Source organism: Molossus molossus, unplaced genomic scaffold (genome assembly GCF_014108415.1).
Source record: "Molossus molossus isolate mMolMol1 unplaced genomic scaffold, mMolMol1.p scaffold_m16_p_13, whole genome shotgun sequence".
Lineage (NCBI taxonomy): Eukaryota > Metazoa > Chordata > Mammalia > Chiroptera > Molossidae > Molossus > Molossus molossus.
The window spans coordinates 87,639,120-87,700,880 of NW_023425348.1; the positions used below are offsets into that span (position 1 = coordinate 87,639,120).

General features: G+C 54.7%; 3 protein-coding genes across 3 annotated transcripts in view; 2 read left to right on the plus strand and 1 right to left on the minus strand.

Moving 5' to 3' along the window:
* Positions 1 to 4,347, plus strand: part of LOC118628733 (pepsin F-like) — an 8,111-nt gene extending 3,764 nt beyond the window's left edge. Inside the window, exons 5-9 of the mRNA XM_036259665.1 lie at positions 1 to 111; positions 1,299 to 1,415; positions 2,785 to 2,929; positions 3,014 to 3,112; positions 4,204 to 4,347. The exon at positions 1 to 111 is cut by the window's left edge and continues 89 nt beyond it. Of these exons, the coding sequence (XP_036115558.1) occupies positions 1 to 111; positions 1,299 to 1,415; positions 2,785 to 2,929; positions 3,014 to 3,112; positions 4,204 to 4,347 (616 nt within the window). The remainder of the gene's footprint in view (positions 112 to 1,298; positions 1,416 to 2,784; positions 2,930 to 3,013; positions 3,113 to 4,203) is intronic.
* A 16,737-nt stretch (positions 4,348 to 21,084) lies between these two features.
* LOC118628064 (pepsin A) lies at positions 21,085 to 29,600 on the plus strand. The gene is made up of 9 exons (XM_036258767.1): positions 21,085 to 21,184; positions 22,044 to 22,200; positions 24,062 to 24,179; positions 24,694 to 24,812; positions 25,490 to 25,689; positions 26,837 to 26,953; positions 28,064 to 28,208; positions 28,301 to 28,399; positions 29,302 to 29,600. The coding sequence occupies exons 1-9, from the start codon at positions 21,129 to 21,131 to the stop codon at positions 29,449 to 29,451; spliced, it is 1,161 nt and encodes a 386-aa protein (XP_036114660.1). The 5' UTR covers positions 21,085 to 21,128; the 3' UTR covers positions 29,452 to 29,600.
* Positions 29,601 to 35,226: 5,626 nt separating this feature from the next.
* On the minus strand, positions 35,227 to 60,729 carry VWCE (von Willebrand factor C and EGF domains). The gene is made up of 21 exons (XM_036259666.1): positions 60,360 to 60,729; positions 57,564 to 57,658; positions 57,362 to 57,451; positions 56,919 to 57,047; positions 54,618 to 54,734; positions 51,711 to 51,827; positions 50,739 to 50,867; positions 49,362 to 49,801; positions 49,194 to 49,287; positions 47,790 to 47,872; positions 46,305 to 46,392; positions 44,765 to 44,850; positions 43,773 to 43,890; positions 43,298 to 43,383; positions 41,902 to 41,998; positions 40,779 to 40,861; positions 39,426 to 39,516; positions 39,267 to 39,349; positions 38,828 to 38,912; positions 37,657 to 37,665; positions 35,227 to 35,810 (listed from the first exon to the last, which is right to left on the minus strand). Exons 1-21 carry the CDS (start codon positions 60,467 to 60,469, stop codon positions 35,227 to 35,229), a joined length of 2,814 nt encoding a protein of 937 aa, XP_036115559.1. The 5' UTR covers positions 60,470 to 60,729.
* Between the last annotated feature and the right edge of the window lie 1,032 nt (positions 60,730 to 61,761).

Below are 61,761 nucleotides of genomic sequence, written 5' to 3' on the forward strand. Positions count from 1 at the left end.
CCTGGGCCTAAGCTACCCCACCATGGCACTCAAAGGTACCACCCCTGTCTTCGACAGCATGTGGAAACAAGGCCTCCTTTCGGAGAACCTTTTCGCCTTCTACTTAAGCACGTAAGTCTGGGCTGGACAAGCCCTTTCTCCAAATCAGCTGTAAGATGCTTTCAGTTGCATAAAAAATGAGAGAAGATCTGACCCATATGTTTCCTGAAAGATATTCCAGTCCAGGTGTCAGCAAATAGTGGCCCCAGGCCACATCTGGCCCATCACCTGTTTTTGTAAATAAAGTTTTATTGGAATGCGGCCCTGCTCGTTCAGACACATCCTGTCTGTGGCTGCTTCTGCTCTACGATCGCAGCACTGTGCTCTTGTGATAGAGATCGCGCAGCCTGCACAGCCCAAAATAATGACAATCTCACGTTTTTAAAAGTTTGCTAACCCCTATAAGTTCAAGTCCCTCCTTTGATAGATGGGGAAACTGAGGCTCAGAGAGGAGCTTTGCACAAAATTGCCCAGTGAGATACTGGTAGTGGCAGGAACCAGTGAAAAATGAAAATGTGGGGCCTCTTGTTCAAACAGAATTAGGGCCGGTTTAGCTCAGCGGTTAGAACGTCAGCCCCAGGGACCAGTGGGTCGCGTGTTCGATTCCAGTCAAGGGCACATACCTGGGTTGCAGGTTCTATCTCCGGCCCCCGTGGGGGTCATGCGGGAGGCAACCAATCAATGTGTCTCTCACATTGATGTTTCTCTCTCTCTCTCTCTCCCTCCCTTCCTTCCACTCTCTCTAAAAATCAATGGAGAAATATCCTCGGGTGAGGATTAACAAAACAAAACAAACAAACAAAAAAGAATTTGGAATGTCAGGACAGGGACAGCAGGGGGGTGGAGCCCCGGTAAGCCTGGGCCCTGTGGACGGCACAGGTCACGGGCCTGTGAAGCCAGCCCTGCCTGAGCCTGAGCACACAGCCTGTGGCTTCCCAGTGGCTTCAGCTTTTCAGAAAATGGCAGGCCAGGCCCGTCCACACAGCATCCCCGGCGGCTCCTCCCAGAGCTCGGGTTGCTGGAGGGGACCTGGCTGGCTTCAGAAAGGCGGGTGGTCAGAGCGCAGGCAGACTGTCCAGTCCTCAACCCTCTGTGCCTCAACTGCCCCATCTGTAAAACGGAGGCCACAGCAGTGCCGACTCCACAGGGCTGTGCGATGTGTGGATAAGTGCGACCCTCGTGCCTTCGTGCTGCGGAGCTTGAGAAAAGCCACCGTAGTTCCCCCTCACCATGAGCCCTCTCTCTGCCCACCCCCTCAGCAACACAGAGATGGGCAGCGTGGTGATGTTCGGCGGGGTGGACCACTCCTACTACACGGGAGAACTGAAGTGGGTGCCGGTGAGCAGACAGGGCTACTGGCAGATAACCGTGGACAGGTAAGCCCCTCCCTCTGAGAGCCACACCAGTGACGTCCCCACACCTGCACGTACACACAGGCACAGACGCACAGGCACACAGACACACAGACACGCACACCAGCATGGGTTCCTAATCGCCCCCTGACCAGGGTCCTGACCGGAGGAGCAGGGTCGGGCCTGAGTCACCAGGAGCCCGGTCAGGCCTGGGGACTGAGCTGTCTGGGAAGAGGCTCAGGCGGGGGGGGGGGGGGGGGGGGCGTCCACCGTGTCGTGGGGCAAGCTGCAGTGAAAAGGGGACCAAGGAGAATTCCACCAGCCTAAGCAGGGTTATAACAAGGTGATTAACCACCCCAGGTCACCAGAACTGAGGGGCTCTCGGTACATGGACCGCCCCTTTGAAAACAGGGGGAGCCCTGGGCAAACCTGGGAAGGCTGGTCACCCTACGGAGAATCTGCCCAGCAGTGGAGAGACGCCAGCTTCACTCTGGAGACCTGAAAGCAAACCATTCCCAGGGATGCCCCGCCCCGCCCCACCCTGGGCACGGGGCAGGGATGTGACCCAGAGGATTAGGAATGGCATTCAGGAGTGGCCTCCTGAGAACAGGGCCACTATTGATGGGGTTCTGTGTAATACTGTCAGACAAAGTTTGAAATGTCCCCTGGAGGCCCACGCCCTGCGCCCCGGGCTGCTCAGGCTCTGGTGGCCCGGAGTCTCCTGTCTGGGAAAGGGGGACGATACACAGCTCCGCTCCCGCCGCTCTGAGCATCTGCTTCCCGGGAGAACCTCCAGCTGCACTGTGCAGCCTTCACAGCTGGTCGGACCAGATGCACGCCGCCGGCTGACCCTCTTCCCTTCACTGTCCATGCACACATTCGGCAAACGCGTATTGAACGTTCGCTGTGTCCTGGGCACTTGAGGGAGACACCGAGGATACAATTTGCTCTTACGGAAACAACTTGCTCTCCCCATCTAGTAGGGCAGGCGTACCAAGAGATCAAGTCGCACAAATCATGACTTACCACTTTGATACACACTGGAAATGAGTAAGGGTCTGCCGAGAGCGACCAACAAAGGAGCCTGATCTAATCCGGGGGAAGACTTCCCTGAGAAAGTAATAACTAAGCTGAACCCTGGAGGACAGGAGTAATTAGCTAGACAAAAGGGTGGTTCTAGGCAGGGTAACCAGCAAGTGCAAAGGTCCTGAGGCACAAAAGAGCACAATGTCTTCAAGAGCTGAAAGGAAGTCAAAGAGGGTCAATGTGACCCAAATAAAGGGAAACAGGGCAGGGCATGAGCTGAAAGGCTGTCCTGGAGATGGCCAGGGAGGGGGCAGCTGTGGAGAGAGGCCACAGAGTGATCCTGGTGCGCTTTGTCCCTGTCTCTCAGCATCTCCATGAATGGGAAAGTTATTGCTTGTGATGGCAGCTGCCAGGCCATTGTTGATACCGGGACCTCACTGCTGATTGGCCCGAATTACCATATCTTCAACATTCTGAAGATCATCAACGCCCGGCCCACCAGCACTGGCGAGGTGAAGGGTCATGCCACAGAGCTGCCCTGGGCTCCACAGAAGGACGGGCTGGGCCAACCTTCTCTCTCCCTCTTTCCCTAACAGTACATCATCAACTGCAATACCATCCGCGTCCTGCCGGACATCGTCTTCACCATCAATGGCGTCGGGTACCCAGTGCCAGCCAGTGCCTACATCCGGAGGGTGAGGCGCCAGCCCTGGGGGCTAGTTCTCAAATCTGGGACTGGTGGGACCCACTGGGCTGTGGCTGGAAGAGGCCCCCTGTAGGCCAAGCCGCACCATTGCAGATGCTGCTGAGGCTGGGAGGGCACCTCCCACAGAACAAACCTCTTGATAGCAAAAGGCAGTCAGGGGCACCCATCATCCTCAAATAAATATGGAGCGACCACCCATGCTGGCACGGTGCTGGGCTCAAGGAGAGGGACACACACAGCCTCTGCCCTCAGAGAGCTCCAGTTCAACCAGGTGGACGTGGGAGGAGGCAATCCTAGGAACGGGCAAAGGAGTAGGGACAGGTGGGGTTGGCTGGGGACAGTCCGTGTGCTGTCTCACTGTAGCTATTAACTGTATTCCCTTCCCATCTTGAAAGTGTCCTGATTTGGATGATAAATCATATGGTCACCCTAGCCCTAGGTGGCAAATCCCCCTTGCTGAGCCCCAACTCTCCTCCCTTTGTGGCCTGGTTAGACGCTGACATGAATACAGGGTGCACAGTGACCATGCAGCAGGCGCCTGGCACATAGTCGAGGCTTAATAAATGGCAGCTGCCCATGGGAGCTCAGAGGAGGCCTTGAGGAAGAGCGGAACCTAGATTATTCAAAGCCCCCAGACTCGTGGAGGCACAGGGCAGCCTGCCCGCGGCTGGTCTACACTAGACTCCGTGCAATGGCACCCAGAGAGCCGTGCGAAGGGGCGCCCGGGTACACCGGTGTGACGAGGTCCAGGGAGCTCCAGGGAAGTCTCACCGCCCAGCCTAGAGTGGCCGAGGAGGGCGGGCATGGTCTGGAAGGCTGCCCAAAGGTGGCTGAGCTCGGTCTGCGAGAATGAGCGGGGTGAAGGGGAGAAGGGAAGGCGTTCTCTGCAGAGGAAGCCGCTGGAGCCTGCGTCCGAAGAAAAGACGCAGCAGAATGTGAAGGGAACGGGTGGGCACCCCGCCTCTGCCACTGCGGGCAGGGCCACTCAGCTCGTGGGGACGCAGGGGACTAATGCTGCTCAGATAGTGAAGGGGTGGCAGGTGAGGGCTCAAGCTGACCGGTCTGTTTCCTGCTCCCCAGGGTCAGTCCAACGTCTGCTACAGCAACCTCGATGACAGCTTTGGCCACAGCCTCTGGGTCCTGGGGGACGTCTTCCTGAGGCTGTATTTCACCGTGTTTGATCGGGCGAACAACAGGATTGGCTTGGCACCTGCGGTGGCATAGATACTGGTACTGCTCCAGGAAGCCACCAGCCCCCCCCCCCAAAGACTCTCACATACACTCGGGGGCTCCCCAGGGGAACCAGCTGGCCCTGGTGCCCTGCAAAGCCCTATTCTCAGTGGAAATTAAAGGATAAAGGACCTCGTTATCACTGGTGCTGACGCGAACGGTGCCGCTCTTTGGGTCGGGAAGCGCATCAGAACCAGGCAGGACTCTAGAATCTCATCTGGACCACAAGGGAGAGGAGTCCCACTCCAACTGGCTTCATCGAAAAAGGACCCTTACTGGCAGGATGGCGAGGATCCGGGATGCAGGAACCGGGGCAGGTCCAGAGAGCTTGGGGACTGAACCCCAGAAATCAAAACCCATCAGCTCAGTCTTCCTCTCCCTTCCTTTGTCCCCTCTCTCATCTTTGATTCTCTTCTCCTGACAGCTTTCTGTCGTCAGCCTTCTCCACGGGGTGAAGGGCTTTGCCACTACTTGCCCCCAAACTGTGCAGCCTTCACACATCTACCTGGGAAGGAGAGGAGCTCGGGAAAGAGCAGAGCACCAGGGCAGGGTCTGATTGGTCCACCTCAGGTCATGTGTCTAGCCCGGGGCCAATCATTGTGGCCAGGGCATGGGGTACTGTGATTGACTCTACTTGGTCACGTGGCCCTGTGCTGTGGATAATGATTGACAGTTTCCTCCAGAACCACAGGCTGGAGTCTCCGGAAGTGGCAGAGAGATGTTCTACACGATAGAAGAGTTTGTGACCAGCACCCCCACTCCGCCACCCCCTCATTCAGAGGGGATGGGAAAAATAGATTCTATTCTTCCCACCTCAAAGGACCTTTGGCAGAGGCCTTCTGTTCTGGGGGGCTCTGGGTGAGGTCCTTCAAACTGGGATGGTTCCACTCTGCTCCCCAGCACAGATACAAGGCAGGCAAAGACCCCATCACCAGCACTCTGCCCCCCATGTCTACAATGTCCTCTCCAGTCCTACTTCCCAGACGATGAGCTCACAGGGATGCCTGGGCCATTCCCGCCCATCAGACGCCCAGCATGGCCCTGCCCTTGGCCTCCAAGGCTGTCTCAGGGAGGCAGACTCTCGGAGAAAGGGGGGCCCAAGGTGCGCGAAGCCTCAGCCTTCCAGAGCACCCATCCTGGGCTTCCTCCAGGGGGCAGCTCCAAAACTCTTTGGTTTGAGCTGCCAGAGATGGGCCAGTTTGGGGTGGGGGCATCACTTCTTCCCATCTGGAGACCCCAGGCATAGGCCCAGGATGGGAGCAGCAGGGGTCAGAGGCAGAGAGCGGGGGGCCCAGACAGAAGCGGAGCAGGAAAAGGTGGAAAACAGCCCCTCTCAGTGCACAGTGCTGCCCTTCGCTCAGGAGAGACCAGCATCCGAGAAGGTGCTGCCCTCCTTCCTTCATCACCTGCCCTTTGGTGCATTTTCCTGAGCACCTGCTATGTGCCAGGCACTCTGGTGGACCCTGGGAAGGGGGCTGGAGAGGAGCCTGCCGCTGAGTTATGGAGGAACATAGAGATCAGTTACAACCCAGCAGTGGGTGCCAGGTGCAGGAAAAGACAGCGGTACTGGTAGGGGCCAGAGGAGTGACCTGCGTTCTCTTCAGGGAGCCAGGGAAAGAGTCCCAGAAATGTGGGGCATGACGTTGACCTCAGTCTTGCCACAGCACCCCCAAACCCTGCAGTCATCCTCTGTGTGCCCACCGCTGTCTGTCCACAGCTGTGTGCCCGGTCCCTCAGGGATGGCCTAGGACGGTGATCAGCACAAGGGGAGGCAAAGAGGCCGGAAGCAGAACGGACAAGGGCAGGGAAAGGGGGGGTCAGAAGCGCTGCTGGTTTGGAATGAACAGTCCATATCGTGAACTGGGCTTAATGGAGCCTCAAGTGAACTGCTTTCTTGTAAAACTCATTTTCTAGGTAGGTCTTTATGGGACCATCAGCAATGTCTCTCTAGGGCAGAAACCAGCCCTTACTATGACGATAAGAGCAGTAACAACAGCTCCAGTGGATGACCTGTGCCATCTCTGTGTCCCCCATGACCCCCTGCAAGGCAGATGAAGTTGCCCCCACTGTATAGGTGAGGGAAGTCTCCTCCACCTCTGCCTCTAGCACGGTGCCAGGCACATAGTAGGCCCTCAATAAATACATGTGGACGAAATGAATGAGGAATTAGTAAGTGTTCCCCCAGAGGGCACTGCTGCGCCTAGGGCGGGGACACCCATGGTGGCAGCGTGGCTGACTGCCATTAGCCACTGTAAAAGGGCAGGCGTTGCTTCCCTGCACAAGCCTGAGGCCGAGGCTAAAGCCATGCCTATTAATGAGCAAGCTGTTCGTGGGTTTCTGCATTTTCAGACTGTGCCGTCAACACGAGGATCAATTCTGATCCCCAAAGGAAAACTCTCCCTCCTACCCTTTACGAACTGCAGGCCAGAGAGATGTCCAGCCATTAGTGAGAAGAAATGTGAAAGAAAAGGAAAAAAATCACTCTCGAATACTCCTTGTAACCGTGCAAATTAGCAGAATCTGTTTGGAGATGATCTATCCTTAAGTATGTCTGGCCTTTGTCCCAGCAATTTTGCCTCTGGGATTTATGCTAAGGCCATCATCAGAAATGTCTGCAAATGAGAACGAGCAAGGATGCCATCCTCAGAGCATCTTACAAAAGGGGACGCCTGGGACAGCCGATGTCGTTACATAGAGCCCACAGCGTGGCTACATCATGCAGCCCCTTTGGAATCGTGTTCTAGAATGCTTAATGCTGAGACATCACTCAAATATGACGTCGAGAGAAAAGGACAGAATACAAAACAGCATGATCACAGGTTTGTGAAGCACCTGGGACACAGGGCTGCTTACCAGCCAGGCACGCACGTCCAGGGGCTCTTCTGTCTGTGTTCAAATCCCAGCTCGGACACACATGTACCAGTCACATGACCTTGGGTCAGTTCGTCTCTGGACATCTGTTTTCTATTCTGTAATTCTGAGATAAGAACAGTTCCTCCCTCATTAATCACCAGGGAGATGCGAATCAAAACGACAATGAGCTATATCACCTCACACCCGTTAGGAGAGCCACTATCCAAAAACAAAAGCTGACAAGTATGGGTGAGGTGTAGAACGCTGTGCACTATTCGTGAATGGAAAATGGTGCGGCCACTGTAGAAAAACAGCACGGAGATTCCTCAGAAAGTTATAAATAGAATTTTTATAAGACCTGGCAATCCCTTTTCTGGATATTTATCCCAAAGAATTAAAATCAACATCTCAAAGAGATAGCTGCTCTGCCATGTTCATTTCCGCCTGACTCACAGCAGCCAAGACGCGGAAACAACCTAAATGTCCGTCAACAGATGAGTGGACAAAGCAAACATGGTATACACATACAACGGAATATTATTCCATGACAAAAAAGAAGGAGATCCTGCCATTTGCAACCACACGGATGAAACTTGAGGACGTATGCTAAGTGAAACGAGCCAGTCACAGAAAGGTGAAGACTGTATGATTCCACGTGTTTGAGGTATCTTGAGTCATCAAACTCACAGAAGCAGAGCGTGGAATGGTGTCTGCCAGGGGTGAGGGGAAGGAGGAATGGGGAGCTGCTATTCAACGGGTATATTTCAGTTATGCAAGATGAATAAGTTCTAGAGATCTATTCTCCAACGCGGTGCCTCTAGTTAATAGTACTCTATTGTGTGCTTACAATTTTGTTAAGAGGGTAGATCTCATGTTAAAGGTTCTTACTACAATAAAAAAATCATTAATTAATAATAAAAGAAAAGTCTCTTCTAGTTGGGGTAAAGGGCAGAGTTGGGAAAGGGGGTTGACTTTTGGGGGTGTCAAGAATGTTCTAAAATCACATCATGGGATGGCTGTGCAATCCTATGAATATACCAAAACATACTAAACTGGACACCGAAATGGTAGAACTTACGGTACATGAACTGTATCTGAAACGGGATGTACAAACACAGGGGTGGGCAAAGGTAGGTTAATTTGCAGTCATCATTACCTAAAAGATAAATCATAAATAAGAATATAAAATAATAATCATAAGACAGATAATACATAAATACCAATACAGGAATAAACTGTTTCCACATACAACTATAAACCTATTTTTGTCCACCGCTGTATGTATAAAATAACAACAGGAAAAAGTAGTCCCCACCTTCTCTGTCAACAGTGAAGATTCAATGACTTAATCTAGAGAAAACCGTTGGCACAGTGCCTGCCACATAATAGCATGAGTTATTATTATTTCACATAGACAATAAAAAAGACCAAAAGTGTATGTAACTGTAGTTCTATCCAGGAGGCGGCACTGTGAGAAATTTTTCCTCTCATCTGATACTCTTTTTTTTTTCCAGTGATGGGTTTTAAGATGAGGGAAACGCTAAGCATTATTCTCTAAAAGACAGAGCTTCCGACGGAGGGACCGTGTCTTTCCGGGGTTACCTGCTGGTGCAAATGTTGGCAGGGAAAAAGCCATCCGAGAACAATCAGCTAAAGGCTGACACCTAGTGGCCAATGTGAGTATTACGCTCACACACCGCACGGCCTCATCCTGGTGGACCCGCCCATCAGTTCCCTGTGCTTGAACAGCTATTTGGCAACATGAGACAACAGTGACATCAACTCACCCACCTTTACAGCTGCTAATCCCACTTTGAAAAAAAAAATTATATATATATACATATATATATATATATATATATATATATATATATATATATATATATAGAAAGAGATATATTCAGCTAGAAATTATTATATTAGCTATTTTCCCAGGGAATCTATTCATACTAGTAAAAGTTGGAAACTACTCTAGTTTCTAACACCAGGGAAATTATTACCAGGAAGGGCTCTATTCCTGGCTCTCAAAGTGATGAATGTGGACTATGTCTATTGAGGAAAGTGTGACAATAGGGAATATATAAACCAAATTCACTTTAACCAAGCTACTAAAATTAACATTATAAAGGCTGAGGCATGAGAAGAGTCCATTCTTGTCCTCACTAGTCTGGGAACTACAATTTTGTTGATCCTTCCAGTCCTGCGTCAATGCCTGGATGTACATCTGGACATATGCCAGACCCCCAGATGATCCTGATTACCCCTTGAAGGACTCAGGCATCCGGACCACCTGACAGCATCACCCATGTGCTCAGACCTCCCGGCACCCATCTTCCAGACCATCTGGCATCCTGACTGCCTGATGTCTGACCGATAAGTGTCCTGAACCAATCCTGGTGCTAAGAATACAGGACTGATCATTCTCAAGAATGTACTTTTTAAGCCCTGGCTGGTTTGCCTCAGAGGTTAGAGCATCAGCCCATGGACCAAAGAGTTGTGGGTTTGATTCCTGTCAAGGGCATGTGCCTTGGTTGTGGTTCAGTCCCCAGCCCTGGTTGGGGTTGAGCAGGAGGTAAACAATTAATGTATCTCTCACATAGATGCCCCCCCTCCTTGTCTGAAGAAAAATGGAAAAATATCCTTCAGTGAGGAAAAAAAAAAAAAAAGAATGTACTTTTTACTACAAGAACTTTTAACTTTTCTTTTTTCTTTGAAACACTTTTAGGTTTTTGCATAGCTGTGTTCCAAGTCTGCAAACTCTAAGACCCTTGAGAAAAAGATCTTGATCATTTATTTCCAGCCACTGGAGCCTTTGTGAGTTTGTTCAGCACCATACAAAGAAAAGTGCAGCTCATGTACACCTGACACTAATGCATAATAGTGTTGAATGCAAACTGCAATAGAAAAATAAAATGTAAAAATTATAACAATAATAAGTGCCTGCCATACAGTACTGTTTTGTAGAAAGACACAAAACATCACAAAAATAAAATAAACTGGTCAGGAAACGTGCAGCCCAACCTGTGGGCCACACACACACACACACACACACACATGCCCTCCCTCCTTCAGACCTATTCTCTAATGACCCCGCCCCCCAGGGCGGCCTTCCTGGTCCCTCCATCTCAAACGTCAGTCCTCGCCAACACTCCCTGTCCCCCTCCTTGTTCACTTCCCTCCAGCACTGTCATTTCACACATTATGCAATTTATTTCTTTATCCTGTGATTATCTGTCTCCTGCCCTGAGTGTAAACCCAGAAGGGCAGCAATTTGGTCTGTCTTGTTCTCTGAATGATCGATCCCTAGGGTCTAAATTAGGGCCTGAGACAAAGCAGATACTCAGTATTTAGTGGATGAATGTTATGTGCAATCAATGTAAGAAAACAGTGTCGCCCTGCCTGGTTTTGCTCAGTGGTTAGAGCGTCGGCCTGCACACCAATGAGTCGCGGGTTCGATTCTGGCCGAGGGCACATACGTAACTCAGTTGCAGTTCATCCCCGGCCCTGGTCGAGGTTGTGCGGGAGGCAACCTGTCGACATGTCCCTCTCATGTCAATGTTTCTCTCTCTCTCTCCCTCACTCTCTATCTGAAGATAAACAGAAAAATATCCCCCGGTGAGGATTTTAAAAAAGAGAAAAAAGAAACCTGGTCTCAGAGGTTCGCACCGAGTACAGTTCTGCAGAAGAAGGAAGTGTGGACATTGTCGGCTGCATCGCTTGTGTCCGTTTGCTCAGACCACTGTAACGAACACCACAGACGTGTGGCTTAAACAACACACATTTATTTTCTCATAGTTCTGGAGGCTGGGAACCCGAGATCACGGTGTCCGCAGGGCGCTTTTCTGAGGCCTCTCTCCGGGGCTTGTAGGGGGTCGTCTTCCACCCTGTGTCTTCATACAGTCTTCCCTCTGTGTGTGTCTGTGTCCTCATCTCCGCTTGTCCTAAGGACACCGTCGGATTGGCTTAGGGCCCACGCTGGTGACCTCACTGACTCTCAATCATCGCTGAAGGACCCTATCTCTGAAGAATTACATTCAGAGGGACCTCAACATATGAATTTGGGGAGCACAATTCCGCCTTTAACACTGACAAGGGCAGGGGTGCGGCTGGTGTTGCCTGCACAGCAGCAGTGTGATTTCGGAGCCTCCAGCCAGGCTCAGACGCCTTCTCTACCTCTCCGAGCTTCAGAAACGTTCCTGAGGGTCAGCGTGGATGCTCAGTGCTCAGCCATTTGCTCACATCTACTCTGCGCCAGGCTCTAACCCCTGTAAAAATGATTTCTCCTGGGAACGGGGAACACACTCCTGGGCTGATTTCAACTTTCAATTTAAATATTATTAAAACAGCACGGCCGGCGTGGCTCAGTGGTTGAGCGGTCAACCCACGCACCAAGAGGTCGCCAGTTGGATTCCCAGTCAGGGCACATGCCCAGGCTGTGGACCCGATCTCCAGTGGGGGGCATGCAGAAGGTGGCCAGTCGATATTCTCTCTCATCGATGCTTCTATCTCTCTCTCTCCCTCTCCCTTCCTCTCTCTCTAAAATCAATAAAGAAAAAGAAAAAAAATGAAAATCCCTTTTTTTCATATTTAAACATAATGATAATAAATAGCTAAATAAATATTAAAACAGCTCAAATGCCTCCTCTGCCATGTTGGCCTCCCAGATGTCCCCTGGAAGTGAGCTTTTTTTCCTAAATGACCCGGTGCACTTGGTCTCTCCATATCCTGCTCTAGTCCGGGTACTCAGGAGCCCAGCCAAAGTGGGTGATGCAAGGCAGGGAGCAGAACATACGAAGGTGGCAAAGGTTTCCACTTGGGTTTGCAGCCTCCCTTCTCCACCCCAAGCAAAGCATGAAGCCCCCAAAGCTGCTGCTGCTGCAGGTCCTCTGGGCGGGGAAGGCTGGCGCCCCACCTGCTTCAAGAATGGCTTTGCCCATCTGGAGCAGGTGGCCCCAGGACAAGGGTTTTAAATACCTCCCGCCACACCCCAGCTCCCTCCACTGTACCCAAACATAGTAGTCAGAGGTCAGAAGCCAGGACCCAGGTCAGCCCCAGCAGGAACAGGGCCTCAGTCAGATCAGATTGGATCAGAAAAGGCAGAAAGGGGCCGGTCCCAGGCTTGCTTGCCTACCAGGGGTAATGTGGGGTTAGACTCTGATATGGAGGACAAAGGAGCTGGGGCTGGGACGGGACCCATTATCATCGGGACCTTGACCTTCTTTGGTCCACAAGAGGGGTTCACCCCAGACCACCAGCTCCAGTAGGTTCTTGCTGGGCCCTAGGAGCCACCACAAGGAGGAGCTGGGGACTGCAGGGGGCCTTCTGAAAATCCCTTTGTCCCTGCCGTGGGACCACAGGCCAATTCCTTGGTTAAGCTCCAGTTCCCGGGAATTTTCCATACCCTGGTTAATATCTCAGTCCTCTGCCAGCCCACCCCAGGTTTCAAACATTTCCTCGTCTGCTTCCAGTTAACCCTTGCTCTGCCCAGTTCTGAATTTCTGCCTCCCCCAAGCCCTTCTCTTGCCCTTTACCCAAAGCAGGTGTCAGAAGGCTTTCCGAGAGCCATCAGCCTGATCCTGGGAGGCTGGGGCCGAGGCTCTGGGCCATGCACCTCCCTTCAGGGATTCCCCACGAGCACATTCCTGATCCCGCTAACCACTGCCTCCTCTCCGCTTCCTGACTGCCCACGAGAGCTTGGACCGCGGTGCCCAGTGCCCTCTGCTCAAGGGTCCACAGAACTGGGGTTCTCAGGGTCCGAGGTGGTTCTCATGCCCCATGTTCCTGGCCCCTGAAGGCAGGTGGACTCCTGCCGCCCCTGGAGATAACTTGTTCGTTCAGTCAATCATTCATTCAATTAATCATTCGCCCATTCACTTGATTAATGTGTGTGGAAGGTCCATTTCGCCCCAGTGCCAGATGGCGTCCCAGGTTCTGCTTACCTACCTCCCACGGAGCAGAGCTCACAACCCCCAGGTCGCCTATCCATAATCAACAACTCCACTGGCGGGAGCAGAACTCCGTCCCCTGTCTGGGCCCCAGGGATGGGGTTGGGGAGCTCTGGATCAGTGTGTCTGCCTGTGTGTCTTCCTGGGAAGGGGGCCCTGAGCTTTCCGCGCCTTCTAACAGGCAGTAAATGCTGGCAAGTGTGGGCTCGGGATCCAGACCGTCTGACTCCAGCTGTGCCCCTGCGTGTACTGTAACCTCGAACGGTGCGCGAACCTCTGCATCCCTGAGGAACACACAGGGTGCTGAGTGAGACTTGGTACGTGTTAGCCATTATCACGCTCAGGGGCCTCTATGCCCACTGTCACGGGCCCTGACCTGCCTCCTTGTCCTGGTGACATGTCTGGGTGGAAGGGCTTTGTCCCCCCGCCCCCAGGAGATGGACTGTGCCGGGACAAGGGTTCTCTTGCCCTTGCTCCCCTTGCCAGTCCTCAGAGGTCTGGAGGCCAGGCCCACTTAGAAATTCTGTCCCGCCCGACCGGTGTGGCTCAGTGCTTGGGCATCGGCCCAGGCACCAAGAGGTCGCCAGTTCGATTCCTGGTTGGGGCACATGCCCAGGTTGTGGGCCAAATCCCCAGTGGGGGGCATGCAGGAGGCAGCCAGTCGATGTTCTCTCTCATCGATGTTTCCTTCCTCTTTCTCTAAAATCAATAAAGAAAAAATATTTTTAAAAAAAGAAAGAAAGCAATTCACTGTCCTTAGTGAAGGAGGAGGAGCCAGAGCCAGAAGGAAGGGACCAGCAGCTCTTCGATTTTTTCACATTGTCATAATACACACCAGTAACCCCGCCCAGGCCAAGAAGTGCAGCCTGCCAGCCCTAGCCTCTCACGGGTCTCCTTTCAGGAGAACCTCGCCCAGTCTCTGCCCTGACTTCAGGGCAGGCACCGCGGGCCCTGAGCAGAGGGAGGAGCCAAGGATGCCAGCTCCGCCTCTCACTTCCCTGCCCTCTAGGCCAGCTGCTGGACCACTCTGAGCCTCAGTTTACCAGCTACACACCTGTAAAATGGTGCCACATTGTCTTGTCTCTGTCTCACGAGGAGAGACCTCGTGGGTACTTGGGAGGCTGGCGGGTCTCCATCCGCCCCCCTGTCTGAGCGGCTCAACTCTCCTGTTCATTAACGGCATCGTGTGCAAGTAAGGTTTATGCCGAGATACTTTGCTCCTAAAAAAATTAAATGACTATTGCAAACTTCTACAAAATGTAATAAAAGAGAACCTTTTTTCTTTTTTAATGAGCAAAAGAATTGAGCAGGTACTTCCTAAGAAGACGTACAACCGGCCAACAGGCACGTGGAGAGGTGCTCAACGTTCTGATTCATCAGGAAATGAAAATTAAAACTACAAGAGAACCCCCCGTGTCCCCACTAGACCGGCGGAGACTAAAACGACTGACGTACCAAGTGGAGCAACTGGAACTCCCACCCGCGGCTGCGGGAGAACAGGCGGACACCACCACTCTGGAAATCTGCTCAGCAGCCTCCACTAACGCGGACCTGTGCCTGCCCTCTGACCCCACAATTCCACTCCTGAGTCCGCACCCAACAGAAATGCATGTGTACCTTCACCCGGGAGCTCGGACCACAGTGGTCACAGCAGCACTGTTCCCGAGAACCCCACACTGGAAGCTCCCCAAATGCCCGTCCACCAGAGACAAGATCAATGACATGTTGATTCACAGTGGAATGATAGACAGCAATGAAAACAACCAACTTGCAGCTACACACAACACCAGGGTGAAGCCCACAAATGTAACTTTGAGCAAAGAAGCCAGACCCAGAAGCGTGCTTGTTATGCGGTGATGTTTATCTTAAGTACAAAAATGGACCAGATCCGTCTTTGCTGTTTGAAGTCAGAGTGGCAATTGTGCTTGGTCTGGGGGTGGGTTTGTGGCTGGAAGGCAGCCTGGGGGAGCTTTGGGGGTTCTTGTAATATTGTTTCTTGATCGGGTAGTGGTTGCATGGGTGTGTTTGGCTTGTAAAAATCCATCAAGCTATTCCCTAGGACATGCATCTTTCTGTGTGCATGGTATAAATTATTTTAAAGTCTAAAAACTGATGATGTAGACTTATAAGGAGTCACTTGGAAAACACACGGGCACTTCAGAAAGTAATCTGCAGAAACAGTGTGTACCATACTGCCTGGCCCCATTTTTATAAGTAAATAAATACATTTATTATTGCCCTGGCTGGTTGCTTAGTGGTTAGAGCGTTGGCCTGCGGTCCAGAGAGACCCAGGTTTGGTTCCTGCTAAGGGCACGTACCTCGGTTGCAGTTTGTCCCCGGCCCTGGTTGGTTGTGCAGGTGGCAACCACTCGATGTGTCCCTTTCACATTGATGTCTCTCTCTCTCTCTCTCTCTCTCTCTCTCTTTTCCTCTCTCTCCCTCCCACTCTATCCGAACAAAAAAATAGAAAAATGTCCTCGGGTGAGGATAAAAATAAATAAATACATATACATTTATTTACAGTGTTAATGGTGGACAGTTCTGGGCAGTGGAGTTGAGTAATTTTTTAAATTTTTACTCACCTGTAAATAACCTACAATGAACATGCATTCATTATTAGTATATTTGGCCCAAAAATGTTGTTATAGATTAATTTTTTAAACCTATGCCATCTCTGGAGAAACTCCGCAGGTCTGGGGCTGGAGTGGAAACATGTTCTGTGTTGTTGGGAGGCCTGGGGTGAGAGCTGGATGGAAAATTCCCAGGGGACCCGCCGTCCCAAGGCCTATCAGACCCGCTCGATAATACTTATCGTACGCAGCGCGCCATCCGGGCTTGCCGTGAACGGGTTCTTTAGATTGCATTCCATCGCTTGATTGGATATGTTCACAGAACGTTTCTGGACACCTGTGTCCTTGGCAAGAGCTGCCCTGCATTAGCGATGCAGCTCCCGGTGCCCCTCAAAGCCGAGTGCCAGGCAGCGCTAATGACAAAGTAAACGTTGTCTAATCTTTCTGCCAGGCCGGTCTGGCACGGTCAGATTACATGGCTTCCCTGCTGGCCGCCACCCAGCCCTCGTGGAGAGCACTTCTGCTCCCCCGAGGCCTCTGGGGACTGGGTGGAATGGTTCTCCGAGGGCCCTGGCAGGGAGGCTGCGACCACCACAGAACGTCCACCTTGCTCTGTAACCGATGGGCAGAAATAGGTGGATGTGTGAGGGCACAGAGCCTGGCCTAGAGCAAGAATCTCCCAAGACCAGAGCCCCCTGTGACCCCAGTTCTAGTCCTGCTCGTATCGCTCCTTAGTTTTGTGAACCTGGGCTGACCACTTGCACCTTCCGAGCTGTGTCTGCAGGGATAATGCAGGAATAACAATGTTTTGGAGAGCTCGTGTAGGTATCTCGAAGCACTCGGAAAAGCATGAAGAGCCACGGCAACGCAAGCCTGGCTGTGTGGACGGAGGCTGGCAGACAAGCAGACCCACGATGCCGACGCCTCCTCTGATCGCAGGCATTGCCTGGGCAGAAAACTGCCCCCGGACACTGAGGTGGCCCCCGAGTGGAGGCAGCCAGGTGGATCTTGGTGGTGTTTTCTAGGAGGTTTCTAACCCTGTATTTGTTTTCTATTGCTGGTGACGAATGAACTAACACAAATTTAGCAATTTAACACAACTCACATTTATTATCCCGGTTTCTGTGGGTCGGGAATGCAGGCTGGCCTCCCTTCAGGGCCCCTCTCAGGCTGCAGTCAAGGTGTCAGCCGGGGGTGTGGTCTCATGGGGGGCGGGCCCACGTGGATGTGGGAGGGATTCCATTCCCTGCGGATTGTCAGACGGGCCTCAGTTCCCCATGACTGTTGGCTGGAGGTTTCGCTCTGCTCCTTGCCACGTGGGCCTCTCCAGGGCCCTGCATGTGCTCAAGGGCAGGGGATTGCAGGGAGCAGACGGCTCAGAGGCAGGGATTACTGGGGACACGGTGGAGTCTGCCATCAGCCTGGAATTGGCGCCCCCAAGCATGTCCCCAGGGTGTTAAAATCTCTATTATGGGAAGACAACTCTCCTCACTGATCCAAGAGCTTCCCATTCATGGGATCCCAAGACCCATTCAAGGGGAAAGGGGTGAGGCCTCTCCTTTCTGGAGCCAGCCCCACACCCCCTGAAGGCATGGCCTATTTCCATCTTGCTCATGGGGCTACCTCCAGCCACCGGAACACGCCTACCCAGCACCAAGCAGGTGCATAATAAAAATGTGTTGAATGGATCCGTGAATGGGGCCTGCAGGTTACCCCTGAGTCTTCCCTCTGCTTCCCAAACATTTTTTCCTCTGTCCAAAACTCCCGTGGGGGTCCCACAGACAAGCTGTGCCCGTCCTTGGACTCCAAGCCCACAAGCCAGCTCCAGGGTGCCCAGGGGAGCCTGGACGCCATCTACTCGTCCTAGAGGGCCCCTGGCCACCAGCCCCCCGCCCCGGATGACAGGAAAGAGCCTGTCAGAGTTTCATAGTCCTCACGCGGCTCCTCGGAGGCGGACCCCGCCTGCCAGCTCATCACTCCCAGCTTTCCGCGTGGCCAGGAAAGCAGACCGTGGGCTGCCCACTCACAGTCCCAAAGGACCGAAATGGAAGCAGGGGTGATGAGTGCGTTGTTCCTGCCTTCCTCCCCTCCTTGAATGGTTTTACAGCAGTTTATTTGAGATGAACCCAATGTGTCTCTCTCAGGTGCCTCCCCAGTCAGAGCCCAGTGCCCAGTTTTCCCTTCGCTCCCATCTGGGGCCGGCACGGGCTGAGGGGGCGGCGGCTGTGAAGTCGGATGCTTCGGGTCTGTTGTCACAAGGTGCGATTTACCTTTTCAGGTGTACAATCTGGAGACAGGACATTTCCAGCACCCCCAAAGCTCCCCCCATGCCCCTTGGTAGCCAATCTCCTCCCCCAGCCCCTGACCTGTGTTCTGTCCCCATTATTTTGCCTTTTCCAGAATGTCCTACGAGCGTCGCCTTTGGAGTCTGGCCTCTCTCACTCAGCATAGCTTAGGTTCACCCGCTCGTTGCCGAGCCTTCTCCCATCATGGGCTGCACGTCACCAGGGACTCCCCGAAGGACATTAGTGTTGTTTCCAGTTTGGGGCAGTCAGGAAAAAAGTCTATTGTAAACATTGTGCATAGGTCCTTGAGAGGAAGTATATTTTTTCATTTCTTTTGAGTAAATAGCCAGGAGGCAGGTTGCTGGGTCAAATGGTAAGTGTATGCTGAGCTCACAAGAAGCTGCTCTCTGATCTCTGAAGTTGGCTGCACCCACTTGCTTCCCACCCGCGGGGAGGAGGGTCCCGCTGCTCGGCCTCGGCCTCGGCGCTGGGCGGGGAGGGTGACTGTCTATTCAGCCGCATCACACTCAATATTTAATCCTCATGACCATCCTATGAAATGGACCCACATCACCGATGAGGAAACTGAGAGAGATTGGATCGCAAACCTCGGTCTTACAGTGATCAGAGGCAGGGCTGGGATTCAAACCCAGACCTGGAGCCAGGGCTCTTCCTGAGGTTCCTCCACAGCCCTCGTAAGGGAGCAGCCGGATGTGCTAGAGACCTGGATCCCACCCTGCTTGTCACCTCTCCCTGCGGCACCAGGGCTCTGTGCCTCAGTTTCCTCATCTGTAAGATGCGAGTGATGACAGTACTTTCTATACGGAGCTAAGAGAGGAAGCGGCCGTGTGCCTGAGCTCCTGTGTCCCTCACTGCCCAGGGAGAGGCACGCGTGGACCCTGTCGCTCTGCGTAAGTGACCGGGATGGCTGGCACGGCGTGGGGTTCATTGAAGCACAGGGTCGAACAGGTCCTTGCACCACAGAAGTCACTGAGGAAGGTGACGGAGAATACAACACACACCGTCCTTCACGGCTCAGTCCCCTCGTCTCCGTCCGGAGAGCTCCCGACCCCCCTGCGACCAGACACGTGGCCCTCCGTCTCCAACTCGGAAGGTGCACAGCGAGACTCGGTTCTCCTTTCTTTCTTTCAGAGAGAAAAATGAAGTATCACATATGCATAGCATATATGAAGAGTATAAAGAATAACGAGTACCGCCCTGGCCAGTTTGGCTCAGTGGTTGAGCGTCGACCTGTGGACTAGAGAGTCCCGGGTTCAGTTCCCGCTAGGGGCACGTACCACTAAAAAAAAAAAAAAAAAAAAAAAAAAAAAAATTTCTTTAAAAGCCCTGGCAGGTTTGGCTCAGCGGTTAGAGCGTCGGCTTGCGGTCCAGAGAGACCCGGGTTCGGTTCCCGCTAAGGGCACGTACCTCGGTTGCAGTTTGTCCCCGGCCCTGGTCGGTCATGCGGGTGGCAGCCACTCGATGTGTCCCTTTTGCGTCGATGTTTCTCTCTCTCTCTCTCTCTGTTCCTCTCTCTCCCTCCCGCTCTACCTGAACAAAAAATGGAAAAATGTCCTCTGGTGAAGAGGATAAAAAAAAAAAAAGAATAACGAGTACCCATTTACGCACCACCCAGCGTGAGACACCAATCACCTTGGAAGACGAGCCTGACCCCAGCACGTGCCCCTCCCCTCCCTCCCAGATCTCCCAGGACTCGGGCAGGTGTCTTTAGGGCCATCCCCGTATGTGCTGAGACCAGCCCACAGGTGCAAATAGAGCTCAAAGGAGAAAGTCTTGAGGGGAGGGAAGAGAGGGACAGGCACCAGACCATGTGAACGTGGAAGCGACAGGCCCAGGATTCACATGTGTGGTGTGAAGACGTCTTAACCAGTGATTCTGAAATACAAACGGGCTTGGTACGACACCCCGGGTCCTGAACTTGACCTGCACTGCCCACGCCTCCTTGCTCACCCAGAGGCACTGCAGGAAATGTGGGGCTTCCACAGACTCTCTGTCTCCTGGCGCTGAGAACACCAGAGGCGGCCCAAGGAATCTGGGTTCAGAACAAGACCGGCAAATAGGGCTCACTACCCACTGGTGACCTCCCTCCCCCATACTCCCCATCCCCACAATTCCTGGATCAAAGTCTTCACTCCACTTTGTCCACTGAATAACCCCATAAAATAGAGAGTCCACTGGGTTGGTAAGCATCCTCTTTTAAGAAGAGACTTTCTTTTAAGAAGAAATTACTTTCTAAGTCATTCACCCATTAGTATAAATTTTCCCAGATGGCTCTGCCCCAGGGCAGCTGATTCAGCCAAGCTTGTAGCGTGGAGAACGTGGGAGAGTCAGACCCACTGGGATCTCAAAGGTGGAGGTTTCGAGCAACCCGAGAGGCTGGGAGAGGAGCAGTAGGAAGAGAAACGGGGCAGAAAGTGAGGGGCACAGACTCCGAGGGCACACCCAGCCTGTTTGAAGGAAGGCAACACTGTTTCAGCTGGTCCATCCTCTCCTCTTCCGCTGCACTGCAGACACCACTTTCCAGGACTCGGCCCAACTGAGAAGCAAGACACTCAACAACTCCACGAAATGACATTTCTGGAGGGAAACGTCTTGAGTCCCAAACCACTAGGCCACGAACGTGCTCCGGGGTCGCAGCTACAGGAACATGGCCCGTCACTAAGTGGGGGCCTGCTTCCCAAGAAACCCAGCCATCTGTCCCACTGGGACAAATCAGAGTACACTGAGCTCCTCGGACACCTGGTAAATAGTAAGCGCACGTTAGACCACTATGTCAGAATATCCAGCTTGTCGAGTTTCCTGCGTTTCATTATTTGAGAAAGAAGCCCCCAGCCCATGGCTTGCCCTGCACTGGCCCATCCCACCCGTGGGGTGTTGTTCCCATGGAAAGCCAGTCTGCTGGAAACTTCTCAGAACAGGGCTGGGGGCAGGGACAATCTTATCAGGAAACGTTGTTTGGGATTAGGATAATGGGTAACTGTTGGAGGGCTGATAAGATTGTGTCCCGGGCACTTGGGCTGTATATAAGGGGCTGCTCGGGCCTGGGCTCCACACTTCCCACCCATCTTCCCTTCTCCGGAGACTGGGGGCCAGGAAGAAGCATGAAGTGCCTGCTGCTGCTCGCCTTGGTGGCACTCTCTGAGTGCTTCATCTACAAGTGAGTCTGGGGACACGCCGCAGCCTCCTTCCCTTTGCGGCCTGGCCCGTTGCCTTTCTTTCCTTCCGTGTTTTTCTTCTTCCCTTACACAGCTCCTCTCTGGACCGTTTCTGTCTCTCTCTCTGCCCTTTTGGGAAGCCAGGACTGTAGATGTGGTTAACTGTTCAGAGCGAAGCAACATTGCATTCATTTAAACAAAGAAGTCCTGGACAGAGAGCCCTGCTTAACTCCCTTGAGGGGAATTCCTTTCTTTCTTTATTATTATTTTTTTTAATCCTCACCTGAGGACATTTTTGCGTTTATCTTCAGAGAGAGCAGGAGGAAGAGAGGGAGGAAGAGAGAGAGAAACATCGATGTAAGAGAGATTGAGTGGCTGCCACCCACACGACCCCAACTGGGGCCAGGGACAAACTGCAACCGAGGTATGTACCCTTAGTAGGACTCTCTGGTCCGCAGGCCGACGCTCTAACTGCTGAGCCAAACCATCCAGGGCAGGAGTTCCTTTCTTTAAATGAGAATCACTAGACTCAAAGGAATGAAGCGCTAATGGTGGAATTTTGTTAGACCTTGAAACACTCCTAAGCCCAAAGCATTTCGTGTGAGACCAACCTGGGCAGTGTAGCCAGGCCTGGGTTTGGTTCCCAGCTCCATCAGTGGAGCAAGGGATTCTGGACAACCACTGAACCTCTTTGTATTATTTTGCCCAAAATAAAAGCATCTCCCCTCTTAACTTCCTTCCTTTGTCCTCTCTTGGGCCAGCTTTCTTTTCTTTCCAGGGTTTCCATAGCACCCCATGAGCAGACTCCTGTCTAATTATTCTTCCTCCTCCAAACCATCCCTTTGCAAATGCTCGCCCCAGGGTTCCCCTCGTCAGAAAGAAGTCCTTGCGGGAGAATCTGGTCGAGAATGGCCTGCTGGAAGACTTCCTGAAGAAGCACAACTTCAACAAAGCCAGCAAGTACTTGAAGGAGGCCAGTGACATGATGGCCGCCCAGCCCCTGGAGAACTACCTGGATGTGAGCACATGGCGGGCGGTGGGGCAGCTCCGAGGACTTGGCCCGGAGGAGAGAGAGTTTCAGGGGCTTGGAAGGTGGACCAGGATTCTGGGCCCCAGGCAGTCACCCAGGGGTCTGCTCCCTGGATCTCTGAGGCAGGAAAATCCACAGTCAGAGCTGTTACGCTCTTTCATTCATCCATCCAGTGTTGATTTATACAGAGCACCGTGTTACGTTGTCAGGCACTGGGCTGAGCCCGGGAAACAGCGGTCGGCAAAACCAGGCAGTCCCCGCCCTCATGTAGCTCACAGTCTAGTAGGGAGAGACAGACAATGATCCTTGAGCCTCGAAAACCATGAGAAGTACAACCAGGTGAGGGCTGCAATGAAGGTGACACACTGTGCCAGTGTGGCAGGTGGCAGGTGGCAGGCAGGGACACCTCCCTGGAGCAATGAGGGAAGAGCAAGTTTTCCAAGAGGAGGGGAGAGAGTCCCAGAAAGCAGGAGGGCCGTGTCAGACAGGTGACAGTGGGGAGCAGACTGCATTTGAGAGGATGGGGGGAGGAAGGGGGTGCAAAGTGAGGCCAAGGGTCAGTGGGAGGACCAGACAGTCTCTGATAACCAACTGGCTGCCTCCTAATCGCCACTGAATCCTCTTAATGGGTGGCTGACAGGATCAGATTGGAATTACAGGAAGATCACTCTGACTCTTCTATCTGACGTCGCCTTGGCCTTTGTGAAATACTGGGAGTCCCGATGTGACTGGCACAGGGCCAGGTGCAAAGCCGTGTGGCCTGTCATTAAGAGCTTAGCTTCTGAAACCACAGACCGGGTGCCAGTTTAGGCTCTAATGCTTCCAATGACCTTGGGCAAGTCATTTCCATTCTCTGAGGAAGCCTCAGTTTCCTGTCTGTGAGACAGAACCATCTCAGAGGGTTGCTTCGAGTACTTAGTGCAACAATGTTTTCTGGAGCACTGAGCCAGGGCCTGGCCCCTGGTAAAGTGAGCTGTTTATTCACCTACGTATCTGTGAAGCACCTGCTTTGTGCAAGGGGCTATGCAAGGAGCTGAGAAAACCATAGTGAATAAGCAAAGTTCCTGGAGCTTCTATGCTGGAGAAGAAGGCAAATAAGTATGTAGGATAATTTCAGATAATGACAAGTGGCACAAAGAACCATTAATTAGATTAAGGGAAAGACGAATAAAGGGGGAGGCCTCTTGGTGGAAATGACGTTGATTGGAGCTATGAATGATCCACGAGGGAGAGTCAGCCAAGGAAAGATCTAGAAGAAACATGTCCCAAGCACAAGAAATAGCAAGTACAAAGGCCCTGGGATGGGGATGAGCTTGTCAGCATCAAAGAATAGCAAGGCCTGGGCGGCTGGAATAAAGAATGAGAGGTGCTGGCACCAAGAACAAGCATCCGACAAGGCCCCTTCCTGAGAGCTGCTGTCCACACCTGGATTTCGGAAGGAGGTGTAGCAAGGGTTTCCATCCTTCCGTGACTTGTCTGTCTCCTGGTCCACAATGTAACCCACTAGCATGCAAGCGTTTGCTCAGCTGGGTGCTTCAAGGTTCCCCACTGTCCTCCAGGAACACGCATCCTCCGGGATGGCCAGACGGAGGCAGACGAGACGAGGTGGTTACTAGGTGTTCATGGAGTTTGGAAGAAAGCAGCCGAGGGGCACTGGGGAACAATCAGGGATGACTTCAAGGAGGCGGGCAGACCAGGCTGGGCCTTGAAGGAGAGATGCACAGAACAGGGAGAGAAAGCCAGGAGAATGGCGAAGGGGAAGGTGGGAGGTGGGCGGAGGAGCCCACCGGGAGACAGGCCCTGGAGCCGGGGGGAGCCCAGGTCTGTGAGCTGCGCTGTCCCCCTGCAGATGGAGTACTTCGGCACCATCGGCATCGGAACCCCCCCTCAGGAGTTCACCGTCATTTTTGACACCGGCTCCTCCAACCTGTGGGTGCCCTCGGTCTACTGCTCCAGTCCTGCCTGCTGTGAGTGCCCAGGCCAGCCCAGGCCCCAGCACCAGCTGACCCAGGAGCCCAGGACACTCAGGGGCTTCAAATCGGTCTGACTTCAGGCCTGCTGGAGCCCCTGGGGACTCGCTCAGAGGCATTTGCTGAGCACCTACCATGTGCCCAGCACTGGGCTTCGCTGCCCCGGGGATGAAGGGTGACTCACACAGTCCCTGCCCTCGAGGAGTTCAGGCCAACGGCAGAGAGAAGGGGGCAGCCATGGGCCGACGCCACTCAGTGTTGGCTGGGGCATCCTCAGGGGGACTGTGGGGTCAGCTGGGGACCTTCCATCAATGAGATGATCCCAGCTGATCAGACCAGACAGGAGTGAAACTGGAAAACACTTGGGCTCCAAAATCTAGGGTGAAGGTTGCCCTTCTCCTCCAGAGCACCCCCACCCCAGAACCCAGACACTCACCCCAGCAAGACAACCCCAGATCGTGACTCCCAGTCAGCGTTTGGAGGCTGACAGTGTCGCTTCTCGCCCTCACAGCCAACCACAACCGCTTCAACCCTCAGCAGTCCTCCACCTACCAGGCCACCAACCAGAAGCTCTCAGTCGCCTACGGCACCGGCAGCATGACAGGCATTCTCGGATACGACACTGTCCAGGTGGGCACCTGCTGGTGGGCCACCTCACCCCACCCAGCCGTGGGGCCAGCTTCCAGGGACCCCGGGGGCCACCCAGAACCAGCACCCCCAAAACCAGTTCAGTTAAGCAATGTAACCTAATGGGGGGCCGGAGGAGGCAGTGGCAGAGATGTCACAGATGTCACAGATGTCCAGGTGGGAAAGTAGTCGGTAAGGGGGTGGTGCCTGGAGCTGTAAGCTGACCTCAGTCCCACCCAAGCTGAGTGCTATGGGGGGGAGGGTGTAAAAATAGCTCAGTTCTCTTTTACACCTCCTCCTCTTCTGCCCAATGCAGCCCCCCTCTCCCCCAACCAGTCCAAAAGCTCCACCAGCTCCCCCTTCCAGGGCACAGCAGGGGTCAAGGGCTCTAATTTGCCTGGGGTCTGCTTTGCATCCGCTCATCAGACACACTGCACACGGTGACCATCTGTCCTGCAGCAAATTCTCACTCCGTCACAGACTGTGGCCATCTGGAGATCAGCCGCAATGGTCACCTCCAGCAGAATAACCAGTATTCCTGGGGACAGTCCTGTCCTTCCAGCCCGACAGCCAGAGCTGAGTGCTACACGGATGAGCCAGGACGCCCTGGGCCCTGCGCCGGTGATGCGCAGGGCTCAGCTGACATGGACTGATCGTGAGCAACTTGGTCCCCCACCCAGGTCGGAGGCATGGCGGACACCAACCAGATCTTCGGCCTGAGCGAGACGGAGCCCGGCTCCTTCCTGTACTACGCGCCCTTCGACGGCATCCTGGGCCTGGCCTACCCCAGCATCGCCTCCTCGGGGGCCACTCCCGTCTTCGACAACATGTGGAACCAGGGCCTGCTTTCCCAGGACCTCTTCTCCGTCTACCTGAGCTCGTAAGTTGAGCAGGGAGGTCACCGTCGCCTGGCCCAGAGGCGATGGTCCAGGCTGGGAGGGGAGGAGAGGGGCTCAGCAAGCCAGGGATTTGAAAGGTCAGCGTCTGAGGCTCGAGAGGTGTATCTGTAGAGAGGACAATGCCCGATCCCTCGGTGACCAGCTGTCCTTGTTGGTCTTACTTGACCAGCTTGAGTCTCTGTCACTTTGACTTACCTGATTCCCACGGCATCAGCCGTTCGCTCCCAGCACCAGTCCCCTCACCACCGGCCCCCAAAGGCCACCACTTAAAGTGAATCTGCTTTAAATGGGGCCCAAAATTTCATAGCAAAAAAGATTCGGTTGGGACTTATATCCTGAACAGTGAAACTTTCAAAGGATGATCGCTGGTTTCTTTTATTCGCTAAATCTAGATTTCAGCCGTGACTATGCGTTAATTCTACGAACGAATCAAGGAGGAACCGGGTGTCAGTGTGGGTCGGGTAGAGATTTAAACAGGAATGTCTGGGAGTGTCAGCAACGTTCCCAAGGCACCCACATCCTTCCCTTTTGAAGCAGTTAGTCGTGGCTGGTGGTTTTTTCGGTTGTTAACTGTTCTGCTGTAATTACAGTGTCGTGTGTACAGTCAGACGTGAACAGCGAAGGTGGGGTGGGTGAGCTCAGTGGGGACCGTTTCATCCGTGGCCAGGTCCTTGGTGAAACATCTCTAGACATTCACATATGTCCCCTGGGGCGACACTGCCCCTGGCTGAGAATGAGAGCTACAACGTCAAGTCCTTAAGCGCAAACACCATGATGTTTTCGCTTCACGTACTTTGAAACCAGAAAGGCCTGGGTTCTCACCTTGGTCCTGCCACTCCTTGGCTGTGTGACTCTGGGCAGGTGGCTTCACCTCTCTGTGCCTCTCTATAAATTGGAAGTAATCGTCATCCGAGTGGCGATGCATGGACCTTGGTGTAAGGATGAAAAGAGACCCTGTCTGTCACACACTCCACACGGCTCCGATCACAGTGAATCCACTTAAAATAGAAGCCAAAATTCCATAGCAAAGGAAAGGAAAACGGTAGCTCTTGGAATACGTATAGTTTACGTTCAGTTGGATGAGTGAACAAAGGAAGGAATGAGTCCGTTTCTCCCCCCACTTCACAGCAACGACCAGAGTGGCAGTGTGGTGATGTTCGGAGGCATCGACTCTTCTTACTACACCGGAAACCTGAACTGGGTGCCTCTTTCTTCTGAGACTTACTGGCAGATCACCGTGGACAGGTGAGCGCACCTGGCGGGCCTCATCCTGGGCCCCAGACCCCATTTCTGTATAGACTCATAGCAACAAGGCTTTGCAGAATCCCGCCGGACAGCTAGCACATGTACCCCAGGAGGAGAAGGTAGAAGGTGGCCAAGCCAGAGAGACCCCAAGAAAGGTACTCACTTGGAGCAGGAGGGCTGCCTGAGACCCCCAAACCCTCTGCAAGGATGAGACAGCCTCTCCTTCTGGTCACAGAGGCAGGACATCGAGCAGCATCCCCGGGAGAGCTGGGGACCTGGCTGCGCACATGTCCCAGCATTCAGGGCCGCCGTGACTTGGCACACATTCCTCCCATTCTGGGAAAATGTCACTTTTGGTCTGGGGACAGGGCAAAATGACTGGGATGTTGTTTCAGTCCATTCCATCCTACTGTCTCCTTCAGGGCCTGCCTGACCCCCCTGCAGCTCCATTGCCCATTGTTCTGCCCCCACTGGCCTACCAGATGGACCAACCACCCAGGTTTTCCCAGGCCCAAGCAGTTTCCCGGGACGCGAGAATTTTCAGTACTAAAACCAGGGCAGTCCCGGCTAAACTAGGAGGCACTGGTCTCCCTATGTCCGTCCCAGCTGTGCTGAAACTTCCCCAGTTCCTCCAACCTCCACCCCTGCTCCTCCGGTCTCCATGGCTCCCCACCGACTGCGCCCTCTGCCTGCCGTGTCCTCCTCCGGCTTGGCACCTCCTGGGCAACCTTTGGGAGGCCGCTTCCCTGAGAAGCCTGCCCTGCTTGCTCCCCGCCACCAGCACCCCCACACTGCATTGTTTCCCTTCCCCTGCCACGGGCTCTGCTCCCCTGACCTTCCTCGATCATAACGGATCTTTCCAGCTAGACTGTGAACCCCCCGCAGCCAGCAGCTGTGTGGCTGTCTTCTTAGGCTTTGCATCTCGCACGCCTGGCACAGACTCAACTCTCAGCATATAGCTGCAGAGCAAATGATTGCGTGAATGAATGTGTGCATGGAGGAGAGAAGCTGACATTTCATGGAAGAGGGCCCTTCTTTGTCACTTGGTTCCTCCGTGGGGAGGTGCACCCCTGGGGGCTAAGGAGACCCCTGCTTGTGTCTCGCCCTCAGCATCACCATGAATGGAGAGGCCATTGCCTGCAGCGGGGGCTGCCAGGCCATCGTTGACACCGGCACCTCACTGCTGGCTGGCCCAACCAACGCCATTGCCAACATCCAGAGCTACATCGGAGCCAGCCAGAACTCGAACGGCCAGGTGAGCCCAGCCCTGAGTGCCCCCGTCTAGACCCAGGTGGTGGGTCTGCCGTGCGGAAGGAATGCAGTCCTTCTAACCCTTGCTCTTTCCAGATGGTGGTCAGCTGCTCAGCCATCAACAACCTGCCCAACATCGTCTTCACCATCAACGGCATCCAGTACCCTCTGGCGCCCAGTGCCTACATCCTGCAGGTAAGGGGCTCTGGGCCCTCCACAGCTGCAGCTGAGATCTGCCCCGGACGCCTCCGGAGAAAAGGAATACGTTAACAATAAACGAGTGAATGAGGGTCTGGATACAGCCCACCCCAAAAGAAAAAATAAAGCAAACAATGGAAACATGGAAAGGGTGTCGAGCTGGGCACCCGAGTCCAAGCCCTGGGCCTCAACTACTGGCCTGTTGACTCCGAGGGTGGTTTAGAGGAATCAGGGGAGACTGACCACATCAAAGCCATAAAGTTGAGCAAATGAAAATCATAATTTGCGCAGGGCCCGGGCTAATATGCTCCTACTACCTCTACCAAGTAACAAGCCCTCGGTCAAATGGAAACCCTTCACCTTCTACTGCGATGCCAGGAGGAAACCGTGTTTGCCCAGTGGGCCAAGGTCATTCGTTGAGAAGCACTGATGTCCGGGCCGCTCCCCCAGCCAAGCTGGTTAATCAGTGGGGGCGCGGCCTGCACAGTGGGGCTTGCCAAAGCTCCCCAGGTGATTCCAAGGTGCACCAGGGCTGTGCCCAGCACCCTGGCCCATGAAAAGGGTGAGCAGCTGACCTGGTTTGTCACTGAACGGGATCGGGATAATGAGAAAAGGCTGTATCACCAGGGCTTCCAAAACCCTTCCCGGCAGCTTTGTCCCCAAACCCCTTAGCTCCGATGCTGATGTCAGGGTTGCGCATCTGCCAGAAACACTGGATAACGTCTAGTGGTCCCTGGAGCAGTGAAGAGTGAGTGCAGGCACACCCCAGGCCAAAAACGCCGAGCGGGGAAGCTTGCCACGCACGGCCTGCCGGCCCCCCGCCCTGGGGGCTGAGTCCCTAGCCAGCGCCTGTCCCTGCGGAGCCTCTGCCCCATTCCGTCTCATCCTCCTTTCTCCAGAGCCAGCAGGGCTGCGCCAGCGGCTTCCAGGGCATGGACCTCCCCACCGCCTCCGGAGAGCTCTGGATCCTGGGCGACGTCTTCATCCGCCAGTACTTCACCGTCTTTGACAGGGGCAACAACCAGGTGGGCCTGGCTCCCGTGGCCTAGGCCTGCGTCTCAGGCCACTCCCCGGACGATCTCGCCCAGTTCTGTGCCCACTCTGGATGTATATAATTCTCCCCCTCGGTCTTCCCGTGGGATCGTGGAGGTGGGATCGTGGCCCCGTTCCCTCTTCCCAATAAGGCAGAATAAAAACATAACCTCCTGAAAAAACGTCTTGTGGAGTTGCTGCTCTTCGTTGGTGTCTCTCCGCACATCACCAGGGTCAGGACACCAGGGCAGGGGGCCAGAGATGGCCACGTGCACTTGGAAGGCACCCAACACAGTGGCACTGACAGCTCAGATCCCAGACAGAGCCAGGGCGACCGATGGTCCCTGGCGGGTCTGCTGGCAGCGTCCTCTGGAGACTTGGGAGTCACTTATACCTCAAGTTAAAAAAACAATGAAATAAAATAAAAGTAAAAAGGCTCAGGGACCAGAAATGCCAGGTCGTTGCCTCCTCATGGAACAGGGCACCTGAGTTCTTGGTTAGGGAACTGACTTCTATTTCTCCCAAAGCCTGTAAGATAATGAGAAACAGAGAGGGACCAAGGATGGGGGCCACTGCCGGTGACATTCCTATGTAGGCCGGGCAGGGTGGTCTTATCTGTAAGACACGGGCTGAAGGGGTGACAGAAGCTGACACCCCACAATCTGCCAGACTAACAACTGAGGACCCCTCTACACGTTCCCCGTCAGGAAAGACGATGGTTTTCCTGTTCCCTGAACAGAGGTTTCAATGGAAGGAACTGAGCATGCTCATGAGCAAACAAGCCCTAGCAATGCAAACAGGAAACAGCAGTGCTTCTCAGGGTGAATTTGGTAGCAAAATGTTCAATGAAAACCAAAGTTTCAAAATAAGTATGAGCATGTTCATTCTAGGCCCTTCTTCGAGGTGCACAGGGTACAGATCCCAGTCAAAGGCTCTGAGAAGTCCTGCTGCAAAGTGACGTCTCGCTCTAGCTCAGCTGAGCTTGATCCCAGTTCCCCTTTTGCTATTAAGCCTATTACAGTCTTGTGCTCCTCCGCACGCACTTTGGAAAAATTCCTGTAGCTCCTGCCACTGCTGACAGCTAGGTTCCAGACTGTTTGCTGGAGACACTGGCCTGTGGGCTGGAGCTAGGCTCCCTGCTGAGAGGGAGTGACTTTGGGGTGACCGGGACAACACAGCTTTAGATACTCTCTGGTCATGTCATCCCACAATTTGTCATTTCTCGCTCATACAAATATAAGATGTTGGGCTTTAGGAAGGGACAGCTGAGTGGTCTTTTTGAAACAAATGTGGTCACATCCCTTAAAACCTTTCATTAATGCCTTGCAGTTGCACTTGGATCAGACAATAAAGCTTTGGTGTGGCCTCCAGGCCTTGCATGCTCTGGTCCCCACGTACCTTCCCTGCCTCACCTTGATCCCTCTTACCCTGAGCTCCCACCGCCCTGGCCTTCTCCCACCTCCACAAACACACAAACTTCTTCCCCACCTCCAGACCTTTGCACACACAGCTCCCTTTGCACACACAGTTCCCTTTGCACACACTGTTCCCTTTGCACACACAGTTCCCTTTGCACACACAGTTCCCTTTGCACACACTGTTCCCTTTGCACACACAGTTCCCTTTGCACACACAGCTCCCTTTGCACACACAGTTCCCTTTGCACACACAGCTCCCTTTGCACACACAGTTCCCTTTGCCTGGGTTGCTGTTCCTCTTTTCTTGACCTGCTAACACCTGGCGTCCTGTAGATCTCAGCTTAAACATCATTTCCCTGCAGAGCCTTCCCTGACCCCTCCCCGCGTCAGCCCTCCGTGCCTCAGCACTGGGCACAACCAGTGAGCATGCACTCGAAGGGGGCTTGCTCCGCACCCACCAGTGCAGGGACTTGACTGCTTCACTGTTGGAGCCCAGGGCCTGGCACACAGTAGATGCTCAACAAGTATTTGTTGACTGAGTGATGACTCTGAGATGACTCTTTAGAAGAAAACAATCCGGATAGGACACGAGAGCGGATCTGGTTTGACCGAGGCCATGCTGAAGACAGCAGATGGGTCTGCTCCCACCCCCGCCGGCATTCTGTCCCAGGCATATTTGGTCATGGGACCAACAGGTGGGCCTCTCAGATTTCTGGAGAGGAATTTCACGGCGTCCTGGCCCCTTGGCTGTTGGTATTCCTGACATTTCCTGAGCACCCCTCTGAGCCAGGCCATGTGCTAGGCTCCGGGGACACAGGCGGGTCTTCCTGGACGCTTCCCGTTCTGGTCCTGGCCACACGCTTCCCTCTTCCCGTCCTGCAGTTCGGCCTCTTCCTCCCAGCCCCTCTTCCATTCCCTCACCCCGGGACTCCTGATCCAGACAGCATCTGAAAGGGCTGCCCTTTGGACTGCAAACAGGCCCTTTGGTCCAGAAAACCCTGTGCTCACACCTCTGATCCGACCCTTCCCACTTGGCTCTACAAGACAAGACGGACTCACGTTCCTTTCTCCAGTCCCAGGACCCTTCTCCACTCACTGTTCTTCTCCTGGGGCGCTGGGGTCTATGCTCAGCTCCGCTCGGCCTTCCCACCACGCTTGTCGCTTGTCTAGGAGTTATTTTCCTCTCACAGGTCTCCAGTCCACTCATCTGCGGAACCCACACCCTCCCGGCACGCAGGTCCCCGCACACGGCTGGCGGGAGGGCGAGGCTGGCGGGAGCGAAGCGGCACAACCCCTCAGGAGTGCCACTGGGCACTATCCCTCAGTTACAAATGCACGTACCTTTCGGCCCAGCAACTCCACTTCTGGGAGTTTATCTTAAACCGTATGTGTAAAATGATGTCAGTAGAAGGTTCTTCTCTGCTGCGCCTTTTGTAAGAGCAAGATCTGAAGTCACCCAAACGTCCACCCACCAGGAATAATTAAGCAGCTCCTGGTGCGCGCGTGCAAGGGGCCCTTGCACAGCGGTGGAAGGGAAGGAGTGTGTTTGCTTAGGTGCTGGGACGGAAAGGCCCCAAGAAGAGGTGGCGAGGTTAAAAGAAAACAAACAGGTGACAAGAGGGCATATACTATGCTATATTTGGATTATAAAGAAAAAAATATTTGCTTACATAGTCACAAGGGAATTGAGACACCCCAAAAACCAGAGACCACAGAAAAGAGGGGGAACTGGGTAGATATGGGCTGGGGGAGACATCTCACTGAATACAATTTTGCAGGTTTTTATTTCTAAGGATGTGGATGTGCTACACATTCGAAATAAGTGAAGGAAAGGTGCTTTTAAACCTCTGAAAGTTCATCCTAATTTGAAACCCCCGTAGTACGTCTTCGGGCCCGTTCATCTCATCACCCCCAGTCAGGTCTCCGAAACGGGTCAGTCATTTGGCCTTCTCGAAGCCCGGGTCCCGTCTAACGGACTGTGTGGAACAGGCTTCTGGTACACTCTCCCCACCCTCTGCTTCCCAGAACCCTAAATGTGGGGTCTAAGTAAGGGGGAATTCAGGGCGTGTTCATCCAAGGACAAACACCCTCCCGCTGGTGGGAACCCAGGCTGCTGAGAATTCAGACCAGCTCACCCTGTTTATTTAAAGAACCGTGCACCCATCTGGGGTCCCTGGGAGGGGCCGTGCACACTGGGGCTTCCTGTGGGCACATGTTCATACTAAGTGGGGTCCCACCAGAGCTCCCAGCATGTCGCGACCCTGCCCACCCCAGAGGCTGAGAGGGCTGGGTGGACCTTGGGAGGCAGTGAGGGCCCCAGCCCGGCGGGAGGCTCACTGCACAGGTTCCTGCACCCCGAGAGCCTCCTGTGCTGGGAGTGAGCAGACAGCAGGCAGGCAGGTCCTTGGGCAGGCCGGTTGGACATGCCAGGAGCGAGTGCACCCTCAGGCCCGTAGGGACAATCCTGAGGCGTGTGCCACACGGTCCCCCAGAGGGTCTGCAGGAGGACTGGGTGCCAAGTACCTATGGCAGTGACCACAATTTCATGCATCCTGATTGGCTGTCTTCCCTTCCCCGCCTCACATCCCCCGCCCTCACCTGCTCCCTGGGATCACCTCCCAGGTTAGTGCCTCACACCCAAATATTTATCTCTGGGTCTGCTCCTGGGGGAGCCCAAACTAAGCTAAGGTGGTCACAGCACCCTCCCATCAACTGTAGCTGTCCACTGTCTCTCCTAAGTCCCCGCAGAAGAATCCAAGCAAACGCCATGTGAAGGGAGGGGCCAGATGGAGTCAGAACAGGGCTCTCCTCCCGGCCGCCTTTGTAATCTGTGCCACGGCAGGGCACTCTAACCTCTGCGGGCCTCTGCGGGCCCAGCTGCGGACTGGGGGGTGCGGGAGGGTCCGGATACATGTTTTGACACTCGGACCAGCTTGGGGAAAATGTTTACAGCTGTCTTCCTGCCCCCTCCCCCACGCATTTTTTTAAACATTCGAAATGAATGTCATTCACTTGAGTTCTGTTGGGCGGGGCGGGGGGACTCTATTAAACCTGGAATGGCACGGTACTGAACGGCATCGCGATGTGGACGCTGCTGACAACTGGCGGGTCCAAGGGGTGGCAACCAGGGGCCTACACTTTCATCCTGAAATTCGATCCCAGGTGGCATCAGGAAGCTGGGTGGCTGCACAGGGTCACGAGCCACCGAGACTCACAGAGGCATTATCGCAGGCAGTGTCACTCAGGGGAGGGTGCGGTCCCACCTGACAACAAAGGAGCCGAGCCCTGAGGCCCCTCGGCTAGCCGCCGCGGAGTGGGGCACAAAGCCGGTCAGGGCGCCCCAGACCCCGCGTAAACACCACCTTTTGCGTCCATCTGCCTAGTTTATTCCGCAGCTCTCTTGGGCTTCAGTGGTAGCTCGTTGGTGACATCATAGTTCCGTCTTCCTTCGGCATCTGACTGGCCCCATTAATGACAGCGCTGTCCTCTCTCCACCTGTCGCGGAAAGCAGGCTGGACGGATTTAGTCCCCAGCTGCTGGAAGGTTGTTGGCCGACAGCTCTCGGCCACCAGCCCTCATCAGGAGCTGCCTTGCCCGGTGTGGCACCGCTCTCCTGGGACACAAAGCCGCCCCCTTGTCCCGCCCCAGGACAACCTTGAGAACCACCGGCCTCAGAGCTCCCACAGGGGCTGGCCGAGGCCTCGGGACACAGGCCAGCCCGCCTTCCCCCTCCCCCGCCCCCACAGGTGCTGATGACAAGGAACAGCCAGCCTGCTGCTTCCTCCCAGATTCCCGCCCAGGGCACCCCTGCAAAGCCCCCTCCATCACCTTTTCCCTTGTCACTTCAGAAGTCTCGGCGACAAAGGCCACCAGGCACTTACGCAAGACCCCTCCCCAAGCCAGCCCCAGTTTGGGGCAGGCTTTTCTCCCAAGCTGGGGTTGAGGCAGGGTGCAGTTTACCACCTGTGGGCATGGAGTGAGTTCTCCCCACCCTTCCGCAGGCGAGAGGTGAACGAGCAGGACAGCACGGGGGGAGGGGGGCTGAGACAGCCTTTAATCGAAGCCTCGGTGAGGACAGTGATGCGGGTGACACAATCCCAGTGGAATCTCAGGCCCTTGCTGACCCTCCTCCTCCAGAGGGGGGCTCAGCAGCCCAGCCTTCCAGAGGCAGGAGGCCAGGCCTTGCAGGGAGGACGCCGCCCCTGGAGAAGGCACTTGCTGATTCTCACAGGGCCCTCCGAACGCTTCCTGGGGACACGGCTGTGTCAGCCCTGAGGGCTTTCCCTCAGGCCCTGGGGAGTGGCCCTCCCGGCCTCCTGCACACTTCCAGGGCCCGTGGCAGCGTCTCCGGGCGTGGCCCTGAAACGGGGCGCCTTACCCCGCGGACTCTTCGCTCGAGGTGCCCGTGGCGGGCTGCTGGAGGCCGGGGCTGGCGCTGGCCACGAGGGCCGCAGAGAGTCTGGAGGTGGTGGGGGAGAGTCTGCGCGGCCTGAGTAGGGTGACAGGGGTCTCTGAGGGGCTCAGGTCTGTCGCGGGAAGGGCCGGAGCCTCAGTCAGGGCGGTGGCAGGCAGAGAAGGCGGTCTGGAGGCCGTGTGGGCCCCAGAGGCCGAGGACGAAGGCTCTGGAGTCACAGGAGGTGGCCCAGGAGCCCCGGGAGAGGCTGGAGGTAGAGTGGAAGCTGCTGGGGAGACGGCAGACCCCGGCGAGGGCCCCACGGGGAGCGCGGGTGAGGTCTGGGCCCCCGCGGGGCTCCGGGGCAGAGTCTGCGAGCCCGACGCGCTCGTGCTGCGGAGGAGCTGGAGGAAGCGGAGCGTGGGCCTCTGACGCAAGTCTGGGGGGGGCCCGGGGCAGGAGCTGCAGTTGACGGGGTGCCCCGTGTCTCTGCGGGGGTTCTGAGCCACACTGCTGAGCTCCACGTCTGCAGGAGCGGCGAGCCCCTGCCTTTCTTCCAGGGAACCTAGAGGGAGGGAGGGGAGGCGAGAGGCACAGTGGTCCCCCCGCCGGCTGGGACAGCTCGGAATGAGACCACTGGGGACAGATGCCCAGGCTCTGGCCTGTGGGGGTCCTCGAACACCTGGTGAGGACCAGTCGGTGCCTGTGTCCGGAGACAGGAGACTGTAACAACATGAACGGAGGGAGGCAGTTCACCGGAGTGGCCCTGCGGGGCCTGGGCTGTGTGATGCTGTGTGAGGCACGTACCTGCCCTGGGCCTCCGTCTCCTCCTCTGTAAGATGGGCACAATAATGACGACACAGAGCCATTGAGAGGACCAACGGACGCGGTGCACTGGACGTCTTAGCCTAAACCCGACTGTAGACTATGGGTTTTGGGTGATAATCCTGTTGGTGCAGGGTCGCCAAGGGTAACAAGCGCACCGTCTGCTGGGGTGTTGACAGTGGAGGCTGTGCACGTGGAGGTGGAGGGTACAGGAGAGCCCCCTGATCCTTCCACTCAGTTTTGCTATGAACCTAAAACTGCTTTAAAAAGTTGCATCTCACCCTGGCTGGTCTGGCTCAGCAGTTAGAGCATTGGTCCACGGACTGGAGGGTCATGGGTTCGATTCCCAGTCAAAGGGCACATACCTGGGTTGCAGGTTCGATCCCTGGCCCCAACCAGGGTCGTGTGGGAGGCAACCAATTGATGTGTCTCTCTCACATCAATGTCTCTCTCTCTCTCTCTCTCCCTCTCTCCCCTCCACTCTATCTAATCCTTCGGTGAGGATCAACAACAACAACAAAAAATTCTATTGTAAAGTTGGCTTTTTAAAAATCTCAGCCTGGAGCCCAGAACATCATGAGGGCTTAATACGTGGTGAGGGTGAGGGGGGACAAGTAAAAAAGAAAGAGGGAGGCAGAAAGGCAGAGAGAACATGGAGAGCAAATGAAGAGAGTGGTGGAGACAGGCATGATCACGGAGCCAACAGAAGTGTCAAACACACTGATAAACTGGACCAGTCACTTGAGAAACTGTCCAAGGACAGTCGCACAACTCTGCGACCGCACCCAAACCGCCGGGCTGCACACTCAGACCGTGTGAACCATGCGGTGTGAGAATTCTACCTCAAGAAAGCTGCTACGTTTTTAGTTATCTAGTTATCAAAAAAAAAAAAATTCATATTCTAGTCCAATACAAAGTGGTTTGTCCTTCAAAGGAGTCACACGGTGAGCGAAACTAAGGCAATGTGTCCAAGAGGAGCGGCTCTGACCTCACAGGTGGGCCTCATTCCCCAGCTGGAGGCAGGGGTTAAGGGATCACAGAGACCTGGCCTTTCATCCAACGCCAGCAACTACAGCACAGCTTTCCAACAGATAAAGTCCAGCTGGTGTGGCTCAGTGGTTGAGCATCGACCCCTGCACCAAGAGGTCGCCGGTTCGATTCCTGGTCAGGGCACATGCCCAGGTTGTGGGCCTGATCCCTAGTGGGGGGCATGCAGGAGGCAGCCAATCGATGTTCTCTCTCATCAATGTTTCTATCTCTCTCTTCCTCTCTCTCTAAAATCAATAAAGGAATAAAATAAAAAATAAGTTATTAAAATACAAATAGGTACTTAACCTCTCTGAGCCTCTATTTCCCCATCTGCAAAATGGGAGATGACAATAACCACTCTCCAATGTCCCCAGTAGCACTTAAATGAGATAATACAGGTAAAATGTTCTGCACTCTGCCTGGCACCTTCGCTAACAATTAGTCTCTAGACAGCAAGGGGAATACTATCTATCAGCTGCCCGAGGAGCTGGTGGTGGTGAAACTGAGGAAGAATCTACAAAGCCCTCAATGGTTCCCAAGGTCATGGCCGTATGGGCTCAGGGTGTCTCGACAGCAGCTATTCATCCACTGATCTGAGGAGCTGCCCTGAATATAGAGCATCCTGTTCAGAATCCCAAAGGTGTTAAAAGATATGTTCTACATGAGGAGATCCAGGCCACAAATCCATGGAAAAATTCACTGTCTTCTTGGAAGTTTAAAAACATAAAAGAGCCACATTTAAGGTACTTTACAGACATGTTAACTTGGAAAAACTATATTCCATATGCACAGGGTGGAGCTGGGGGGCATCCAGGAGCCAGCGACGTCACTGCAAGTTTCTTCTCTCCCTGGGACCCCGTCTGGTAACATGCTGTCATCACACCGTACCAGTTACCACACTGTCCTGACGCCCTAGGACCTGTCACTCCAGCGATTAACCACACGTCCGAATGCAACTCACAAAATTTTTAAAAAGTTGTCTGACCACAGATTTTTCACAGTGGGTCCATTATGGATAGAATAAAAAAGAAAGAAACCACCTAAATGTCAACCAAAAATGCGGCAGGTAAGCAAACCACACTAGCTGGGAGCTTTATCATGACCAGCTATGGGCCACATCAATACTTCAAAGCTAGGTGCTCCAGCAGGTCGTCTGTGTCCCGTTTATGCCCCTGAAGTGACCCCCTTGGGTGAACAAATGGACACAGACGAACATGAGAATCATTTTCAGGAGTCAGCACAGGGGCTAAGGGCAGGGGCTCTGGGCTCGAATCCTGGTTCTACTGCCGACTGCTGTGCGGCCATGAGCTCTCACTTCACCTCTCTGTGCCTCAGCTTCCTCGCCTGGGACGTGGGGACGGTGACAGCACCTGCCCCAAAGAGCTGCTGTGAGAAGGGAAGGAAGGAAGCCGTGTGGTTCCCCGAGACACGACGAGTGCTCGAGACATATTAGCGATTACTCTTCTGCAGAAAGGAAGAGAGCAGAGGCGGAGATCAAGGAAGGGACAGTGGAGGAGAAAAAAGCCCCGTGAACAGGCTTGTCACACGCTGGTCATGATGTGGCAGGAGGAACACCAATGGGGGACCGAGCCTGTGTGAGCTTGAACGAGCCCCTTCCCTCTCTGAGCCTGGGTTTCTCACATCCAGCGCTTTAGGAGTTCTCTGTTTCCAGAACAGCGAAGCAGAAGACGACGGTGGAGAAACTCCGGGAGCCAGAGGCCTGCTTACCTGGGCAGGAGGAGCAGCAGGCGCCGGGGGAGGCGTCCAAGCAGGCCCGCTGGCAGGCGACCTTCTCGCAGCTCACCTCTCCCAGCTGCGGAAGCAGAAGGACACAAGTGAGGACGCGCGGAGCACCTCGCCCGCCCAGGGCAGCACCCCCAAGGCCTCCTGCACCAGCAGTGCACCCACAGAAAGATCCGAGGACAGAGGCGGCAATGCCTGGCCCTCACCTGAACAACAGGGGAGGCCCCACACAGCGGGACGGCCTTAAGGAAACCGAGAAGAGGAAGGACATGGTCACATCCAAAGTACTCTGGCAGGCAGTTCAAGTTGAGAGAGGCAGGAGGAAGATGGGCTTCACTGGCTAAGGGCTTGGGAGTTTGCGAAGGAACAAAAGGCAAAACGCGGCCCCTGGCATAGCTGCTCCCAGGTCCCAGGCCCAGCTCACCTGGCACGTGCACTGGGTACAGGGCTCATCGTCCAAGGTGAACACCTGGCCGTTCGCCACCTTCCTCCCCTCATAGTTGCAGTCTGCAGGGGCAGAGACAGGGCCGTGAGCGCCAAGCCCGCCCAGAGCCTGGGACGCGGGGTGGCTGGTCCCACTCACCTTGGCACACGGGACAGCACTCCCCGTCAGGGTGGAAAGGGTAGGTGCAGGTGATGGGGCAGTCCACGGGCGAGCAGGCCACTGAGCCCAGCTGCAGGACACAGAAAACGCACAAGGCCCTTCGTTCTGGGGGCTGACGGGACGCTTGGGAAGGACGGGTCACACAGGCACCCATCAGAACCACCAAGGTCAGGGGAGGGGGTCGTTGACTTGGTCGGAGTCTGTTCTTTCTGCTAGAACACAAGCCCCACAAGGCCAAGGGCCTCGTCTTGTCCACTGAGCTCATCTGTCAACAGGTCCCTGTTGAACAAATCCGTGAACTGCCCACGGAAGGTGAGAACCGAAACCCCAGGAGAAACGAGCCAGAAGCCGAAGCTCCGGGGAGCACATGGCTGTGAATGGTGGGGCCACTCGGAGGCCAGACAAGTTCACAGCCTCTCCACCTTTCCGGAGACCCTGTGCCTTTTCCCACTGCGGCTGCATCCACCCCAGCAAAGACGCTCCATCCACATACGACACTTTCAGCACGACAAGCAATCAGGATTTTTCCCATTTTCCAAATGCTACGGTGTTACTATCCAACGTGCTTTTTCAGACCGAGAGGCAGTGTGGGTTGGCGTAAAAGTGCGCTCTGAGGACCAAAGAGTCGCGGGTTCAATTCTGGTCAAGGGCACGTACCTTGGTTGCGGTTCATTCCCGGCCCTGGTCGGGGTTGTGTGGGAGGCAGCCGGTCAATGTGTCTCTCTCCCCCGCCCCCTCTCTCTCTCCCTCACCCTCTCACTCTATCTGAAGATAAACAGAAAAATATCCTCAGGTGAGGATTAAAAAAAACTTTGTTTTAAGTGCCTCCTGGAGCACAGGTGTGGTGCTGAGGATGGGATTCCTGGTACTTCATTCACTAGCTGTGGGATCCTGAGCAAATGACTGTCTCCGGCCTCGGTATTCCCACCCAGCAGATGGAGACGATGCCGGTGCCCACCTCCTAGGACTCTCGCAAGGACGAGAGGGCGGAGATCAGCGCCGGCACACGCCAAGGATGGGAATGCGAGTGACAATGTGGGCCAGAGCCCCTCACCAGCACCAGGGTCAGAATCCCTGTCACGCTGGAAGGACCGGCCCCCAAGACCCTCCCTGGTCACCAGAAGCAGAGGACTTTATCAGGGCAGGGTGAACACAGTTCCCCGGCCCTGGGTAGAGATTCAGCCTGGGCAGGGCTGGAGGGAGCTGACTGTCACCAGGACCCAGAAGTGACCTTTCTCTTGGAGGTCTCTGGACTTTGCCTCCAGGGTTCAGGAGCTGGTGGCAGTCCCTGGGGAGTTTCCGCAGACAGGGGTCAGGTCTGGGTGGCCGTACCAGGCAGATGCAGCTCAGACACGGGTCCAGCACAGACGGAAAGGTCTGGTTGTTGTGGAAGATTCTGCCTGTGTAGGTACAGCCTGCAGAGAGAGCACACGGTGAGGGCCAGGGGGCGGGCGGGGGGCGGCTGGCTGGTGACCAGGCTCCTGCCAGGGTGCAGGTCCAGGCCATCTGGGTGGTGAAGGGCAGGCCAACTGCATCCTGGGGCCATTGCCCAGGGGTTGGGGAAGGGACAGAACACAGGTCCAGATTGGGTGCTGACATTTCTGCACTGGATTCAGCAGAGGGGTCAGCCGGTCGGCACTTCAGGGTCCTCCACTCCCCAGCTCCCAGGGGGAAGTGCTTCCTCCTCGCCCCTCACCAGGTGGGTCAGGACAGAGGGGCTAGGAGACACACCCCGGTGCCTGGTACCACAGCCCTCCTCCCTGCTGTTCCCCACTCAGCCAAGCCCCAAACCCCACCTTCCTCCGCACCGCTCCCCACTCTGCCTCCTGATGCCCACGGACGCCCCATCTACGTGCTGCCACCTTGACCATATTTATCACAGTAAGTAAAAGAGCAGGTGATGAGACAGCAGGGACATATTTTAAAGAAAGAGAGTATATATAACATGTAACTATCATATGTTAGAGATCTATATTACAGATATGTTTACATAGATATAGATATTACATCACACAGAGACACTAAGATAACAGAAGTTCAACAGTGAGAATGAGCCCTTCCTAATTTTTTTATTTTTTAGTTTTGCTTGCTGTGTATGTTCTGAATGTTCTACAACAAAAGGTTACTTTTGAAACGAGGGAAGAGGTCAACGTTGCTATAAATAAAGCATCGCTTTTATTTTGTTCTCACTGTTCTCTAATTGTTTCACAGGTGTGGTTTCTTTGTTACCCCGCCTGGGCTGTGAGCTCCACACGTATTCTATCAGCCTCCAGCACCCAGGCAGGGCCTGCCACGGGCCAGTTCTCTAGGTCTCTGAGCCTCAGTTTCCTCATCTGTAAAATGGGCTGCCCCACCGAGTGGTTGTGAGGATGACCCGAGACGAACACATTTGGTACAGCGTGAGCCCGAACGCAGCAGCAGGGAGGGGTGCCGTGCAGCCCCCGGGGGGAATTACCTGCCGAACAATCCGGGCAGCACTGTCCAGGGATCCGGATCGGGTGAGGGCAGGAGTCCACACAGTCTGTCCTCTTGCAGCTCACGGAACCATCTGCCTGAGGGAACGAGGAACTTCACCAAGACCCCACCTTCGAAACCAGTCTCCGCCTCCACTCCACCCTCCCAATCCCCCCAAAAGAGGGCAATGCTGCAAACTGGCCAAGGCTTGCCCGGAAAGGTGCCCTGATGCAGTGGGAGGTGGCAGGTCTTCCCCCAAAAAGGACCAGCTACTTGGGAAGGGGTGTGAGCCCTCTGAAGGCTCCTACATCCACGGAGAGGGGACGGCAGAGCTGGCGTTCGGTCCCTCAGTACCTCTGCAGCAGTACCCAAGGCTGCACCCTCACCACCCCAAATTCTGCCTTCAGCGTTTCCCTGGAACCCTGGCTCACCCCACACCGCAGTAGAATAAAACCCTGTTTCTATATTCCACCTGCTATGTCTATTTCAGAAGACAAAAGTGCCACGTAAGCTTTCTTTCTTCCCTAAGAATCTGAATGTTTGTGAACTTCTGAGTTACTTCCTTCTACCCCGAGTGCCCCAGACCATCACGAAGGAGAAAGAACGCACTTCACTCCCAACTCGAATGCCAATGACACGGCTCCAAGCGTGGCCAGGCTCTAAGGCTTTAACACCGGCACATCAAGGGCCTTGACGGCTGTGCTCCCCACACACCAGTGCGCACACCTTCACCCGCAGGAAGGTATCGACTGAGCCGGCAGGTCTGGGCAGCCTTGAGATTCTGCATGTCCACCAGGCTCCAGGGGTGCCCACGCACTGCCGGCACAGGGACCCCACGGTGAGACATGGAGCTCTGAGGGCGTCTAAGCTCATTTAAAGCAGAAAGGAAAGCCAGACGCACTTAAGCGCCGAGCTCCAACGAGTGCGTCCCCCGGCCAGTGGCTGTGTGTGCGTTTCTGTCCGTCTGCCTCAAACTCAAGCCCCTCTCCTCACCCTTCTGATGAGGCGAAGCCCCACAATGCACGTTAGTGACGAAAGCACTGCAATTTCACAGAAATGGCCCAAACAATGGGCTGCCCCTGGCTCCCCGTTCTCTGTGCCCGGGGAAAACCGGCTGTTGGGGTTGCACCCTCCACAGCACAGCGTGGCACACACCATTCTGAAGGAGGCTGCCAGGCTCTGGGGTCCTGAAAGTCCACCGAGGACATCTACGCTGGGTCCCAACCCTTTCTGTCCAAGTGGAACTCGAGAGCATGGGAAGGAGACAGAGGGCAGGCCTGAGGGGCCCAGCTTCTGGAAGGCAGGGATGCCCGCGATCCAGGACCAGGCCAAGGCGAGGTCTGCGTGGGGGGAGGCGGGCAGCGGAAGCAGCTGAAGGCGCGCAGGTTGTCATTCACCTGGCAGATGCATAACTCACAGGGATCACCGGGAGACCAGATCTGTCCGACCGGAAACTCAACCCCATTGTCGTCGAGAGAGCAGCCTGGCCAAGGAACGGTGAGGGAGAAGGGACGCGTGGGCAGAGCGCCGAGGGGGGTCCCGAGCACCCCCAGCAAGGAGACCCCTCTCCTCTTTCTTGCTGCATAGACAGCTCCAAGGGTGCGTACTTGGCCCCGCCCGGCACCCCGTCAGTGAGCTGCCCTCCAAACAAGCACCTGGTATACACAGCCGTCACACAAACACATTCACAATGCACCCATAAACACACAGACACACACAGATACACAAACACATACTGACACCATTTACACAAACACCCACTCACACAGGCAGATACCAGTCACACACAAACATACTTACACACACGAACGCACACAGACTCACTGGCAGGCTCAGGGGCGCGGCCCGGGGACGCAGGGCCGGGGCCCTCACCTGTCATGGGCGTGGGCTCCCGGCAGGTGAAACAGCACTGTCCAGGGCCCAGCCACCACTGCTCACGGGGGCAGTCCAGCTCTGGACACGGGGTGAAGGAGCATTCCACTTCCCCATCCTGGAAGGCAGGCAAAGGGCGCGGGCCGTGAGGGCAGCTCCCAGCCCTGGGCCATTGGAGGGGAGGGCTAAGGAGGAGGCTGGCGGGCTGCCTCCCCCTCCTAAAAGTAACAAAGGAATCTCCAGGGAGCGAGAGGGAGGAAGGGCGAGTCTTCACTGGAGGCTGGGGTGAGGCTGGTGGTCCTGGGAGTAGGCCAGCTGCTTGTCCAGAGGGTCCCCTGCCTGCCCCCCACAGCCACCAGCTTCTCTTCCCCTCGATACTGCAAAACTGCTTCTGTTGAGGCTCTCTGCTCCCCGGCTCACTCAGTCTGCTCCCGCCCTGCAGCCAGAGAACGTGCTCAGGCACCCACCCGAGGCCATCACTCCGCCACTTAAAGCCGTCAGCAGCATGGCCAAGTCCAAGGCCCTCGGCCTGGCCGGCAAAGCCCTTCACAACTAAGTCTGAGGCAGTGGGGACCATGTCCTGCAGGTGCCGAGGGCTCCTCACCTGATTAGTGCTAGTCATCCCTCAGGTCTGCCTGAGCATCCCTCCCTCCAAGAAGGTTTCCCCGAAGCCTGCAGCCTGACTGGGAGCTCTGGTCACCTGCCCATCGCCCACCTAGGCTGTGGGGCCCGACAGAGGGGACTGGGGCTGTCTTGTGCTTTGCTGTGTCCCCAGCACTCAGCACTGTCCCAGGCACACAGTAGGTGCTCTACAAACAGCACTGCTGAAGGATGACGTTCACGGAGCCTGCAGCTCAGTGCAGGTCCCTCAGTCCCTTTGCTGCCTCAGTCTCCCTTTTCCTGCATGGTGGCTCCTCTTCTCCTGGCCAAGGCATCCTGGACAAGTGCTGTGCCCGGCGCCCTCCCCTTCACCCACCAATTCAGCCCCCTACCTGGCAGACACAGGTGGTACACTCGTCACCACCACCACTGAACACAGCCCCGTCTGCATACCACCGGCCGTGGAAATAGCACCTCACTGCAGAGAGGAAAGGGAGAAGCAGCTCAAGGTCTTGGGTGAGGGGCAGCTGAAGAAAAGGGGGAGCGATGGACAGAGGCCCGGGAAAGCTCACACTCCCATGATCCTCCACAGCATAGCCCACAACCAAGAACCCACTCACTTCTCCTCTCCGACAAAAAATATGCTATTACTTTTAAAATGACGGAGAATGAATCACGAGTCAAATACGGTCCTTAAGCAAAAGGGCAAGAGGAAGAGAAAAGAAGAAATGTAAAGAGACCGGCCCAGATACTAAGCTCAGGAATCGTGCCACACAGGAGAGGTGGAGCGGATTCAGTAAGAGCCTCCCACCTGAAGATCCCCCACAGGTAAACACAGCCCAAAACCTGCCCGGGCCCACTGGGGCTAGTCAGACCGCCCTGGGTTCAAATCCCACCTACACAACCCACAGGAAGTGACTTGGGCACGATACTTAGGGTCACTGAGCCTCAGTTTTCTTGTCTGTTCAATGGGGTTGATAACAGTTCCTACTTCCTAGGAACTATATCACCTAACCAAAAAAAAAAAATTTTTTTTTAATTAAAAATAATATAACATTTAAAAGTTAAGAAAAAAACCCAGTCGGTGTGGCTCAGTGGTTGAACATCGATCCATGCACCAAGAGGTCACCGGTTCAATTCCCGGTCAGGGCACATGCCCAGGTTACAGACCCATCCCCAGTCAGGGGCGTGCAGGAGGCAGACGATCGATGTTCTCTCTCATAGATGTTTCTATCTCCCTCTCCCTTCCTCTCTCTCTAAAATCAATAAAGAAAAATATTTTAAAAAGAAAAAGTTAAAAAAATTTTTTTTAAGGATGCCAAGTTTGAAATTGATAGACTTGAGCTCAAGTTTTGTTCCTGTACTAACTGGTGCGTCTTTGGGCAGTGACTTGACCTCTTTGAGCCTCAGTTTCCTCATCTATAAAATGGAGCTATGAATAGTGCTCCCTCGGGGCAGTGCCATATGTATTCAATGATGTCAAGGTCTGGCAAGTGCCGGCACAGCAATGGCTCAGAGCCTGCAGGGAATATTAGTGACGGTGATGAGGTCATCCCAGGAAAGAGAACCAAATTTTTAACAAAGGACCAACACATTAGTGGGGAAGACGAGGCCCCCTCTCCATCTCGAGACAGAGCAATGCCAAGAGTGGCCTCAGTCCCCTTCCTGCCTGTGTTGAAGGTGCCTCCAGGAGCGGAGGATGGGCCAGGCTATGAGCCGAGTCTAGAATTCAAACCACGGTGCACATAGTAGGTGCTCAATTAAAAAAAGGCACTTTGAAATGCTTCACTTTGATCTGAGTGCCTAAAGCAGAAATCAATCTCCTTCCTCTCTCCTCCACTCACCTCACCCCCCAAAATATACTCACCTCCCGGGAACACATAAAAAAAAGCTAAATTCTCCCACCCCAACCCCACCCAAAGAGTCACTTACCTGGAACACAGGTACAGCAGTCTGACTTTGGGGAGGTCTGACAGGGGCCAGAAGGACACTCAGGGGAGATGCAGGACACATTTCCAGCCTGAGGAGGTGAGATGGCCGTGGGTGGGGGTGGGGGTGCAGAGGAGACCCAGGCTCCACTGCCCTTCAGGCCCATCAAGAACCAGCTCATTCCCAACCCATTTCACACCATACTTCAGGTTTCCTGTCCAATGCAAAAGCCTCCTAAAAAACATCTTCCCAGACCTTTAAATGCCACTGTGGTCACTATAAGGAGAGTCTGCAGGGACCCAGGGTCTGGGGTGGTTAGAACATCCCCCTTCCCAAAACGAGGGCCAGACCGGACAGCAGAGCCTGCTGCCTGCCCCCCACGGCAGAAGCTCTGGAAGGAGGCTGAGAAGCAGAAGACAGAGGCTGCTCCACCAGGGACACCTTCCGGTGCATCTGAGTTTTGAACCAAGTGACTACATTAGCTATTCAAAGAATCAAATTTAAAACTCCATTTTAGAAAGTTGATGTTAAGACCAAAAAGCCCCTGGCTTTGGAGACAGCCAGACCTGAGTTCCAGGGTCTGCTCCTCCACTAATGAGCCGTGTGACTCTGGGCAAAGTCCATCACCTCTCGGAGCCTTGGTCTCCTCTACCAGCGGATGCTGAGGATTATGTGAAATGAGATCACCCACAAAAGCACTTGGCCACTGCACACGTGGCCCCCAGGAAGAGCTCAACAGTGGGTGCAGTAGCTGTCTACGCGCCCCACCCCTTTCACACTGCAGCGTCGGTCATCCCCGCCAGACCAGGCTGCTTTTAAAGATGCTCGGAGGATGGCCGTGAAGGTTGGTGGACAAAGCCTAGGCTGTGGATGCAGACAGACCTCAGCTCAAATCCCAACTCTTCACATCTGTTGAAGGGGGACAGTAAAGCTGACCTGGAAGAGCCGCCAGGGGCCTCAGGTGAGGAAACGAGTGAAAAGCACCAAGGCCCATCCCTGGAACACACTGGGTGCTCGTAATCACATCCATATGCCTGCCTCTGGCAGTGTCCGGCACATAATAGGTGCTTAATAAGTATTCCTGGAGGAGTGAATTTGCCTAAAGCAAAATACTCTCCACAAGCGGAGTATGGTAATGAGGATACCTTCATTGTGCTAGCAAATATTTTGCCTGGAGAGAAAACATCCTCCCTGGTGGGAAGTTTCCGAGGGACTCTCGTCCCCTCCAGTCCGAGACAGACGGACCCTGTTTGCCTGCTGGCTCTTTCCTGCTCTGCCGAAGCCTCCCCGACTCCACAGACCTAAGGTTTCACATTTCCCCAAGCTCTGCAACTGGACGGGTCCCGACCAACATCCACAACCTGAGAACTCTCCCTCCGCGCCACAAGCTCACCTCTAACATCCGGGCCTTTCCCTGCCTCTCAAACCCCCAAAGGTTAAGAAAACACCCACGAGGTTTCGAGGCTTCGGGGACCTTGTGATGCTCACCAGACAGACGCAGACGGTGCAGTTCTCCGTGGGAGGTGAAAACACCGCCCCTTCGGCCCTTAGGACGCCACTGTGAAAACAGCCTTTGAAAGACAACCGGGAGTGGGGGAGGCATCAGACCTCTTCAAAGCAGAAGCAGCTTGTGGTCTCATTGCTTTTCCAGGCATAATGGACCTGGAGGAACCTTCTCCTTGGCCAGGATGCCCCAGGAATGGCAGATCCGGGTACCAGCAGTGTGTGGTCCTAAGACCCGTGGAGAACTACCAGGAAACACCACATAGGATGCCCATGTGCCCTGCAGGGGACTTAGAGGGACCCACAACCTCAGATGCAGAGTACCCAGCACTTCACATTTAGGGCTTGGTACAGAGTAGGGATACAATAAAAGGTCAATTATCATTCAGAAAATCAATAGGTGCCTTTTTATTCCACCCCATAGGAAGACGTTCATTACTGATCAAAATGCAGCAACCACGGCATCTTATCACCATAGAAATGCAGATGCCCAGCCCTGGCTGGTTTGGCTCAGCGGTTAGAGAGCCCGTGGACCAGAGAGACCCAGGTTCAGTTCCTGCTAAGGGCATGTACCTCGGTTGCAGTTTGTCCCCAGCCCTGGTTGGGGTCATGTGGGTGGCAACCAGTGGATGTGTCTCTCTCACACTGATGTTTCCCTCTCTCTCTCCTTCCCACTCTATCTGAAGATGAATGCAAAAATGTCCTTGGATGAGGAAAAAGAAGGAAGGAAGGAAGGAAGGAAGGATGGAAGGGAGGGAGGGAGGGAGGGAGGGAGGGAGGGAGGGAGGGAGGGAGGGAGGAAGACGGATGCCCAGGCCCCTCCCCAGCTCCACCGAATGAGAATCTGCATTCTAACAAATGCTCAGCGATGTGTGCACAGTGAGTTTTGAGGAGCTCTGTTGAAGGACTTGTTAAGATTTGGGGTCTTTATCCTAACAGCAATAGGAAACAAATGAAAAACTGCAAGCAGACTGTAGGAGGAAAGCAGAAAGGGGTAGAATTTACGAACGATTACTCCTCTGGCTGTAGGCGAGGGCCAGGGAAGGGAGGCAGAGTGGATATGGAGAAACCCACTGAATGAATGAATGAAGCTCAGAGGGATCCCCGGAAGATAAGAAGTTCCCCTTGAGGGATATCGCAGCACCCAGTGGTTCTCATGCTGTGGTCCCTGGACCAGCAGCCATCAACAGCACCTGGAAACTTGGTAAAAATGCAAATTCCAGGCCCTATCCCACACCTGCTAAATCAGAAGCTCTGGAGGTGGGGTCCAGGGATCCCCCTTCAGGTGACTCTAAGTTGGAGAACAGCCTTTTAGCTGCAGAAGGGCCAGGGAAGGGAAAAGCTGGGACCATATGGGGAATTCACAGCCTCCCCCCGACCAGCTCCCACCTGTACACGATGGACAGCACCCCCCATCTCCGGAGGGGATCGGGTGGGAACAAGCAGCTTCACATGTCACCTTTTCACAGGTCACCTCCCCATCCTGGAAGCAGGAGTTCTGATCACCATAAGACCCCATCACCAGACCAGGGAAGCCCCAAGGACCCTCACACCCACCTCACACCAGCACTGGGAACACCCTGGCTCCGTCCAGTGGCTCCCCGACTCATACATGGTCCCCAGGCGCCAGCAGGCAGAGGGCCCCGGTGTCGGCTGTGGGGCCGTGGGGCCCCTGGGCAAGGAGGGGGTAACTGCCTTCTCCTGGAGTTGTGAGGGAGGTCTGAGGGTCCCCAACAGGGGGACAGTAGGCACCGGGGTGGCCATCGGAGTGGACAGCAGCCTCGTCAGGACAGAAGGGGAAGCTGTTGGTAGTGTAGAGGTGGGAGATGGCAGGCAGGTGGTCCTGACTCCGGCCGGGGGCCCTGGCGCCCCAGAGGGAGGGCTGTGTCCTGGGGAGAAGGCGGGCCGGCCGGCCTCTGGAAGCAGCAGGAGCATCTTGGGCGGGTGCTGCAGGGGCTGCAGGATGGCGGACGGGGCCAGCACGGCTTTCGGGAAAGCTGAAACGGAAGCACGGGGTGTCTTCAGGGAGGTGACACTATCCCACACCTGCTAAGGGGCTCGGACTCAGCGCCACCGCAACAGTCACTGAATGTCTCTGGGCCAGTTTTCTTCATCAGCATAATGGGTCTAACATCACCAGTTCGACTGCCGACACCATCACACAGGAAGACGGATGGAAAAGTAGCAGCAGAGCAGGCCAAGGTCACAAGTGGGACTGTGTCCCTGCCCCCCACCCAGGTGTGGCTTCCTGGGATGGGATGCTGAGGCCTGGGAGAACTCACCATGAACTAGAAAAGGCACCTTCCATCTTTATATAAATTGTACACATATTTACAGGCACCTCGTAAGGTGGCAGTGATCTGGCCCCACTGTCCAAAGCCTGTCCCTGGGAGCCCAGGTTACTGGGGTTCCTGTCACACGCGCCTCTTTTTTTTTTTTTTCCTTTTTTCCTTTATTGATTTTAGAGAGAGAGGAAGGGAGAGGGAGAGAGACATAGAAGTATCGACGAGAGAGAACATCGATTGGCCGCCTCCTGCATGTACCCCATTGGGGATTTGGCCCAAAACATGGGCATGTGCCCTGACCAGGAATCGAACCGGCGACCTCTTGGTACATGGGGTCGATGCTCAACCACTGAGCCACGCCAGCTGCGCCACTCCTCCTTTTTTTTTTTTCCCCCATTTGGGGGTAAACAAGGGTTAGGGAAACAATGAAGTGAAAAGGGGGAAAGAATGGATAAAGCAATGGAAAGCGGAAGGAAGAACGTGAAGAGTCGGAAATGAGATGAATCCAAAACAGAGTGGGTGGAGAAGGAAGAGGGTCAGGCTCTGGTGAGAGAAGGGCGGGGCCTGGCGCTGGGAGGGCGGGGCCTGGGTTGGGGGCGGGGCCTGGGCTGGGAGGGCGGGGCCGGGTGAGGCAGGGCTGGTCGCTCACCTTCACAGGACACCCGGTCAGCTCGCAGCCGGAAGCCAGGTCGGCATGTGCACAGGAAGCTGCCCACGGTGTTGTGGCAGGAGTGGTGGCAGACTCGCCTCTCCAGCGGCCTCCGACATTCATTCACATCTGCAGGAGAGCCTCGCTGCCCACAGCTGCCTTGTCGGGCTACCGAGCCTTTCTTCCATCATCCCTCCAAAAGGCGGGGGAGTGTCCCTGCCCCAGGGTGTGGGGTGTGACTCAGATGTCTGGAGTGGGGCTAAAATCTATGCTAGTCCCCTTCGTAGGTTCATGCATCCAGGAGGCATTTGTGGATGCTCCAGTGGCTCATCCCCCAGCGCGATGCAGCAAATGATTAAGTGCTGGCTGGAGAGGATGAGCCTGCTGGGCTCTCCTCTCCAGACCTTCCACCATCCCACCTGACGGGTCTGAAAAAAGAGTCTCGAATGTCACTGCGCTGCTCAAGGTAGGCTTCAGGACGAATAACTGAACTCTTCTAGAACAAGGTCCTTTTTCAGACCCATGGGACCCCACCTTCAACCCATGAGCCAAGCTCACGCCAAACACGCCAATCCCTTGCTGGAAATTTCTGCTAATGGGCTGAGAAAACAGGGGTCTCCTTCTAAACCAGAGGAACTAAGACATAACGTGCTTTATTTACCAAGGGGAGCAAAGGCAGCCAAGAAAATGGGTGAGCAGAGAGGAATCCTGGGGTGTATTTGGGAGGAGGGGTGGAAGAGAAACATAACAGGATGAAAGTGGCATGTGGCCAGGAAAAGTCCAAGACAGGGTCTTCCATGAGGCGCATGCCAACCCCAGCGAAGGCAGACTCTGAGCGGTGGCTCAAGGGCTTACAGGCTCCAGGGGACCAGGAGGTCCAGACTGTTGACCTTTCCCTGTCCCTGGCTTGCCCTGTCCATCTTCCTGATTGACAGCCTAAGTATGAAGACAACAGCGTTTTCCCTGCCTTACCTACACAGGAGTGCCGGTTGCCGTGGAGATGAAAGCCAGTTCTACAGGAACACCTGTAGCTGCCAATGCTGTTTTTACATCTCTGCTGACAGGGGGTCCCGAGGCATTCGTCAGTGTCTGGAAGGGAACAGATGAGCGCTTTTTCCCTTGTTTTGGAAATATGTAGTCCCCTCTCCTCTCTCGTGGCCATCTCCTGCCCCGCTCAGGGCTATGGGGAACCATCTTAACCCCTCTTTCTCACTGCCCACAGTGTATCAATTCCTAAACCTCCTGGATCAGCAGTCTCTCCACCCCCACTGCACATCCTAGCCCGGGCCACCTTTGTCTAGAATCTGGAGAAGAGCAACAGCCTTGTGCCCCTCTCTGCCTCTACCTGTGCTCCTCCCAAGCCTCCAGACATTCTGACCAAAGGGTACTTCTGACCAGGCTTCTCCCTCCTTGGCTCCCATAGCACAAATGCAGCATCCAAGTTCACAAACCCTGGGCTGCCTTTTTCACCTCCTTCCCTGACCCACACCTTTGCTTTGGCTTAAATTCTTGCCCTCTTCCAAGTGCACCCCTCTTGTAGGTCTCCCCTTTGCCCACATTCTCTTGTCTGCGTGGACTGCCTGTCCATCTCATCTGGCTGGTAAACTCCTACTCGTACCTCAAAACCCAGCTTCTAGAGTACCTCCTCTGTCAAAGCTCCCCCATACTGGTATTTGAAATGGTGAAAGACTGGAAATAATCCACATGTTCATCAGTACAAGAAAAGTCAGTAAACTATGGAATGTCTGCACTGCAGAGGACCAGGCGGTGGAAAGAACAGAGCAGGTCTTTGGACCCTGATGTGGAGAGATCTTCAAGACAGATTACTGGCAGCGGGGCGGGGAGTAAAGCATGTAAAGGAATGGCTGAGTTCAAATTCCAGCTCGAACATGATCGTGGGCAAGTTATTTAATTTCTCTAGGCCTCAGTGTTCCTATCAGGAAAAATGGAAATAAACAGAACCAACTTCATGGATAATTTTGAAGATGAAATGAGCAAATGTATCTATAGTGCTGAGCATGGTGACCAGATGTAATAGTTCAGGACTGTGAGCTGCTCATTTCTTATTATCATCTATGTGTGTGTGTGTGGTGTGTGTGTGTGTGTGCTGGGGAGAAGCAGGCAGATTTATAACCAGGTGCTATGAATGAATTGTGTCCCCCAAATTCATATGTGAAAGCAATAACCTCCAATGTGACGGTGTGAGGAGGTGGGCTTTGGGAGTTAATTAGGTTCTGGAGAGGTCTGGAGGATGGGGCCCTTGTGATGGGATCCGTGCCCTTATAAGAAGAGACCAGAGAGCTTGCTCCTTCTCTCTGCCATCGCAAGCTGGGACTGAATGAACTGGCACCTCGATCTTGGACTTCAGTCTCCAAAACTGTGAGGATAAATTTCTGTTGTTTAAGCTGCCCCGTCTGCGGAGTTAGTTATAGCTGCCTGAGCTAAGACACCAGGGTTATTCTCCAGGGAGAGCAAAGTGCGGGAATGAAAGAGAGGGCCTGGAGCTGGCAAGTTTTAAAGTGTTTAAAAATAATTGATAAAAATTTCAAACACAGAAAATAATACCAAGTACAGGGGGAACTTTTCTCTTAGCTGCCTTATTTAGGAGTGTTCCCTGCTCTGGCGGGTGTGGCTCAGTTGGTTGGGCATCGTCTGTCCTGTGCACCAAAAGGTCATCGGTTTAATTCTGGTCTGAGCACATGCCTGGGTTGCAGGCTCGATCCCCAGTAGGGGGTGTGCAGGAGGCAGCCGATGTATGTTTTCCTCTCTCTCTCCCTCTTCCTTCCCGTTTCTCTCTAAAAAAATCAATAAAAGCATTTTTTTTTTTTAAAGAATATATGTAAAAAAGTTATGGTACATTTACACAATGGAATATTATGCAGCTATAAGAAAGCAAGGCCTCTTACCCTTTGAGATGACAGGGAGGGACCTGGAGAGTATTATGCTGAGCGAAATAAGGCAGTCAGAGAAAGACAAGTACCACATGTTCTCACTTATTTATGGAACATTATGAACAAAATAAGCTGTCGATCAAAAGATCCAAAGTCATGGAAGTAGGGAACAGACTGACAAACCTCAGAGGGATGGGGGGTGGGAGGGGTGGGAAGAGATAAACCAAAGAACTTATATGTATATATGCACAACCAATGGACAGGGACATTAGGTTGGGGAAGGCAAGGAGTAAGAGTGGGAGCGGGGAGAAGGGGGTCAATGGGGGAACAAGGGGGACATCTGTAATACTTTCAACAATAAAAATAATAATAAAATAAAATAAAATAAGAATGTTTTACCCTGGCTGCTTTGGCTCAGCAGTTAGAGTGTCAGCCCAAGGACTAAAGGGTCCCGGGTTCGATTCCAGTGAAGGGCATGTACCCGGGTTGCAGGTTCAATGCCCAGCCCCAGTCGAGGTCATGCAGGAGGCAACCAATCAATGTGTCTCTCTCACATCAATGCTTTTCTCTCTGTCTCTCTTTCTCCCCTTCCCTCCCTCCCTCCCACTCTGTCTTAAAATTTTCAAAAATCAATGGAAAAATATCCTCTGGTGAGGATTAACAAAAAATAAATAAGAATTTATAAAGAGGGTTTCCTTACCTAACTTCTATAAATAAAAGTCATCTTAAAAGAACGAGTACTTATTTTCAAAGATCTCTTGTCCTGCTCACTTAGGAGGAGAGATTCCGTCTCTTCCATGGGTCCCACCCCTCGACCCAACCTTGTGTTTTGTTCCCCACCAGACTGGGCAGCCAGAGGGCAGGATGCTTTCCTACTGGCCCTGTGTCCCCAGAGCCTGGCCCAGTCGGGCTGCAGGGCCACCCGGTCAACGTGGGAGCCCAGCAGCGGCGGTGACGGCATCGTCATCACCCTCCCTGAGCCGCTCACCTTGGCAACTGTGGCGGTCGGCTGACAGCTGCATGCCCGGCCCACACTCGCACACAAACCCGCCTTCTGTGTTCACGCAGTGGCCCTCACAAGAGGAGCTTAAACATTCATCAATGTCTGGGAAGAGAGAAAACACCCTTGCACAGCCCACTGTGAACATGGTTGGGTGCAGGGAGAAAATACCCCACGTGGACCCCGTGCCCACGCCTGCCTGCCCTCAGCAGGGGGGAACCACCCCCACCCCCACCACAGGAAGAAAGACCAGGCACCACGAAAGTCATCGGACTATGAGGGAAGGCCCAGAAAGAAGGCCAAGGGGCAAGCCCTGACTCTTTGGCCCCCACAGACCGTTGACCAAGGAGATGGCTGAGACAGAACTGTTTCCCACCCACAGGGCAACCCCAACAAGGCAGAGGGCGTGGGCAGGAAGGCTGCGTTAATCCCTTTAAGTGTTTACTGAGCTCCACCTGTGTGTAGCAGGCCTGGAGGGGAGACATTAAGGACACAAATGTGACCAACACACAGTGCTGACTCCCCAGACAGTTAGTCTGATAAGGTAGGAACCGCAGCACACGCCCACGAGACCACACGTGGCGAGTGATATGTGCCCCACCAGGAAACACCCGGCCACAGCGGGGCGTGCTGGAGGGGAGATGGGCCGAGAGGACCAGGAGGCTTCAGAGGAGGGGCCAGCAAGTGGAGAGTCTGAGGACCCTGGGTCGCACAGGGAAGACCCGGGCCCAGCCTGGCTGAAGCGTGGCTTCCTGCAGGGCAGCAGGAGGCAGGGCTGGAAGCTGGGTTAAGGGTCAGCTGGGGAGTACCCAGGAGTCTCCAAAGTTTCCGCCCAGGGCGAGGTGACTGGATACAGGTAGAGCTTCGGGGAGGTTCAGGTCTGAGGGGTGAGAGGGGCTTCACAACCTCCCTTCCTCATCCAAGAACCAGGGCAGCCCTGGAGGACCTACAAGACCCGATCTGCCCACTCCAGCCTGCACCTGAGTCCCCCACCCCGGGCCCCCATGCCCACTGCACCCCTCCATTCTCCTTACTCTGGGCCCTTCAGGACCACGCCCACCGATTCTAACCCCGTCCCACTGGGGTCCCTCGTGGCCGTGGCCGTGGCCGTGGCCGGTTCGCCCCTGCCCTGCGCCTGCTCTGACACTGTCCTCTGGCTTTTCCTTGGTCCAGTTTGCCCCTGCAACTAGAAGCGTGTGCAGAAAATTCTCCCCACGAAAGACACTCGGGAAAACGAATGACTTCAACCTTCCTGAAGGGGATGGTGAAGGAGCCTCAGCAGCAAGCCTTTCGTGAGACGCTCCGACCCCACAGTTCTGGGAATAATCAGAGATGCAAACAAGAAGCCCTTTATTGCAACATTATTTATAGCGGTGAAGCATTGCAGACAAGCTAAATGAGGGGTGACAGAGAACTGGGTACTTAAATTACAGCAGCACATATGCAGCTGTTAAAAATTATGTTGTAAGGACTATTTCATGCTCCCAATATAAAGTTCAGTGAGAAAAATCATGAACAAAAACTATAGATAAGCGGTGATACCCATTTTATAACACACACATACATGCTTAACACATGTATACACACAGGTACACACAAACACGTACACAGCCAAGAAAAGGGGCAGGAAAAATAACTTCATTTTTGCAACAAATATCTCTAGGTAGAGACTTCTGCGACATGTTGGGTCTTTTTTTTTTCATCACCTTGCTATCCTTCTTTTACTTTCCAAATGTTCCAAAATGAGTTTATCTTTTACTTTTGTATTCAGGGGAAGGAACATGATTTTTACAAAGTCAAACCTCAAAAAGAGGCTTCATCCCTGGAAAGGAATGCGGGAACCTGGTCACAGTGGCTGTCTCAGGAAGGCAGCGGACTTTGCCAGCAGGAACTTGTCAAAATCGCGAACAAATAAGACTTTTACAAAAGAAGTCTTGAGTTTCACTTTTCTGCTCTTGCAAATGTCACTTTCCCTGGGGAGCCTTCCGAGGTCAACCCACCTCCAGTCCCACCTTGCACTCCAGTCACCGTCTCATTATCATGTATATGATATACTTTTATTGTCCCCACCCCCAGCTCAGTTCCTGGCCCACAAGAGGTGCTCTATAAATATTTGTGACATTGCATAAGGGACACAGTCCTTTGGTTTGCATGCCTCCCTGCCCGCTCTCAAACTTCGGGCTCATCCTGGCTCAGCTCTGCTCCCGCATCTCTCTGGAGACATCCTGGCGGGAGAGGAAGTGGACGTAATTCCTGCCCACCCCTCCCTCACTGCTCCCAGTCTCTCACCGGTACACCTGATGCCAACAGCTGTCTCTGTCATCGAGAAGCCCACAGGGCACACCCGGGCCACCTCCTGACAGCCGCCATGGTTACAGGTAAGGTCACAGCCGTACTCCCCACAGGGTCCATGGGCTTCTGAAACAGGCACCACACATGTGAGCACGCACCATGCTTGGGTCCGGCCGCCCCCACCCCACCGGCTCCTTCTGAATTCTGTTGGGAAGGTGCCTCTGGAGACAGAGGCCTGAGTTTGAATCCAGCTCTGCCATTTACCAGCCATGTCACCCTGGGCGAGCCACTAACGTCTATGCCTCAGTTTCCTCATCTGTAAAATGGGAATGAGAATGCCTGCCTAACAGGGGTGTTTGAAGATGATATGCTAGGACACAGTGCCCTGCGTCTGGCATGTAACCTCCGTGTTCTTCCCATGAGCCACTGCCCCCCCATACCTGGGCAGGAGGCCCCTTGCTCTCCATCCTGGCAGGAGCAGACGTTGGGAGCGATGCAGAAGCCACTCCCGCAGCCAAAGGAGCAGAGGGCTGAGAGGAGAAACGCAGGTGAGGGAGTGGAGGCCGGGCCCCTCATCTGCCCCAGCCCAGGGAATGAGTGCCTGCTGGGGAGGATGTTTGGGGCACAGGGACAGGAACTTACGAAGGGTGCAGTGCCCACTGCCCATGGAGGGCGCCCAGCCAGGGCAGCAGCCACTCCCAAACCCCGAGAGGCAGACGTGGGGGCCCAGCCGGCGTCTGCAAGAGAGGAGAGAACACCTGCCACGTTCCGATGGGTCTACAGAGCGAAAGCCTCCCAAGCCAGTCAGTAAGTCAGTCAACAAACAGTTCTCGAGACCCTCAGGGAAGGCATTGGAAAGTTCCCAAAGCAAAAGGACCCTGACAGCCTGTCCTGGAGGCAGGACAAAAACAAAGACGCCAGTGTCCTGCCACATGCCAGGTACCTGCCACACGAACAAAGCGCAAAGAGTGGCCAGGAGAGAGGGGCCTCAGCGCCAAGAAGGAAAAACCACAATGGATGAGGAGCCCTAGGGATGGCTACCTCAGGGCCTTTGCAGTGCCTTCTCTCAGGAAGGTTCTTCCCGGACACTCGGGGATCAGTCCCTCCTTTCACCCCGGTCTCTCTGCTCATGTCACCTTCTCAGAGTCCCTTCTTGTCCACCCTTACCTTGCTTCATTCTTCTTCATAACACTCACTTCCTGGGACATTAAATTACATATTAATCTGTTGATTTGCTCATGGTCTATCTCCCCTACTATCCCTGAGGACAAGGGCTTCATCTTTTTGTTCACCTCTGCACCAAGGGCAGGGACAGCACATAGTAGGTGCTCAATAAATGGCTGTTGAGGGACAGGTTGAGAAGGAAAGCCAGCAGGAAAGAGGAAGGGGGAGGGCAGCCCCAGAGAGGCTGGACAGATATTCACCAGGTGACGTCTCTGGGCAGGGGCAGGGATGCCAGCGAGCTGCCCAAAAGAGTAAAGAATCCAACGCGCAGGCGCTGGATGAAGCACAGCAGTACGGCCACGAACAAGCCAGTTCCCCGCCTCCGGGGTGCCAGGCAGACAAGGAACCGAACAACAACAACGTGCTCGAACAAGTGCCCAACGGGACAGGCTATGGAGCCCCGAGTAGGGTCAAGGGAGGTTCCCTGGACGGCTGAGGTGGGGAAGAGGCACAGGGGTGGCCGGTGAGAGTGCAGGAGGGTGCTCCAGGCAGAGGGAGCATGGGGTACAGGCCTGGAGGGGGACAAACACAATGACTACACTGGTTCTTTGATGGGCTGGGCAAGGAGTGAAGCTGCCCAGCCTGGTTGCAACTGGGACGCCCGAACAACAGAATAGGGCCAAGAAACCCCTCTCACCTGCGCCCTGCCTGTTTGAGGGCTGATAGGAACAGTCTGCTGGGCAGGCAGTCCTACAGCACCGACGATGGGCCTGGCACAGCCACAGGGCTGGAGGAGGACATGGATGGATGAGACAGACCCACCCCCCTCTTGGGGAGAATATTTCGTGCCAAATGTGACAAGAAGTCTAAAAGGGAAGCTCAAGCCCTAGCCGGTTTGGCTCAGAGGTCAGGGCTCAGAGGTCAGGGCTCAGAGGTTAGGGCTCGGAGGTTAGAGCGTTGGCCCACAGACAGAGGGTTGCCGTTCAATTCCTGGTCAAGGGCATGTACCTGGGTTGCAGGTTCAGTCTCCCAGCCAGGGATCATGAGAGGCAACCAATCGATGCGTCTCTCTCGCACAGATATTCCTCTCTTTCTTTCTCTTTCTCTCTCTCTCTTTCTCCTTCCTCCCTCCCTCCCTTCTACTCTATTTAGAAAATCAATAGAAAAATATCCTTGGGTGAGGATTAACAAAATTAATTAATTAATTAAAATTTTTTTTAAAAAAGAGAAGCTCAGGGCACAAGGCAGTAGAGAAACGTCTGCAGAAAAAGGTCCCTGTGCCGTTTTGTCTGAGGCCTGTTTGCTCTCTGAAGTCATCACAGAAAAGGATGGGCCCTGGGGTGGGGGACCCACAGTGATGCCTCCCCCACTGCCCTTGCTGTAGTGATTATGTCCGCAGGCTGGGAGAGCGGAGTTGGCAGCTCCTGCTCTCCAGACCCGGCTGTGAAAGGACGGGGGCGCCACCCAAGTGGCAGATGTTCGAAGGCCCAGGAGCCTCCCGGCGCGGGCCGTGGCGGGGAGACAGGTGGTCCGAGAGGTCTGAGACGCGCCGAGCCTGGAGCCTGCGCAATCTGAGCAAACACTGGCGGCGGGGGCGCAACACACGTGCGAGCTTCGAGCTCCCCGGCAGCCCCCTGCGCCCTCCCAGGCCGCCCGCTGACACGGCGATCCCTCCATCCGAGCATCACACACACACGTGCTTCCGCCAGCAGGAGCCGAGGAGAAGGCGGCGTCCGTTGGGAAGGAGCAAAGGGACAAACACCCCACCCCCGCCTGCGCGCACACACGGGCGGAAACTGAAACGTCACCCGAGGGACCCCGGCGGGTCAAGGTCCACGGCGCGCGCAGAGCCTGCGCGCAGGGCAAGCCCCCCGCCGCCGAGCGGCTCGCCGGGGGGCCAGGCCCTGCCACCGCCGAGGCACCGGCACGTTCTCCAGCGAGGCCGGCCCATCCAGAGCCCAGGTGGCACGTCCCTGGCTCCCCTCGACCCAGGTCTGCGCTGCGGAGCAGACTCGGATGGGCTCATCCAGCGCCTGGATCTCTGTTCCCGCTCAGCTCCCGCCAGGACAGCCCCGAACCGAGGCACAGAAGATGCACCCGCCTAGAGGCACGAGCTGCAGTCTCTTTGTCCGGCCCGTGGGCTGCGCCCGCGCGCGGACAGAACCCCAGAAGGGAGCCCCGATTCGCGGCTGCCGGTGGCTCCGGGCGCCCCTCCGCTCCTCCACACCGGGAGCGCCCCCGCGGCGGGGCAAGGGAGCGGCTCGGGGCGCTTACCTCTCGGTCCCAAAGTGCCCGGACGGCTTCCTCCCGGTGTAGCCGCGGGCTGGGGCCCCCGGCAGCAGGAGTGCGACGCAGGCGGCCCGGAGGAACAGTCCGGCCCACATGACCGACGGTGGTGCGTCCCCCGGGCTCGGCTGGGCTCCGGCGCCGCGCGGGGGAGGGGGCTACCGGCCCTCGCCCCTCCTCCTGGCGCTGCGGGGAGCGAACCAGCGAGCCCCGAGCTGGCACGCGGAGCCGAGCAGGGGGGCTGGGGACGCCGAGAGGAGGGGCCGGGGGCCGCGCACGGCTGGGGGGTCTCTAGCACCTCGGAGCAGAACACACAAAAGGCAGCGCCTCCCTCCCGCCGGTGGCCTCCTGGGGAGGCACAGAGCCCCAGGCGGGGTCAAAGATCAGGGACCCCAGGGGGCGGGGTTTAGCCCTTGGCCCACACCCCCTGCCCGGGTTTGGGAGTCGGCTTCCTGAGAAGGGCTGTGGGCGTCAGACTGAGGCCCGGGGAGGGAAGAGACTTTGGGAACGAGGCTGGCGCTGGAGGTTGCGCGTCCCAAGCATTGGCGGTCTCGGTGGAGCCCAAGATGCCTGTGTCGTCACAAGGTGGGAAGTGAGAAATCCGTACCCAGGACTCGGGCCCTTTCACTGCTGGGCATTCTGAGCTGGCCCCAGCCTGCCAGCAGGTCTACAGCCTAACCTGGGCGCGCGGGTCAGTAGGTCCACCTGCTCCCTGGTCAGGGGAAACTAGCGGGGCTTGAACCCCCAGGCTCCTCTTTGCCCCCTGCTGAAGCTGCCCCAGGCCAGTCAGAGTGGTGGGCAGGGAAGCTGTGAGCAGGTGGCGGGTGGTCAGATCATCCAGTCGGGAGAAAGCTGAAAGGATTCTACTTCTGCTCTGTGTGGGAGTCTCCCCAGCCACCCGAACCCACTTAGTCAAGCTTTGCTTAAACATCTCTAGGGATAAGGAACTCACTACCTGTAAAAAGTGAAGCCAATCCAGTTTTGAATAACTGCCTCTATTAGGAGGTGTTTTTACTTCCCACCTAAATAACCCATTCCTTTGGTCCTGCCTCTACAGCTGCCTGCCCACTGCCTACCTCTGCCTGTCACTGAGGTCCTTACCATTGGTGGCCACAAATGAACATGGTGTGCCGACAGCAGCTGGGATTCTTGCATTCTTCTTTTCAGACACCATATTATTAACACATCCTAATATTACTTAGCATTTGGGGCAACCCCGTGATGCTATTAGTTCATAACACAGAGTTTACAATAAAGGAAAACCTCAGGTGTTTTTGTTTTCGTTTTTAGGTTGTTTATTAAACACAAGCTGCTAAGCCGATCTCCTTATCTGAACCTATGTGGTTGAATTTTTGCAGATGATGAAATTTAGGCTGGTTATCCCACCTTG

Excerpts from the sequence above, each read along its gene's own strand:
- LOC118628064 (XM_036258767.1), top strand. The coding sequence starts at position 21,129 with ATGAAGTGCCTGCTGCTGCTCGCCTTGGTGGCACTCTCTGAGTGCTTC. Across the intron at positions 21,185-22,043 it reads TCTGAGTGCTTCATCTACAA|GGTTCCCCTCGTCAGAAAGA; the intron begins GTGAGTCTGGGG and ends TGCTCGCCCCAG. Across the intron at positions 25,690-26,836 it reads TTCTCCGTCTACCTGAGCTC|CAACGACCAGAGTGGCAGTG; the intron begins GTAAGTTGAGCA and ends CCCACTTCACAG.
- VWCE (XM_036259666.1), bottom strand. The coding sequence starts at position 60,469 with ATGTGGGCCGGACTGTTCCTCCGGGCCGCCTGCGTCGCACTCCTGCTG. Across the intron at positions 49,802-50,738 it reads TGACCGGGTGTCCTGTGAAG|CTTTCCCGAAAGCCGTGCTG; the intron begins GTGAGCGACCAG and ends CTTCCGTTTCAG. Across the intron at positions 43,891-44,764 it reads GTACCACCTGTGTCTGCCAG|GATGGGGAAGTGGAATGCTC; the intron begins GTAGGGGGCTGA and ends CCTGCCTTCCAG.